Source organism: Helianthus annuus, chromosome 6, assembly GCF_002127325.2.
Source record: "Helianthus annuus cultivar XRQ/B chromosome 6, HanXRQr2.0-SUNRISE, whole genome shotgun sequence".
NCBI lineage: Eukaryota > Viridiplantae > Streptophyta > Magnoliopsida > Asterales > Asteraceae > Helianthus > Helianthus annuus.
Window position 1 is genome coordinate 80,756,148 of NC_035438.2, and position 72,089 is coordinate 80,828,236.

Consider the following 72,089-nt stretch of genomic DNA (forward strand, 5'->3'; position numbering starts at 1 on the left):
CTGGTTTGTCATTTTTTCTAGGCCATCTGGCTTTTTCTCCTAGATTCTGCATTGCAAGGATTAGTTCATGGTTATCAACGGAAAAACAGTATTCAGAAATTGGAGGATAATCTTCATCATCCTCTTCTTGGTCAACAGCATGCACGTTCTGGTTGTCAGTTCTGTTATAGGATTTGAATCTGTTGCTTTTGAAAGAGGATCCTTGCTTTTCTTGTTTTGAGGATCCTACTTGTCTCTCTTGGATCCTTTTGTCATCCTCTAACCGGATGAACCTGAGTGCCCGAGTTCTTACTTCGTCTAGGTTCCTGCATGGTGTCATAACAAGATCATCATAGAACAATGAATCCTTAAGTAATCCCATCTTGAAGGCCTCAACAGCGGTGGCCACATCCAAGTTAGGAATATCCAAGGATTCTTTACTGAATTTGGTTATATAATCCCTTAATGATTCATTATGACCCTAAGTTATCCTATATAAATCGCTAGTCAATCGTTCAAATTTTCTACTACAAGAAAATTGATTATTGAATAAGTTAACTAAATTAGCGAATGAAGTAATAGAGTAAGGGGGAAGACTTAGCAGCCATTTAAGAGCTGATCCAGTAAGAGTGGATCCAAATCCCTTGCACAGGCATGCTTCCTTTAACCTTTCTGGAGTAGGATTGATCTCCATCCTCTCCCTGTATTGTGCTATGTGTTCCTCAGGATCCGTTGTACCATCATACAGCTTCATAGTAGGGATATGGAATCTTTTGGGTATCTCAGCATCACAGATTGGTGGTGCAAAACGAGATACCTTATGGCTTCCATCTGCAATCTCCGGGATAGGTTTGACTACCCCTGGAACACTTGATATCATATACTTCAGTTTTTGTAGTTCTCTGGCCATAGCATGATTGATACCTATATCCTGCATGAATCCATGGTTAGTGGTATAAGAATTATTAAAAGTGTTACCTCCCATCGGGTTCAAGTTAGGAACATTGGATGTGAATCCATGTTGCTGGGATTCTGGGATGATGGAGGGACCAGTGGAAGCAATGGTTTGCATTGGAATAAAATCTCCTTGATGGACATCTGGACTTCCTGTTTGTAAATTCTTCAAGGATCCTGGTATCTGAAGGGATCCCTGAACATGGGATGATCCCGGAACGAAGGAGGATCCTTGAACCTGGGATGATCCTGGAACGAAGGAGGATCCTGAGTTCATGAAGGATCCCATATGCTGAGTATAGGATCCTGCCGGTTGGAAATATGATCCTGATGCCTGAGTCACTGCTGCTAGGCCGAAATGCACTCCTCTTAATCCACCCATATGTTGAATGTCTGGGGCCTCTGATGGCTGAGAAGTAATCATCGGAGTATCAAAATTCAAAGATTTGGGCATTAGTGGGGAATGATCCTCTGCCGTTTTCTTTTGCCTTTTGAGATCTCCGATTTCCTTGAGGATCCTGTCATTAGTTTCATCCTGCTGCTGCATACGATCCCTCATCTGCAAAATCAAAGTAAAAATATCACTAGTACTGGGAGCAGAAGAAGTTAGAGCAGAAGAAGATGAAGGTTTAGAGAAGATAGGAGTTGGTCTCTTCTCAGCATTTTTCTGAGATCCTGTTGGTGGTGGAAGCAAAGGTGGAATGCCATTAGATGAGTTGACTGCAGACATCGCTGTGGAGGTATTCTTCAATGATGAAGCCATGCAACACTTCGGAACGATCACCAATAGAAAAACTTTGTTATGAATGAAGCACCAATTGCCCCACGGTGGGCGCCAAACTGTTTTGGTCAAAAATCACACAAGGATAATGCAACCAAACTCTTATGTAAACGGGGAATGATGCTTGGTATGTTGAACAAAGTAAAGGATCACTTTAATGTAAAATACGCGAGTGACACAAGGATTTATACGAGGAAAAAGCCCTTGATCAATGAATGATCTCCGGCATAAAAAACCTCGGGTGATGGCAACTACCGATCACCAAGCTTCAATATAACAAACAATATTTTTACAACTTCGGATGTTAACGAGCTAAGTACAAGGATCACTATAGTATCGTGTGTCAAAGCGTGTGAGGAATGTGTTGTGTCTTCCGAATGTTGAAGAGTGCTACTTATACAAGTGTGTGTGGTCGTATTTTAGGTAAATAACCTAACTATTAGCTCGTTACCCGTTCAAGAATAGAAGTAAATTTAGCCTAAATTATCGCCCTTAAATTGTGCTGAGTTTCCATATTGTCCACAACGTCCATCTTTGATTATGCATATGCCAAAATAGCGTGACAGGTTCCTTGTTTACGTTGTTAAGAGCGGATCCTACTCGAAATTCCTGCAAGACAACATTAAATCTAAAGAGAACAATCGTTAGTATGAGGATCCCTAGGATGGTCCGTGATCCTGATCCTGGAACTCTTCTGAGGATCACTATCTGCCAAAGAAACAAGGATCACTGGTTAGGATCACATGTAAGGATCATAAGTCATAAAAATCCAGCCCTAGCAGGACCTACCTTTACCTGCTTAAGTAAGACTGAAAACATAAAGCTCTGGCACTCAAGATTGGGTCACCCTGCTGAACAAGTGTTAAAAGTTTTACAAATTAAAACTGAGTCTAGTGATACCAACCCTTGTGACATTTGTCACAGGGCCAAACAACATAGGGTACCTTTTCCACTAAGTGACCACAGGTCAACTAAAGTAGGGGATCTGGTACACTTGGATGTTTGGGGTCCATACAAAGTTACTAGCATAGAAGGTTACAAATATTTTCTCACTATGGTTGATGACTTTACCAGATCTATATAGGTCTATCTAATGAAGTCCAAATCCGAAGTCTTTGAAAACATACAAAGTTTCTACAATCTTGTTAAAACCCAATTTGAGGTCAATATCAAAATGTTTAGGAGTGATAATGGCTCAGAATTTATCAACTCTCAAATGTCTGATTTTGTTAAAAATAAAGGAATCATACACCAAACATCATGTACGTATACTCCACAACAAAATGGTGTTGTGGAGAGAAAACATAGACACCTGCTAAATGTTGCAAGAGCTTTATTGTTTCAGTCAAAAGTGCCTCTTAAATATTGGTCTGAATGTGTGCTTACTGCTTCCTACTTAATTAACAGTCTTCCTTCTTCTGTGCTGCATGGTAGTTCTCCTTATGAAATGTTATTTGGGTTCAAACCTTCTCTTGATCACTTGAGAGTTTTTGGCTGTCTTTGTTTTTTCACTGTTTTAAACAACCCTGATAAACTTGAGGAACGAGCTGAAAAATGTGTTTTCATGGGATACTCAAACTTTAAAAAAGGATATAAGGTCTGGAGTTTAGACCAAAAGAAATTCATTTTCTCCAGGGATGTTAGCTTTCATGAAACAGTCTTTCCTTTTAAAAAAGATTATCTTGTTCAAATAAATCAAAATCCTTTAAACCAACTTAATTTTTTTGACAACTATGAAACCTCAAGCGATACAAATCCCGATGATGAAGAGAAGGGCGTCACTGATTCGCCTGCTGAGACTCAGCAACACAGCGACGAGGCTGAGTTCACTGTTGTGAGTGATGCACAACATTCCTTAGGGTATGATGGTGTGTCTAACAGGCATGAGACCACAAGTGTTGAGCCTGATCATGTGAGGGCTGAGTCAAATAGTGGCAATGTTGAATCAAACCTTCCTAGGGTAATCAACTGTAAGACCCATAGAAATTTTTAACATTTCTATAACATTAAAGTAAGCATTTTATATGAAAAATGCCACTTAACAAAACTTTTACATCATAAGTATTTAAAAATGTTTACAACATCCTAAAACATAGTATAAGTGTTTACATAATCCACTTTTTATAAAACAACTAAGAACAATTGCGGAAGCATCATTGAGAGGTGTGTTCGGTTCTTGTTCATCACTCGATCTTCATCCAGAGGCCTATATCGATCACCTGGAATCAAAACCAACTTAAAAGTTAGTTTTGATAATTTTTAAACTAGTTATACCAAGTTCCTTAAGCCAAACAAACAAAACAACAAAATTTTGCAGGATATACTCCCGTCGCGTGCCGCGGCGGTGTTGGGAGTTCTTGTCGCGTGCCGCGATGGTGAAGCCCTTCACCTGTCGCGCGACGCTAGACCCTATTTTCGATAGCAAGTTCCTTTCTTGAGTTGCATATTTGCCCAGCTATGTTTTCATGAACATTTCAACTTTAAAATGGCATAACTTTCAATTTACATGTCCGTTTTACCTGATTCTATTTCCTACTTGTCCGTAATTAAAATACGGACCCGTTTACCATCATTGTTCGTATTAAAATATCGTTTACAGTCACGTAGTCTATAAATCCATTTTTCTATTATTCGACCCGTTTAGTTTAAGTTACAATGCAAGAATGTTTTCAAGAGTCGTCTTTAACATTTCCTACCCATCCCGGGCTTAACAAGCATTAGCGTTTCCACTCCTATTACGGGGTTCGCGTACGCATTCACATTCACAGATTTATATGTATCTTTCTAATCACTTAATCCACATTTAACTTCTTAATTTATTTTGACCCATTTAGGGGACTTTTAAGCATGTAAGCATCAAACTCGCTATTTTCTTTTCGCACCTCGTCTTTCCATGCTAAACAACTACTTATCTTCCACCACAACTATTTTTTTGTGGTGGATTTAACATAAGGAACCAAAATCCCAATTTTACCCTTCGGCTAGTCCTTTTACGCAAATGACTATTTCTAGGCATTCAACCCACAAATGTTTTTTCTAGAACTTTTATAAGCATTTAAGGGTTACGAAGTCATAATATAAGTTCCTAAACAACCTCTAAGGGTCGTTTGCCCGGTTTGCCCATCAAGGGCCTTTTTGGTCAATTTTAATCCTTCATTTTACAATGAAGGACTTCTACTAAATATTTGACCAACATTGCATTTTTTTAACTAATAGTCTATGTATGCGTACCTGGCCCGGGTCAACAAATATACCCGATATATACCTCGCTTTAATTACCCAATATGCTTTGGCGACGCAATTATCCAAATTTCTATTTGCTCCTGTTAACATAAGACTTTATAACCACATTAGTCGATATTGTCAAATGGTGTTATCACCACCATTTGACCCGTTCGGCCTTTATGACCAAACGTTGCATAAACCAAAAACATGGTTTTTGATTTCCAAATCATACATCTGATTCATTTCGGATTTTACCAAAAAAAAAATTCTTTTTCTTACCCATTTAACACATTTCGGCTTATGCTATGGGTAACCTTTTTATCCTCAATATACATTAGTCGACGCTTGACCAAATTTCCACTTTTACCCTTTTTCTCATTATATCTTATAGAATAAATACGTATTCTATAAAAGAAGTGTAAGTTTCACTTACCTCACATCCGAACTATGCTTTTCCTTTCCTTCTTGATTCGTTTGACCCATCTTCTCGTCAAGCTTCCACCTAGCTTGTTTGGCGTCAAACTATCAACATCATTCACAAGGTGGTTAGGGTAATCATAATTTAATACGATTATTCCACCTTACGCATTTTATATCAAAAACATCATTCATTGTATTATAGGTCGGTTTGACTTTTTAAAGTCAACGGCCTATTAACATAAGTAATTACACGATGTAGCTCGACTACTCATTCAACTACTTGGTCAATTACCCGGTAGCATTATTCTTAGGATACCGTTTATCCACTTTATTAACCAAGTTTTGTAACCATAATCCATTGAATTAATACAACATTAATCTTTCTTAACACACGATGATATCAAACATCATTTTTAATATGAATTTATCATCATTTCATCTTATTATTCAAAACCCATTTCACGGATGATTTATGCACTCAAACACCTAAATTGTTCAAGTACTTTGTCTTTACTAACTAATATGATGATTCTAATCACAAGTTTGACACTAACATCATCATATCATAAAAACCCATCTCAATCATGTATGAACAAGTACTCAATCATGTAATTTGTTCTAGTACCTTGTTTCTACTATCAACTATGATGATTTTTAAACACAATCTTATCATCATCTTCATTACATAATCAAAACCCACTTGTCTAAGTGTGGTAAATCATCAAATTATTCAAATCAGAGTAACCTATGTAGAATTTTCGCTTAGGGTTTTTTTTACTAAACAAGTATACATCACTAATTCAGTCCTAATTTTTTACAATTCATACAAAAATCGCATATAGTGATGTTCATCCAATTTTTACAACTTCATTAAACAACATAATTTTACATACCTTATGATCCCCTAGATTAGGTGATCACTAATATGTGTTTATTTGCTGATTTCGGGCTCGAATCGATCTTCAATTTGATGATTCTTGAGTGAGTTAGGGTTTGCTTCTCTTTCCCCTTCCCTCTGGTCGATCCACGCACACACACACACACTAAGTGTGTGTGTTGTGTTTTATTATTTTTTTATTAATACTAGTTTGCCCACTTGGCAAAATTAGTCCCTTGTGTTTTACCTTACTCAACAGAAGCTATAACTTGCAATTTAATACATAATCACATATTACTAACTAGGTTAATTATTCCTAGTTAACTTAATGAGTTTGGGAAATCATAGCCCGTTTTATTTCAAGTTCCGTTAACTCGGGCCTTTTACCCATTTTATTTTCTTGAAAGCTCTTATTCGCTTTTAATTAATATTAGCATTATTTATTTAAATCCTAATATTTACCGGGTTACTTTCACCACTAACGGTACTTTACCCGTCTTTAGTATTAACGGGGTTTAATTACCAAACCCGTTTTCGGGGTGTTACAAGTCTACCCCACTTAAAGAGGTTTCGTCCCCGAAACCTTATTTACGTAGTTCCTTTAATTTTAGACTAAACGAACTTAGTTTTGTTTCCATTCGAGCATTGCCCGTTTTTAATAATTCCATAATCATACCGGGAATATATGGTAATGTCTTTCGGGCTCCAAAGTGGTGTCCGACTCCTTTCTGATGCTCCATTCTTGCATCCTTCTTTTGATTAACATCTTTGTTCCTCAAGTCAAGGATTATTATAAGCCACATCGTATGTGCCTTTCGTGCATAAGGCCTCGTAGGCCGTTAGTTTCTTCTAATATTCCTCGTTTTTTATCACTTTTAATAACGAGTCATCTTTTGGCCACTCGGTTATCTGATGTAGTCCATACATTATCCTATGCTAATCTTATTGAGACAAGCGCTTTATTAAGTTAGTTACTGTTTTGACCTTAAATGGTCTTCCCGGTTAGACTTACTAGCCGCTGGTTACCTTATATTTCGCCATTTGGGTATGCTATATTGCCATCATCGGCCTTTTGCGTGTTTATGATTGTATATCTTGTAACTCACGTTAGAACGTGGTTATATTCTATATCACTTTGTGACCGTAATCTCCTCACGTCATGTTTAAGTTTTTGTCGACCCTTCATTATTGAAAATCCTTCTTTCGAGTGTATCGTTTTTACACCTATCGGTGTTCACATCCTTTAATATTAACTATTTCCAAATTCGTCTCATAATATTCATATCTGTTAAAACGTCGTTTCTTACTAAAACTGAATTTTAGTTTAACGTTTTATCTTTAACTTACGTCAATTACTCATATCAAGGAAATTGACAATCAGTAATTTATTCTTTTCCGTTCTCGTTTTACACGGGGAATAATAACCAGTTCCCTCGCTTTATACTATTGACCCATAGGTTCTTTCACTTAGCCTCGTAGGCTATTTCTTTAGATTTTCACCTTTTTACCTTATTAAGGTGAGACCCTAACCGTTCGTTTCTTTCTATTTGTGACCCAAGGGTCTTTTTGGTCCCGTAGACCTCAACATTACTTATAATCCTGTAGGTTATGAGCATCCCATAGATAATCTTTTATTCAAGTCTTTATTCAAATGTATATACATTTATATATGTATATGGCGTCAAGGCACCCTTTTTATGTTTAAAATCATTTATTTTCGCTTTTGTATTTCCTTTGACCTTGACCGTAGTCTAAGGCTACATTTGTTTTCTTTCAAATTATTCTTCCGACTCTTTGACTTCTTACGTTATTTACACCTTAGATTTTTCTTCGCTTACCGTTATCTGGTTCATACATATTTTTCTTTACAACCCGTTACCCGGGTTCTCTATCTTAATGTTTTCAACTTTCCAGTTTCACTGGTTTGCGTTTTCCTTTCTACATCATTCCATAACCTTTATATAGATTTGTTAATATCTCACGCTTTTATTTATTCGGTTTGCGCTTGCTTACGTTATCCAGCGTTATTCTTAATTTAAATCGTTTGACTCGTTCGTGTGAAATTTCATCACTTGTGAACGTTAAACTTCATTCTTGTTTCGACCCGTTCAACTTACGTAGTTATCAAAATTTCTGTTTGCGAATTCTCATCGTCTTTTAGTCATGACTCATAATCTGAGTCCTTTGACTTTCTATTTTGCGTTCCCGTCTCTTGGTTTACGCATACTTTCAAAATCCTACCCATCTATCGGGTATTTTACCGAAGTCACTATCAAAGCAACCGCCCCGGTATGTATTAAGACTTCGTTTTAATTTATTTGGTCGCCTTAGCGAAACCCATCGCTTTTATTCAATCAAGTCCTTTATTCTTTATTTAATTTATTTGACCTGTCCATGCGAATTTCATCACTTGTGACAGTCAAACTTTTATCTCTATGCCTTAGCATTCCTATTAGTCGGTCTGTATTTTCATATACTTTGATCCTTGTCCCTTCTCTCGGACTCGTTACTCTAACGTAATATGCTTCCGTCATCCGACTTGCGTTTAGTTTTATTATCAAACATCTTGCCTGTTTGATTCATTTGGGTACCTTTTTTAGTTCGTCCCATTCACCCAGTCCTTACTACATCGGACGTAAATGTGTCCATCATAAGAAGTTCATGGTATTATGTGTTCACTACTAACTTGGCCAGAGTAAGCGATCAACACATGACACACATGACCTTTTTATAATTTTCACATTACGCCCTATGTAATAACGCCTCTATTTATCTCCGTATTCTTGATTTCGTTCGGTAAAACTTTACTTAGTTGTTATGTAACAATCATTAGTTTTACCCGTTTTTGTTATTGAACATATAAATTGTTTTCCTTTCTGTCGAACTATTTTACAATCACATTCGTTGATGTGATCATTACCTTTCTCAATAGTATTATATGAGAATTATTCACTTGGATAATTACTCTCGTCCAAGTTTCCATATGAACTAATCCTGTTATTTCTTTGTTATTCATCATCGTGAATAACACATGTTTCCATTAAATTTCTCTTGGAAACATCATCCTGAGTAGATATCCTATTCAGGTTTTCCAAGTTTTATCACATATATGCAACCGTCATTGTCTACGTGTTTGTTGCATATTACTACTTGTGCGATTAAATTTAAAAGCGTGCACCTGGTAATGCTTGCCCTAATGGGCTTTCCTTGCCATTAACCTTGTTCGCGATGGTTACGTGATTTTTTTGTCCTTGGCGATCATGTTCTGCCTGTCATACTCGGACCGTTTCTCCATCATATCCACAATTTGTTAGATTCTCGCCATCTTCAGATGCGAGTGTCCTTCAATTAAACATTTATAAAGATTAGTAATGTCAACATTTGATAAACGCCCATATTACAATACGAGGTTTTCTTCTATACGTGTCAACGCACGTAATTTCATTAACGCTATCTATCATTTAATCGAGGTAACGTATATAACACGATAACCCCATGTGTTGTTCATAACACTTTAACATGCTAAACCATTAACATACATGTACTTACCAGATTTGCGATCAAGCCCGAACCGAACACACTTTATTCTTTAACCATGAGCTCTGATTACCAACTTGTAAGACCCATAGAAATTTTTAACATTTCTATAACATTAAAGTAAGCATTTTATATGAAAAATGCCACTTAACAAAACTTTTACATCATAAGTATTTAAAAATGTTTACAACATCCTAAAACATAGTATAAGTGTTTACATAATCCACTTTTTATAAAACAACTAAGAACAGTTGCGGAAGCTTCATTGAGAGGTGTGTTCGGTTCTTGTTCATCACTCGATCTTCATCCGGAGGCCTATATCGATCACCTGGAATCAAAACCAACTTAAAAGTTAGTTTTGATAATTTTTAAACTAGTTATACCAAGTTCCTTAAGCCAAACAAACAAAAACAACAAAAATTTGCAGGATATACTCCCGTCGCGTGCCGCGACGGTGTTGGGAGTTCTTGTCGCGTGCCGCGACAGGTGTCGCGTGCCGCGACGGTGAAGCCCTTCACCTGTCGCGCGACGCTAGACCCTATTTTCGACAGCAAGTTCCTTTTTTGAGCTGCATATTTGCCCAACTATGTTTTCATGAACATTTCAACTTTAAAATGGCATAACTTCCAATTTACACGTCCGTTTTACCTGATTCTTTTTCCTACTTGTCCGTAATTAAAATACGGACCCGTTTACCATCATTGTTCGTATTAAAATCCCGTTTATAGGCACGTAGTATATAAATCCCTTTTTCTATTATTCGACCCGTTTAGTTTAAGTTACATTGCAAGAATGTTTTCAAGAGTCGTCTTTAACATTTCCTACCCATCCCGGGCTTAACAAGCGTTAGGTAGCGTTTGGTATGTAGGAATGAGGGGTGGAATAGAATGGACCATTACGAGAGAATGAAAAAAAATGTGTTTGGTTGGTCGATGGAATGGAATCGTCCATTCTAAAATGCATTCCATTCCCTCAAAATCATTCCCTCTGTACCCCCTGTTTTTTTCCATTCCATTCTCTTTCCACCCTTCATTAAATACACCACAACCCACCATCGTTGTCACCACCCACCATTACCACCGCCATTCACCACCGCCGTCTGCCATCGTCACCCACCTCTGCCGCCACCCACCCGCCGCCGCCACCCAGCTCCGACCACCACCACCACCTCCCACCGCCGCCACCCGCGATCCACCAATAACACCACCACTGTCACCGCAACCATCGCCACCACCACCTTCGCCACCACCGCCCCCACCCGCCACTGCTGTTGCTGCCACCCACCTCCGTCCCCACCACCGCCACCTATTATCACCACCGACACCTCCGATCACCGCCGCCACCCACCTCCGCCATCGCCGTCACCGTCACTGCACTACCGATCACCGCCGCTACCCACGTCCACCACCGCCACCCACCATTGCCACCTCTGATGACCGCCGCCACTCACCTCCGCCATCGTCGTCAACCACCACCGTTGCCACCCACCCCTACCACCGTTGCCACCCACCCCTACCACCGCTGTCCACCGCTGTCGCTGCCACCCACCGTCGCCGCCGCCACCACTGTCGTCACCCAACTCCGCCGTCACCCACCTCCGCTGCCACCCACCACGCCGGTACAACTGCCACCTATCACCACCCACCATCATCGCCCACCACTGACCACCGCCATCCGATTTTATTCCTTCGTCTTTTCTTGCCAACCAAACAACAAAAAGTAATGATTGATTCCATTCTCACATGGTAACCAAACAAGACATGGAATGGTAATGATCAATTCCATTACCTCATCCATTCCATTACCTCGTCGATTCCATTCCACTGTCCATTCCATTACCCCATACCAAACATACCCTTAGCGTTTCCACTCCCATTACGGGGTTCGCGTACGCATTCACATTCACAGATTCATATGTATCTTTCTAATCACTTAATCCACATTTAACTTCTTAATATATTTTGACCCATTTAGGGGACTTTTAAGCATCTAAGCATCAAACTCGCTATTTTCTTTTCGCACCTCGTCTTTCCATGCTAAATAACTACTTATCTTCCTCCACAGCTATTTTTTTGTGGTGGATTTAACATAAGGAACCCAAAATCCCAATTTTACCCTTCGGCTAGTCCTTTTTCGCAAATGACTACTTCTAGGCATTCAACCTTCAAATGTTTTTGCCTAGAACTTTTATACGCATCTAAGGGTTACGAAGTCATAATATAAGTTCCTAAACAACCTCTAAGGGTCGTTTGCCCGGTTTGCCTATCAAGGGCCTTTTTGGTCAATTTTAATCCTTCATTTTACAATGAAGGACTTCTACTAAATATTTGACCAACATTGCATTTTTTTAACTAATAGTCTATATATGCGTACCTGGCCCGGGTCAACAAATATACCCGCTATATACCTTGCTTTAATTACCCAATATGCTTTGGTGACACAATTATCCAAATTGCTATTCGCTCCTGTTAACATAAGACTTTACAACCACATAAGTCGATATTGTCAAATGTTGTTATCACCACCATTTGTCCCATTCGGCCTTTATGACCAAACGTTGCATAAACCAAAAACATGATTTTTGATTTCCAAATCATACATCCGATTCATTTTGGATTTTACCAAAAAAAAATTCTTTTTGTTACCCATTTAATCCATTTCGGCTTACGCCATGGGTAACCTTTTGATCCTCAATATACATTAGTCGACGCTTGACCAAATTTCCACTTCTACCCTTTTTCTCATTATATCTTACAGAATAAATACGTATTCTATAAAAGGAGTGTAAGTTTCACTTACCTCACATCCGAACTATGCTTTTCCTTTCCTTCTTGATTCGTTCGACCCGTCTTCTCGTCAAGCTTCCACCTAGCTTGTTTGGCGTCAAACTATCACCATCATTCACAAGGTGGTTAGGGTAATCATAATTTAATACGATTATTCCACCTTACGCATTTTATATCAAAAACATCATTCATTGTATTATAGGTCGGTGTGACTTTTTAAAGTCAACGGCCTATTAACATAAGTAATTACACGATGTAGCTTGGCTACTCGTTTAACTACTTGGTCAATTACCCGGTAGCATTATTCTTAGGCTACTTTTTATCCACTTTATTAACCAAGTTTTATAACCATAATCCATTGAATTAATACAACATTAATCTTTCTTAACACACGATGATATCAAACATCATTTTTAATATGAATTTATCATCATTTCATCTTATTATTCAAAATCCATTTCATGGTAAATACGATTTATGCAGTCAAACACCTAAATTGTTCAAGTACTTTGTCTTTACTAACTAATATGATGATTCTAATCACAGGTTTGACACTAACATCATCATATCATAAAAACCCATCTCAATCATGTATGAACAAGTACTCAGTCATGTAATTTGTTCAAGTACCTTGTTTCTACTATCAATTATGATGATTTTTAAACACAAACTTATCATCATCTTCATTAAATAATCAAAACCCACTTGTCTAAGTGTGGTAAATCATCAAATTATTCAAATCATATCAACCTATGTAGGATTTTCGCTTAGGGTTTTGTTACTAAACAAGTATACATCACTAATTCAGTCCTAATTTCTACGATTCATACAAAAATCGCATATAGTGATGTTCATCCAATTTTTACAACTTCATTAGACAACATAATTTTACATAACTTATGATCCCATAGCTTAGGTGATCACTAATATGTGTTTATTTGCTGATTTCGGGCTCGAGTCGATCTTCAATTTGATGATTCTTGAGTGAGTTAGGGTTTGCTTCTCTTTCCCCTTTCCTCTGGTCGATCCACGCACACACACACACACACACACACTAAGTGTGTGTGTGTTGTGTTTTATTATTTTTTATTAAAACTAGTTTGCCACTTGGCAACATTAGTCCCTTGTGTTTTATCTTACTCAAAAGAATCCATAACTTGCAATTTATTACATAATCACATATTACTAACTAGGTTAGTTATTCCAAGTTAACTTAATGAGTTCGGGAAATCATAGCCCGTTTTATTTCAAGTTCCGTTAACTTGAGCATTTTATCCATTTTATTTTCTTGAAAGCTCTTATTCGCTTTTAATTAATATTAGGATTATTTATTTAAATCCTAATATTTACCGGGTTACTTTTACCACTAACGGTACTTTACCCGTCTTTATTATTAACGGGGTTTAATTACCAAACCCGTTTTCGGGGTGTTACATCAACCTACTAGGAGATCGTCCAGATCTGTGTCTGTTCCAAAAAGGTTTAATGACTTTGTGGTAGGACATGCTAAGTATAGTTATGACAAGTTCGTTGATTACTCAAACCTTCTTAATTAAAATATATGTTTTGCTGCCAATGTCAATAAAATCACTAAACCAAACACCTATAAGGATGCACTTAAGGATAATAGATGGGTTGAGGCCATGAATGATGAATTATCAGCCCTTCATAGAAACAACACCTGGGATATAGTCGACCTACCAAATGGAAAAAAAACCCATTGGGTACAAGTGGGTGTACAAAGTCAAATATAAATCCACAGGTGAGATAGATAGGTTTAAAGCCCGTCTCGTTGCGAAAGGCTTTAACCAACGAGAAGGTATCGACTTTGAGGAAACCTTCTCCCATGTAGTTAAAATGGTCACTGTTAGTTGTGTTGTTAGCTTATCTGTCCAGAATAATTGGCCGTTGTACCAACTTGATGTTAATAATGCTTTCCTTTATGGTCACATTAAGGAAGAAGTCTACATGAATCTTCCTGATGGGTTAGGTGTCAACCACCAAAACAAAGTCTGCAGGCTGAACAAGTCTCTATATGGCCTAAAACAGGCCCCACGTATGTGGAATGAAAGACTTGTTCAAGCCTTAGTTAAAATTGGGTTTGTTCAGTCCAAATGTGATCATTCTATGTTTGTCCTATCAAAATGGGAAGTCTTTATTATCCTTCTTGTTTATGTTGATGATATTGTTTCAACCGGGAAAAATGAAGGGAAAGTCAATGAGGTTAAAAATTTCTTAAAAACTGAATTTTTGATCAAAGACCTTGGTTTGTTAAAATTCTTTCTTGGAATCGAAATTGTAAAGACTGACAATGGTGTTTGTCTTTCTCAACGAAAGTATTGCATGGACTTATTGAATGAATATGGGATGAGTGGCAGCAAACCACTTAGTTGCCCCATAGAACAAAATCACGTTTTAACCAAATTAACCAAGAAAGAAACCAATGATGTTGACATTACCCAATATCAAAAATTGGTTGGTAAATTAATTTATTTGTCGCTCACTCGACCTGACATAGCTTACTCAGTTCACTATTTATCTCAATACATGCACAAACCAACTGAAGCTTACACTCAGATTGCCTTCAAAGTGTTGCGGTACCTAAAAGCAGCCCCAGGAACCGGGATTATGTTCACAAAAACCAATTCCTTTCATCTAACAGCTTTTGTAGATTCTGATTGGGCAAAATGCATTGATAGCAGACGGTCTGTCACTGGGTTTTGTATCTTCCTTGGTAGTTGTTTGGTTTCTTGGAAAAGCAAGAAACAAAGCGTTGTTTCCAGATCGTCTGCCGAGGCAGAACATCGATCCATGTGTAGCGCTACTTGTGAAGTCTTATGGCTAATCAATATCCTTCGGGAACTCAAGGTTGATGCTACTATTCCGGTGGTTTTAAAATGTGACAGCTCTGCGGCCTTATCCATTGCCGCAAACCCAGTATTTCATGACAAAACCAAGCACTTTGAGGTTGACCTATTCTTCTTACGGGAAAAAATTGCTACGGGCATAATCAAAACTCATGGGATCAAGACAGAAGATTAGCTTGCTGACCTATTCACTAAAGGCATCTTACCAAAAGCACACTCTCAAATGTGTAAGTCCCTGGGTCTTATAAACCTGTTTGCCCATTCAAACTGGGGGGGGGGGTGTTAAAATATCAGTTTAATGTGCCTTGTCCTTTTATATTTTTCCTTATATTTTTTCTAATATGTGTTTTGTGGCTTTTTGGTGAGGTTGCTTTGGGTTTGCTATTTGGGCCGCTCCCTTTTCGGTTGCAGCTTGGTTCTCGTTTTGGGTCGCTCCTTTCAGTCGCTTGCCTTTCTCCTCTTTGGGCTTCTCCAGCTATTGTCCAGTTGTCTAGGGCTATGCTCCCCTTAAGTTGTCTTGGTTGCTGGCTTTCATCTCATCTCAGCCTTTGTGCTCTTTGTCTCCTTGGTTCCTCAAACGTACAATTCGTGAGAAGTTTAGGGCTTTATTGTTGCAATTTTGTTTCTGTTCTTTCACATGATTCACCAGTCAATCTGTGATGACTGGTTAATCATTTCTTTGTAACCCTTGTTGATTTCTCTTTTGAATAAATCTGTGTTTTTGCCTTGGATCTGAGACTTGTGACAAAGAGGCAATGTTATGCCATGTTCTCAAGGAAAACTCACAAGGCGTGAATAGATGCGAAATTGATTCCACCGCTTGACCACAAAAAAAACACAATTTAAAGACTCTATATGAACGTTTCTTTTTACTAAAGCTTCACGTTTAGGAAGCCTATCCATTTCACCAAGCCATGCAAAAACACTGCACTTTAGAGGCATCCACCTACACCATTCCATTTCATATAACCAACTATATTCTTGTTCGCTCGATAAAAACTTTTTCAACGAATTAAATGTGAATTCTCCCGACTCTCACCAAGCCAAGACCACCTATCTTTCTGCCCCGAGACACTCAAATGAGCAAGCAAGCTAGAGCAAAGAACCAACTCGTCTTGAGACACAAAACATTTTGCAGCGAAAATAAAATGATAAACTGATTTTACAAAACTTCCACCAACGATCTTCATATGCATGAATTAACTTAGATGAAAGCTGTCAACCTTAATTTGATCTAAACTTTGAGACTTGAACAATTTTTCAGTAATTTAAAAAGCTCTAATAATGTACTAGAAAAGTAATACCTAAAAACGTTTTTGGTATTTGGTGTTTTTATTTTCTAAAAAAATGACAAACACTCGCAAAAAGAGTTAATTACTGTTTTCGTCCCTATGGTTTGTCAAAAATAACTGTTTCAGTTTATTAGTTTAAAAATTGTGATTTCAGTCCCTGTGGTTTCACTTTTGTAACCATTTCAGTCCCTGTACTTTACAGAATAATGGATTGAAATGGTTATGAAAGTGAAAGCACAGGGACTGAAATCGCAATTTTTAAATAGTAATTTTTAACAAATCAAAGGGACGAAAACAGTAATTAACTCCTCGCAAAAATGTTTATCCTAAGAGAGAAACTCCCAGCAACAATCTATTGGCAAGAATATTAGTAGACCAAAATTGAGTAAAAAGGGAGTTTTGCAACCAAAGACACCTAATATATATGAATGAGGCAAGATCTAATGCAATGGTAGTAGTTTCCCATATGTACTCTTTTTTTTTTTTTTTTTCAAATAATAACAACTCTTTAAAAAAAATAACTTATGTAAAAATTTGTTTCAGTAAAATTAAAAGATATAATTGAATATATTGCAAAATTTGAACTTTCTAACATATTCTGTGAGACTTCACGTTATAGCGCCAAAACCCCGTTTTTACGAAATGCAATATTAAGGGTTGAATATGTTTAAAACCATTTTAAACATAACTTTTAATAAAGTCAACTTATTAATTTGGGTGTGTCTACAAACTGATTTCAATCATGTCGTTAGAAGTTACTTGTTAAACACACATAACCATCAAGATGTTCCAAAATCTCCTTTCGCCAAATATTTGCCTTGAGATTACCATTTTGGTGTTCTCTAGCTTCACTTTTTAACATGAATTGGTTTCTATGTTCTCAAGATTTCTGTCATGTTTAAGTGTTTGCAATGAGTTACATAAATCAATTTGAAGTGTTCTGTTTGGTACATTTAAATTATTAAGTCGTCATCATCATCATACTCACTAAATACCCCCAATAGCAAAGATAAATTAGGGTCTTAGTAGGGTAAGATGTAAACAGTCTTACCTCTGCTCCGTAGGAATAGAGAGACTGCATCCATTGAGACCCCCACTTGATAGTAGTTTTGCATCAAACATTGGACATAAGGCACGTAACATTCAACAACTGAGACAAAGACTGATTAACGCATGTACCCCTTGTCTTTCTGCTATCAACGCCACCACATGATGCATAATTAATCTTCCTCCTATTTTAACGTTATTTTCACGAAATTAGTAAAATAACATTAAAATTAGTGCACTTTCACTTTTGTCTCTGATCGCCCACACATATATACATTTTATGCGTATATCGCAAGCGGGACGCTATTTAAATGATTAAGTAGATGATTACAATGATTAACTAAACTAATCTATATAATTAAAAACAAATAAAAGATTCATTATGAAATAATAAATCTTGAGAGTTTTATTATCAAATTTATTTTTATTAGGAAACTTCCATTTGAGTTTCTTAAACTTAATGATATGGGCTCTACTCTACATTACCACGTTTTGGGTCTGTATAGTACATGCACGTTATGCAAGTTGCTTCTCCAATTGCTATAAATATAGTTTACTTCTAATTTGTTTTCTTCTGCAACTACCAGTACCAAGACAACTCTATTCTTGTTTACACATAAGAATTGATATCTTGGACTAGTTCAACTGCTAAAATAGACCGCAGTAATCAGTTGGTCAAAGCAGTTAGTCAAAGTAGTTTTGATAGTGTTACTTTGTTACCTATTTCTGCATAAGTAATCAACTAATCATATACGATTAATTGATTAGGAAAGAAAAAAAAATACAAAAATATAATCCTCTCAAATGTTATCTTGGTATATATAAGTTTTGGGATTAGGAGCAAATACAAATGCTCCTAACAATAAGAAGTGTATCTTGGTGGTGGGATAAGGCTTATAACCATTAGGTCATGAGTTCGATTCTCACAAAGGGGGTTTTTCCCAGATTTATTGGGTTTCCTCCTGAATTGGTGTATAGGCATTATTGCCTAGTGGAGATGGATATGATCGGGTGGTTCTGCTGGTGGCACGATGATACTCCAGTGGTCCGTCAGTGATCCAAGTTTGCCGTTCAAAAAAAAAAAAAAAATAAGAAGTGTACAAGACTTCTAAAAATAAACCCACTTCACGAAAAAAGAAAAAACCTAAAAACCTAACACCACCCAAAAACCTAAACCCCCACCCCCATCACCCCTCTCCCCCCCCCCACCCATTTTTTTTGCCGCGGGAGGTGGGGGGGGGGGGGTGGGGGTTAGGTTTTTTTAGGTTTTTGAGGGTTGGGGGGTTAGGTTTTTTTTAGGTCTTTGGGGGCCGGGTGAGGGGTTGGGTTTTTTGGTGAGGTTTTTTTTTTCTTACAATTAAGATTCTTTAAAAAATAACTTAACCCATAAGTTGTGTACTTTGTTAACTTGATTAATTCCGATCAACATGTATCTTATTCTGCTTCATCTACAATTTTCTGTTGGCACCACCAAATATTCGGAGGCAATGAGGACAGATGGCAAGATTATAACGTCATCCAATGGATGTACGAATGAGGACAGATAACAAGATTTTGACGTCATCCAATGGACGTACGAACATTGGCTACTTCTAACAGAACAATAACGCAATAGTTAAGAGCTATGTCTAATACATATTCTTTCAAATGATCGTAAACAAGTCACGTCAACTGCCACGTCATATATTCATCCAACCTTCAAACATATTCAACATCTTTTCGATGATCATGTGTCCACATTTAAACACTCTTTCTTTTTAAATTAAAAATATAAACTTTAGTTAATATATGTACATTAAGTATTCTTTTGGCATTTTGAAAGTTTTTACCCCTTTTTAGTTTTTGATTGGTATTGAATTTGGTTATTCGGTCATTTGCCTATTTATCATTTGTAATTTCACATTGAATGTACTTTATTTAACTATTTTTAATTGGTAAGGAATATTTGGATACCGATTTCAATATCTGCATCCCGTATTCAGAATTTCTGATGGATTTGGATGGTGAAATCAACCATTCGAAAATTTTGGACATCCCAATATATCCCAATATGAACACCCCTACCAGGGGCGGATCTATGTGGAGCCGAGGGGTAGCCCGGGATACCCCTTAACTTTTTTGGTGGAGTGTAAATTTTGGGTGCTACTTTCTACACCCCCTATTTACTTTTTTCACCCCCCTCCTCTCACATACTTACAGGTGGGGCCTGCGTAGGACCGACAGTTTTCCTCTCAAAGGGGGGGGGGGGGGGTATAATCAGGAAAGAGGGGGGGTGCGTATAGAATGAGCCTAAATTTTTTCTTTAAATCTGTGTTTTATTTATCAGGATACCATGCAAATGTTAGGATACCCCTGAACGTAGATGAAGAAAAGATGAAACAAGAATTTCGGTCGATGGCAAGGAAAAAAATTCCGGTAGACCTAAAGTTGCAGAGGCTCATTGTCAAATAATGGAGAAGATGGAGTGCTTTTTTAAAAAATGAAAAGGCTAAAATTATATTAATATGAGCATCGGAAATGAAAAAGGGAAAGTTTGCATGTCAGAAGTGTACGTTTAGTCAAATTTCAATTTATATCAAACTATTAATTACTTTAGTTAATTTACTGTAAAAATTACTTATTTGTTTTAATTTTTTATCTATCATTTTACATACACAAAAGTTTCCTTACAAACGACATCAATCTAAGTTTTCACAGATTATGGTTCTTTTTTAAATAAAAAAAATATGAAAAGTTAGATTAATACGGAAAAAACATTAAAATAATTGTTTTGGAATATACGATTAATAAATTGTCATTTTTGTTTAAATGTAAATAAATATTATATAAACATGAAGAAAAATTTTTATCTATAAAGATTTTTTTTTTTTACTTAAGGGGCTTTCGAATTCTCATTGATGATCTTATATAAAAGAAAAATCTACCGGGCCATTTTTAAGCTACACAAGGCCCTTTAGGGATCTTTGAATTCTCATGGAGGGACGAGCCTAGGTAAAAAAATTAGGATACACCTGAATTTTTCTTCTAGGTCCGCCACTGTGTCAAGACAAGGTGTTGAAGCAACTTGGAGCTCAAAAGCATCAAAAAGCAGATGGATATTTATTTGGTTCTAATTAGGTTGGCTCGTCCCCTTTGTGTTAACTTACAATTTCACATTAGATGGGCTTGACTATGCATGTTTATTTTTTCTCGTTTTCTATATCTCGAATGGTTGAATAGTATGCATTACTATTCTTGAATGTCGGATCACGTTTTAATTTAAAGAAAAAAAACACAAAGAAAACAGTGAGTTTGTTTAAAATGGTGATTTCAAATAACTTGATTAAAACACAAAGCGGTAAGTTAATAAAAAGAAGATTTTATGAATCTTGTACACATTTCTAAAAAATATTACTTTTAAAGAGTAATATATAAAACCTAAGTTTTAAGAATCTGTCCAAACTATATAACAAAGAATTTAGTGAAAACTATGATATGGCTTTTGTTATATACGCTCACTCGCTCAAGGTGGGGTTCTACAGTGAACACTAGTTTATTTATGAACTGAGTTGGTACGTTAACCCTTAGAGGGGGTTAGGCTCCAAGAAAATTAAAAGAAAATTAAAGAACAAGAAGGCAAGATTGGGGCAATTTTCTATTAATTTCTCAAAATGAAAACAATGGTTCCTTAAATAAACTAACCTAGCATGCATTTTATTTCTTGCGACAATTAATGAAACGTGCTCCACGACATGCAGAGATCATGCAAACATGGATGAATTAAAATGCAAACATGGGTTTTAACTAATGCTCCTAAAATGATGCAAGTTGTTGCAGACTCTTTCTCGACTTCCTCTTCACTCCATGAGACGGCTGAGGCCTTGACACTCCTTTTGGGCCTGCTACTAGCAGATTGGGCTTGTGGGATGGCTGGGCTGGTTAGCTGGGTCGTATCATGAGTGAACAAATCCTGACCATTGATTTATATTATTAAATCGTAAAATAAACTAGTGTATTTTTATCATTAAATCCTGACCATTGATTTACACTTGTGTATTGATAATCAAGGGATATAATTACTTCACTAGTGTTCACAATCAAAAGGGTTGTTCACAAATGAACCTAACCCTATACGCTCAAACCGATTATTAATATACGTTAAACTAAAAGTATCCTAATTATATATTAGAATAGAGATCTAAAGATCGATATTTTAAGGCAAAACCAATATGTAAGAATTTCAATAAATGTATTCCCAATTACATAAAAAAATTTGTAAAAACACGACCATTAGATTTTTCTAAAAGTTATGTTTATGTCATCCTTTCTAGAAAATTTGCACGTTGCATGAATATGTCTTGGGCTGTGATGGGGTAATGTGGTGCTTCGTGATTCACATGATAGTCTTAGGCTGAACACCAACGTTTCAAAGTACAATGACTTCAAATTTGAGCTTGTAAGAGGTGCACAAGCCAATTCAAGTAAGAGTTATCATAGATTGGATTAAACATGTCAATCTACAAAAGTTGTGATCATATAGATTATTAACTATGAGCCCAGATTTAACAGGAACACAAGGTTTTAATTAAACACACTTTTTAATTAATATTGAAAACGAATTACAGAATGTAAATAGAAAACTAAACCTAATCCCTATTTATAGTTATTCTAACTTGCCATACAAGGCACTAAACATACGGATAAATATAACCATAATTTCCAGTTTAGCCCTTCCACTTTAGTCTCCTCCAAACTGCCCCTCCAAGACTATCCGTACCTCCCTTTCTGGCCATACGATTCAGCCTTCCTCATATTGATATTGTGACTACTTTCACACTCTCTCTCAATATCAACACTCTTCGTTCCCAGGCTTGGACAGAAGTTTAACATCTTCGGCTTTGGCAATCCTTTAGTTAGTATATCTACTACTTGCTCGTTTGTGTTGACGTATGACAACTCAAGTTCTCCATTCAACACCTTCTCACACACATAATGATAGTGAATCTCTATGTGTTTAGTGCGAGCATAAAACACTGGATTCTCAGCTAGTTTAATAGACGACTTATTATCACATAACAATTCCACCTTGTAATTTACTTCTTGGTTTATGTCCTTCAACATTCTAACTAGCCATGTCGATTCTTGCGCAACCATTGCCGAAGCTCTATACTCGGCTTTTGTAGAGGATAGGGAAACAGTGCGTTGTCTCTTGCTACACCAACTTATAGCAATGTCACCAACCAGAACCACATAACCAGTTGTTGACCTTCTTGAATTCGGATCACCGACATACTCCACATCACAAAACCCTTTTAACTCAACCTTTCCTCCTTTCTTATACTTCAGACCCATAAAAGGTGTTGCTTTTACATACCTTAGCACCCTCTTTGCTACATACATATGCTGTTTTCGTGGCTCCTACATGAACCGGCTTAAGATCCCTACAAAGAATGTTGTTAGGTCTCATGAGTGTCAACTATATTAAACTGCCAACTAGTTTTAAATAACTAGTTGGATCTTCTACCTTGCCTCCCTTCCCGACATATAATTTTACGTTCACATCTACCGACGTGATGGCAGATTTTGAACACCCCATGTTAAACTTTTGTAGTATGTCAGATACATATTTAGTATGATGTAATATCACCCCATCATCTAAATAACTCACTTCTAAACCCCAAGAAATGTTTTAGTTGTCCTAGATCTTTTATTCGAAAACGATTACACAAGTTTTCTTTGAGCATACCGATTTCTTCATTCGAATTACCCGAAATTATTAGATCATCCACATATACTAATACTATGGAAACATATGCTCCTTCTCTTTTCACGAACAAACTCGCATATGAACACGAACTTTCATATCCATTATGACTTAAGAACTCACCCATCTTACCATACCAAGCTCGCGGAGACTGCTTGAGTCCATACAAGACTTTTTCAACTTATAAACATAACCTTGACTCTTCTTTTCTTCAAATCTAAGTGGCTGGGCAATGTAAACTGTATGACTTAAATCCCCGTATAAAAGAATGCATTATTTACATCCATTTTGTCGCAACCCCCGTCCCCTAACAACCTGGCAACGGGCGGCCGCGAGATCAGTTTCGGTGGTATCGGTGTTAATCAATTTGGCAGCGGAATTTACATCAGGACCGTAGTTAGGAAATATTTTATCAGAGTAAAATACCACACTTTTATAATATAAAACATATGGAAAAATTCCAAGCTTTCAGTACACACATTTTCGTAGGGATAACCCTATTTATTTAAATAAAACATCTATTTATTTAGGTAACTTTTATAGCCACTTTTCCAAGCCTTCAGTGCTGTCCAGCTGGCTTCTATTTGGCTTTCACATTTTGTTACCTGAAACGCATTTAAAAACATTTTGTCAGTGGAAAATACTGTTGAGTGAATCTCAGTTTAAAAACATTTTGTCGGTGGTGACGCGTGTTTGAAGGGTGTGCTTTGAAGGTATGTAACTCGTTTCGTTACATTAAGTAAATTTGATGTTTAAACCATGCATATAGTTGTGTTTTAGAATAAAGGCTTATGTTAATTGAAGTGACAATGTTATAAGTTAAGATTAGATTAGAAAGCGTTTGGTAGTCATTAAAATGGAGGATTCCATAAATGAGCCAAACAGGTCGAATAATTGTTTTAGTACGTAGCATTAGTGTTTGATGGTTAGCGTTTGGCGTTGACAATCACAAGAGCATGAAGCCATAGGATTGGTAGTGAAATGCCGGTGATATTAAGCCTCAGACGTTGGGTAAAAGCACCTTAAGGTTACTATCGCAATGGTAGCAAAAATTGGTGCAAACTTGGTGGGTTGAATAATTACATAGTGATCTTAGTCATTCGGTCCGTAAACCAAATTTTCAGTATAATAAATGTAATAGGTACGTTGGTAATTAAATTACAGACGTATAGGAAAAAGAATCACCTAAAACGGACCTTCGGATCAAAAGTTATGAGCATTTGAAGTTAGAATTGTGAAATTTGAACTGGGCAGGAAATGCAGGTCAAAAACCTGCACATGCTGGAAAACTGAGTCCCCCGCGCCACGCGACAGGATCCATTGGATCTGGCGCGACATGCGAGAGTCCTCGCGACACGCGACAAAATGGGGGAGGTCTGGCGCGACACGCGACAGACTTAATTCTGGATTTTTATTTTGTTTTCGATTGTTTGATTCTTGAACTTGTTTATATGCATTATAATAAAGTCAAAACTAACATTTTAAGTGGTTTTGACACTAGGTGAAGTGGAACTTATTCCGGATGGCGATCAGGCACGTTTTCAAGAACCGAACACAACATTTTGGAGCTTCCGCGTTAAATTAACTTTGTTTTAGACAATGTTTATGATGTAAACAATTAACTAATCATTTCTGGGATGTTTAAACTAGTTAGTAGTTAACTAGTAAGTGATCATTATGAAAACTTATATTTTGTACTTTTAAATGAAGTGAAATGTTTTGGTTTTAAAATAAGCATATTTTATTAAATTCGTATAATAACGAGAAGGGTGTTACAAGTTGGTAATCAGAGCTTAAGATTGTCAAAAAAGTGTGTTCGGTTCAAGCTTGATCAATCATCCGGTAAGAATTAATTATTGTAGTAGATCTTGTCTTACATGAGAAAAAGGGATGTGAATTAATGTGCACGGGAAGAGTGTGTTAACACACTCAAACCCGGAAACTGCACTAAATGAGAACGGTCAAAGAAAGTTATGAACTTGGCTAAACCGAAGCAAATGAAGCTATGTTTTAAATAAAATGTTTATATGTAAACATTTCAGTTTCAAGATGACGGAAAGGAGTAACGATGATCCGGTGCCGATAGTCATCGAACAAATGAAAGAGGCGATTGACGAAGAAGTAGGGAAGGCAATCGAGAGTAGTCTATCCGGTTTCGTAGACAAAATTCAAAATACAGTGCTTTCATTAGTTGAGGAAAGGGTTAAAAGGTTGGAAGATAATGTCAACCTTGTGAAAGAAAAACCCGTAGAACGAAAGGGTTGTTCATACAAAGAGTTTATGGCGTGCAAACCGCCAATTTACAACGGGGAAGTCGACCCGATAGTATGCCAAAGATGGCTAAGCGATGTTGAAGGGGTGTTTGAAAGGACCCACTGTGACGTAAGCGATTTCGTGGCTTACGGAACGGGTCACTTGAGGGGTCAAGCCAAAGATTGGTGGGATAACAAAAAGAAGGAGATTGGAGCCGAAGCGGCAAGGGCCATGACATGGGATGAGTTTAAGGTGCCATTTCTTAAACATCACAGTCCCAAGGCGGTCATCAACAGAATCAAGGAGGAGTTCATCCAGTTAAGGCAAAGGGGTGAAACGATTGATAAAATCACGAGTATATTCATGGATAAGCTGAGATTCTGTGATGAGTTAGTGACTACGGAGGAGCAGAAAATATATTATTATTATAATATGTTAAGCGCTGAGTATCGAGAGTTCATGACCCTTTCCAAGTATGAGACGCTCACTGAGATCATAAATACGGCTCGGGAAAGAGAAATCGAACTTAAAAAGCAAATAGAACGGGGTGAACGAAGGGTAGTGGAAGTTAACCGGAGCCCTACAAAGAAGGCTCGAACGACTGAGTCAGTGAAGAAGACGGATGCGAAGAGTGGATCGCCGAGTTGCAAAGTATGTGGAAAGGGGCACAAGGGTGAGTGCCGCTTCAAAGACAAACCGTGTCCCATATGTGGGAAGTCGGGGCACACCGCGTCGTTATGTCCGGGAAAGGTCTCTGTTTGCTACAAGTGTTACCATCCGGGCCATAAAAAGTCCGAATGCCCGGACTTGGTTAGAAAGAAAGACACCAAAGAATCTCCAACAGAAACTTCAAAGGCGAAGGCCAGGTCCTTCCAACTAACAGCGGATGAAGCGAAAACAGAACCCGATGTGGTCTCAGGTATATTCGCAATAAACTCGATTCCTGTATGTGTGTTATTTGATACGGGTGCGAATAAATCCTTTGTCTCACATGGATTTATTCGACATCCTTCATTTGTATTGACAAAATTATCTATGCCCTTAGAGGTTGAAATAGGAGATAACAAGAGTTTCATAGTGTGTGACGTTTGTCAAGGTTGTAAACTGAGTATTGATGACGAGGATGGATTGGTTATCCCGACACCACGCGAAGGTTGTGTGTTTTCATAAGGAGATAAAGCTAACATCTCCGAGCGGAAAACACGTTACCATCTATGGCGAGAAAGGAGGCAATCCTATGATATGCTCGATGTTGACAGCTCACAAGCTCATGACGCATGGATGTAGAGCGTTCATGATATACGCGAATGAACCCGATAAAGAACCACCGAAGATTGGAGACGTACCGGTGGTACGTGACTTCAAAGATGTGTTTCTAGAGGACTTACCGGGAATACCGCCTGAACGAGAGGTAGAGTTTGGAATCGAATTGGTTCCGGAGCGAAACCTGTAGCTAAAGCGCCGTACCGACTCGCGCCATCAGAGTTACAAGAACTAATGTCGCAGATTCAAGACTTGCTCGATAAAGGGTTTATAAAGCCGAGTGTATCTCCTTGGGGCGCACCGGTATTGTTCGTGAAAAAGAAGGACGAGAGCATGCGAATGTGTATCGATTATCGGGAGTTAAACAAACTCACGGTAAAGAATCGATACCCACTTCCGAGAATAGATGATTTAGTCGACCAATTACAGGGTGCGAATTGGTTTTCAAAAATTGACCTTAGGTCGGGATACCACCAGTTAAAGGTTAAAGAAGAGGATGTACCGAAGACGGCCTTTCGTACGCGGTACGGATATTACGAGTTCCTCGTAATGTCATTCGGATTGACAAATGCACCCGCGGCTTTCATGGACCTCGTGAACCGGGTTTGCAAGCCAATGTTGGATAAGTCGGTAATCGTGTTTATCGACGATATTCTAGTGTATTCGAAGAACGAGGCGGATCATGCGCATCATTTATAGAGACACTCAGACGAGAGAAGTTGTATACGAAATTTTTGAAGTGTGCCTTTTGGTTAAGAGAGGTACAATTCCTCAACCACATCATAAGTGCCGATGGAATTTTGGTAGATTCGTCAAAGATAGAGGCAGTGTCGGGATGGAGTCCTCCGAAGAATCCTTCAGAAATTAGAAGCTTCTTAGGGCTTGCGGGATACTACAGGAGATTCATTCAAGATTTCTCCAAGATTGCTTCACCATTAACTAAATTAACTTGGAAAGAGGAGAGATTAACATGGGGTGTTGAACAAGAAATAGCGTTCCAAACACTAAAAGAGAAGTTAACCCAAGCTCCGGTATTAACGTTGCCGGACGGGGTCGAAGACTTGGTAGTTTACTCGGATGCGTCACTTTCGGGGCTCGGATATGTTTTGATGCAACGAGGCAAAGTGATAGCTTATGCCTCGAGGCAATTAAAGGTGCACGAAAAGAAATATCCCACGCACGATCTTGAATTGGCGGCGGTGGTGTTTGCATTAAAAAATATGGAGGCACTATTTATACGGGGTGAAGTGCACCATATTTACCGACCACAAGAGTTTAAAATACTTTTTTGATCAAAAGGAGTTAAACATGCGGCAAAGGCGATAGTTGGAAACGGTAAAAGACTATGACTGCGAGATACATTACCACCCCGGAAGGGCCAATGTTATGGCGGATGCCTTGAGCAGGAAAACGGATTATGTCCTAATATGAGTGCGGTCGATGCAGCTTGTTGTAACCTCGGGATTACTTGAACGAATCGAGAAGCACAAGCCGATGCGATAATAGAGGAAAACTTGAAAAAGGAAAGGATAGTTGGTCAATTGAAAGATTTGGAGGATAGTAACAATGGGTTAAAGACTCGGTTTGAAAGAATATAGGTCCCTAATTCATGTGGAGTCAAGACGCTTCTACTTGATGAAGCTCATAAATCCCGTTAGTCTATCCATCTAGGGGCAACCAAGATGTATAATGATCTAAAGCAAAACTATTGGTGGCCCGGAATGAAAAGAGATGTTGTAAAGTATGTAGAGAAGTGCTTGACTTGTTTACAAGTCAAGGCGGAACACCAAAAACCATATGGTAAACTGCAACCATTGGAAATTCCAGTTTGGAAATGGGAACATATCACCATGGACCTGTTGACCAAACTGCCTAGGACGAACCGAGGATTCGATGCCATTTGGGTGGTTGTTTATAGACTGACGAAAAGTGCTCACTTTATTCCTATACGCGAGACTTATACGTCAGAAAAGATGTCGGAGGTGTATACCAATGAAATAGTGGCACGCCACGGAGTACTGGTATCCATTGTGTCTGACAGGGATACTCGATTTACTTGACACTTCTTGCGAGAATTCCAAGAACAGATGGGAACGGAACTTTTTATCAGCACTGCATACCATCCTCAGACGGATGGACAGAGCAAGAGAACGATACAGACACTAGAAGACATGCTGAGGGCGTGTATTATCGATTTTGGGGGCAGCTGGGATATGTATTTGCCATTAGCAGAATTCTCTTATAACAACAGTTATCATGCCAGTATTGGCATGGCTCCGTATGAGATACTATATGGTAGAAAATGTAGAACCCTGGTATGTTGGGGTGAAGTGGATCTACGTGAACTGGCCCATAAAGATGTAGTCCAAGCCACTAATGAGAAAATTGACGTGGTACGACCTCATTTGAAAGCGGCCCAAGACAGACAAAAGTCTTATGCCGATAAAAGACGAAGACCGATTGAATTTCAGGTAGGTGACATGGTTATGCTAAAAGTTTCCCCATGGAAAGTGTTATCCGATTCAGAAAAAGAGGGAAACTAAGCCCAAGGTTTATCGGGCCCTTTAAAATCATCGAACGGGTTGGCAAGGTGGCATATCGCCTTGAGTTACCGGAAGAATTGAGCGGAATTCATGGCACGTTTCATGTGTCACAACTCCGTAAGTGCTTAGCTGAGGAAACGGCTTCTATCCACTACGATGATATTGAAGTGGACAATAGCCTTAACTATGCGGTAAGACCAATTGAGATTCTAGATCGAAAGATTAAAGATTTGCGGAATAAGAAGATTAATCAAGTTAAGATCAAGTGGGAGCATAGAAAGGGTTCAGATACAACATGGGAATCCGAAGAGGAAATGCGACGCCTCTACCCGACTCTATTTGGTACGTATCTCGGTTTCGAGGACGAAACCCTTTTAAGGGGGGTGGACTTGTAACACCCCTAAAATATAAATCCTTTTATTATAAATCCGACGTTGATATTAAACGAGATAAACTAACTAGTAATAAAACTAGCCTAGTTAGATAAGAGTCTAGTGATACTAAGTTAGAGTGTTAAAAACACTTAAACTAAAAACCTCATGAAAGTAGGAGGGTTAATTGTGCCAATTGTGAAAAAAGTTTTATTAAAACAAAAAAAATTAAAATCCAACACACACTGGTGTGTGTGTGTGGATCGAATAGAACACAGGAGGGGGGCGACCAGGTTTCTCCAAAACCCTAACTCACACAAAATTCACAAATTGAAGGCACAAATCAGTTCCAAAACCAAATCCGAGCTTAGATTGGTGATCTCCACTGTAAGAGGGTCATAAGGTATGTGAATTTTATAGGAAATCTCTATTTTGAATTTCTGGATGAACATAGAGAATTCGAAATTCGTTGTTGCATGAATGTTATATGGATGGAATAGGAACAATATAGTGTCTAGGAGTGAACCCTAGACAATTATATGTTGAAATCATGCTTAATTCTAGTGAATTCTATGAACAACAATGAAGGTGATTAGTGGGTTTTGTGGAACTTGATAAACACTAGGATTTTGGTTGTTGTTCTAGTGTAATCTGATTTTTATGAAGTAATTTCTGATTTATTGAGGTTAAAATTTATATGAGATAGTCCGATTGATGTTAATTTTGGCTATATAACAAGTTTTGAACTTGATAATGAATTATGTAAAATTTTGCCCTTAAAGTGTTTGTAGAAATGCCTAAGAGAAGACTAAATGTTGAAACTTGAACAAAACCGCATATTTGTACTAGTTGGCGAATTATGCGTTATATGATAGTAAAAGAGTTCTAAACGGTTTGTGGTTGAACTCTATAGGAAAGGAAACCGGAACGTCAAGCGGACAAGCTGGTGGTGACGCGCGTCTGAAGGGTGTGCTTTGAAGGTATGTAACTCGTTTCGTTACATTAAGTAAATTTGATGTTTAAACCATGCATATAGTTGTGTTTTAGAATAAAGGATTATGTTAATTGAAGTGACAATGTTCACTACTTGATTTAATAAGTTAAGATTAGATTAGAAAGCGTTTGGTAGTCATTAAAATGGAGGATTCCATAAATGCGCCAAACGGGTCGAATTGTTTTAGTACGTAGCATTAGTGTTTGATGGTTAGCGTTTGGCGTTGGCAATCACAAGAGCATGAAGCCATAGGATTGGTAGTGAAATGCCGGTGATATTAAGCCTCGGACGTTGGGTAAAAGCGTCTTAAGGTTACTATCGCAATGGTAGCAAAAATTGGTGCAAACTTGGTGGGTTGAATAATTACATAGTGATCTTAGTCATTCTGTCCGTAAACCAAATTTTTGGTATAATAAATGTAATAGGTACGTCGGTAATTAAATTACAGACGTATAGGAAAAAGAATCACCTAAACCGGACCTTCGGATCAAAAGTTATGAGCATTTGAAGTTAGAATTGTGAAATTTGGAGCTGGGCAGGAAATGCAGGTCAAAAACTTGCACCTGCTAGAAAACTGAGTCCCTCGCGCCACGCGACAGAATCCATTGGATCTGGCACGATACGCGAGAGTCCTTGCAACACGCGACAAAATGGGGGAGGTCTGGCGCGACACGCGACAGACTTAATTCCGGATTTTTATTTTGTTTTCGATTGTTTGATTCTTGAACTTGTTTATATGCATTATAATAAAGTCAAAACTAACATTTTAAGTGGTTTTGACACTAAGTGAAGTGGAACTTAATCGGGATGGCGATTAAGCACGTTTTCAAGAACTGAACACAACATTTTGGAGCTTCCGCGTTAAATTAACTTTGTTTTAGACAATGTTTATGATGTAAACAATTAACTAATCGTTTTTGGGATGTTTAAATTAGTTAGTAGTTAACTAGTAAGTGATCATTATGAAAACTTATATTTTGTACTTTTAAATGAAGTGAAATATTTTTGTTTTAAAATAAGCATATTTTATTAAATTCGTATAATAATGAGAAGGGTGTTACATGAAGTATACTCACCGCCACTACTAGATCTGAGCACTTTGATTTTTTTTTTTGATTGGCATCCCTTCAGCTCCCCTTTTATATTCTTTGAATTATTCAGCGCCTCTGACTTTGCTTTCATAAATGCTACCCAAAAAATCGAGAGTAGTCATCTATTAACGTAATCATGTACTCCTTCCCTCCGAGAGACTTGTGTTTAACTGGTTCAAATACATCGCTATAAACTAGTTCAAGCGGGCCACATGTCTTCTGCTTTGATCTTTCAAATGGTAACCAGTGAGCTTTTCCATACTGGAAACCTGCACACACAACTTCATTAGTAACTTTCAAACCATTTACTACCTTTTTGTTCGACATAAGCTCGAGTTTGTCGTATGTGACGTGCCCTAATATTGCATGCCATAGATCAGAGTTCTTATTCTCCTGAGTTCGTTACACAAATGCTGATTCTGCTGAAAGCACATATACTGTATCCTTCTTTCTTTCTTGCAAGATTGGTACGGACTTTGTTATAAACTCCTCGAAGACTCGCATATCATGAGGTCCAAACCACCACATATTTTCCGGTCTCAGTAATCTGTGATAATGAAATAAAATTCTTTTTCATTCCGGGAACTTGATATACACTTTCCAATTGAAGGCCCTCATTACTATCCGTGCTTTTAAATTTGACATTACCATTGTTTGAGATTTGATGCTGAGAGTTGTCTGCTGTCACCACAACTCGATTTCCTTCATATCTTCTAGTGTTAGACAACCGATCTTTATCACCAGCAAGATGATTTGAGCACCCGGAATCGACTATCCAATCATCTCTTATTGGATTTAGGCTCCACGGTTACGGTAAGAGCCTACACTTCTTCAACTTGTGCCGCATACACGATCCCATGGTTGCTCGTCCTCTATGGTAGCACTATTTCCTTCCTCACGTTTAGGTTCTTTGCAGTTGCGGGTCATGTGGCCTTTTACTCCATAATTGTAAAAACGGAACGAAAAGCCGTTTACCTTTGCCTTGTTTCTTATCGTTAGGTTTGTTCTCCTTGTCTTTGAGTTTTTTCTTATCAGACCCATAACACTTTTTGCCTTTGTCACGATTGTTACGTTTTCTTTTCCATGATTTTTCTTTCTCTTTTGATGCATACAAAGCTTCACTTTCCTGTTTAATAGTACCACCTACGAGCTGCCTTGCATGGGCTTCTTGTTCTACCAGAAGATTCTCGAACTCGGTGATAGTAGGTTATATTGGCCACCCTTGAATGGCTGTAATGAAACAACGACATTCTGCCTTTAACCCATGAATAAGTATCCTTCTCATTCTTGCCTCGCCAACCTTTGATTGTTGATCCAGCTCGCCTATCTCTTGGCATAGGTTCTTCACTTTGCGAAAGAACTGCTGGATTGACATCTCTCCTTACGACAAATCCATCAGTCACTTTCCAACAATTGCAACCGAGGGGAGAATAACTGAGCAAGCGTGCCCCAGGCCTGTTTTGGATACTCGAGTTCTTGAATATGATCCAAGAGTTCTTCCTTAATGGTTGTTTTAATAACAACATGGCATTTCCAGATTTGATGTGCCACTTTCTTAATGCTCCGTTGATGTCGTTTGTTGGTGCTCGGGTTTTGTTTCCATTGATAATATTCCATAAATCTTGTCCTTGTAGGTAGTATTTCATACACGTTGCCCATGTGTTATAATTGGTGTTCTTCAAAATCTATATTCCACCGATAACCTGAAACTCCGACATGATTCTAATTGTTATTTGTTTTCTTTATCTTCCCACGGCTGTTCTCTTCAATCGGTTTCTGGATTGATCAGCAGGATCCTCTGAATCACTCACCCTGCTCTTTGATTCGTTTCCCTACCGCAAACGTCCCTTCCTTCGTAAGGCTCCGATAACAGTTGTTAACTGGGAGCCGAGATTTAACAAGAACACAAGGTTTTAATTGAAGACACCTTTTAATTAATATTGAAAAACGAATTACAGAACGTGAATAGAAAACTAAACCTAATCCCTATTTATAGTTATTCTAAATTGCCGTACAACGCACTAATTCTGTTTTAAATAAACTAGACTAAACATACGGATAAATATAATTTCAAACAGAAGATAATTCAAACTTAATTAACCAAATTATCTCTAATCATAATTTCCAGTTTAGCCCTTCCACTTTAGTCTCATCCAAACAGCCCCTACGAGACTATCTGTCCCTCCCTTTCTTGCCATATGATCCAGCCTTCTTCATACTTGATATTGCCTCCAAACAACCCCTACGAGACTATCTGTACCTCCCTTTCTTGCCATACGATTCAGCCTTCTTCATACTTGATATTGCGACTACTTTCACATAGATCTCATTACTTTAAGAGTTTATATGCGATTAGTAAATATTACGTAGGGGTAAAATGGACATTTCATACCCACTTAATTCATAATTTTAAGAGCATACGTACTGGGGCCTTATATGGCGCCCAATTCAAAGATAGCGCCCCCATAGCGCCCGCACACCGCGACGGGCGGCGTTATGGGGGAAAAAATGGGGGCAGGCGCCATATATTTCACGGCGTTATGTGCTTTCCTTTTCAACCATTGACCAATCAAAATAAAGAATGGTTTTTTATAATTAATTAATAAAAACAAAAATTAATAATTAGGTAATGATGGGTAGGGGCTTTATGACTACGGGCTCTAGTGTTAAAACGCCCCATAAAGCCCTTGTGTGACGTGGCACGAGACGTGTCGCATAACGCTCCATAAGGGGCTTTATGACTACGGATGGCCTAATGGCGTTAGGTAAGAACCACCACAAAATCACATTTCACATTTACATAATCACTTTTAGTAATTTTCTCTTGCCACTATTAAACAAACGAATTATCAAAATTATATTCACCACAAACACCACCTACAAAGCCCACCGTGTATTCCTCTCATTAAACAAAGCCCACCGTGTATTCCTCTCATTCTCCCATCGCATCCACACCTACTCCACCACTTACAAGTCTCCAATGCACAACGAAAACCCTAGAACCATTCTTCCTCACCCCATCATATTCTCATGCAATTTCATCCAACCCAACAATGTCTTCCCAACCACCAGCAGTCCTCCCGGTATCCACCACAAAAACCACCCCCACCGAAGACTCCCAACCCCCCGTAGCCACACCCGCGGTCCGAGCATTCATCAACCACATCTCCAACACCGTCCGTTCAGGCCTTTCTGACCGCCGTCCATGGTCCGAACTCGTCGATCGCACCACATTCTCCAAACCCGAATCCATCACCGATGCTACAACACGTATCCGTAAAAACTATTCATACTTTCGTGTCAATTACTTCACCGTTGTCGCCATAGTTATCGGTATATCTCTCTTAACGAATCCGGTCTCTTTGGTTACCCTCTTAGTGCTTCTTTCGGCATGGATCTTTCTGTACCTTTTCCGCCCCACCGATCCGCCGTTGGTGATTCTTGGAAGAGCCTTTTCTGAACGTGAAACCCTAGGGTTGTTGGTTGTGTTGAGTATTGTTGTTATTTTTTTGACGAGTGTTGGATATATTCTGATGTCTGCGACGTTGGTTGGAACCGGAATTGTGTGTGCTCATGGTGCGTTTAGGGCGCCTGAGGATTTGTTTTTGGATGAACAAGAACCTGGTGGTGGTTCTTCCGGATTTCTTTCGTTGTTAGGCGGTGCAGCCTCTAATGCAGCCGCTTCGGCAGTCCCGGTCATAGCTCCGACAACTCGTGGTTGATTGGAGATATAGATACACATATATGGTATGTAGATTTTGAATTTTTTACATGGTTTTTTTTTTTTTTTGGTTATTTGTTTTGCATATAGATGAGAACTCCTAAGCTTTGTGAGGATTTTTGTCTGTATCGTTTATGAGAACTGTTGAAGGTTAATTCGTGCTTCGGTACAAAAGATGATATTCTTGTAATCATTTGTTGATGATAAATAGAATGTAAAAGTTCTTATTTCTTAATTTGGTTTCATTAGGGTTTGTGTTTGGTCTTTCTTTTAGCAATGGTTTGATCTAACTAGCCCATGTGCGGCCCTGAGGGTGGGCGGGGAGGACTATCGGGCAGGGCATGATATTTCCAATGGCACGTTATTATTTTTTTTTTTTAAATTTTGATATGTATATGTAAAAAAAATTAATAGGGTATACCCATATAAACACCAACATAGCCCACTTACTAAACTATTTTTATGGTTTAGATTAGTTATTAGCCAATTACCATTGGTTTAGACCTTTAATGAGCCCAATACCCAAATTTCATTAAAACCTAAAAGCACGTCTTTTCAAACTCGAATATAATACATAAATTCTGAAGGCGGGCACTAAACTAGCCCAACAATCCATGAAAATTGCTTTTTTCACCACCATGCACCCTGTCATTCATTTTTCTCTCTTTTTCTGTAATTAATTGCATTAACTGGTGTGCATAACACGTAGCCTAATTAGTCGCACAAAAGATATAACAAACAAAAAGGGATGGGGATTGATTATAATGAAACTTTTCCACAAGTTGTTGAGCATTATAATTATTTCGAGTGCTTTATTAAGAAGGCATTGTATGGTCTAATACAAACTTCAAAAGGGTGGTACGATAGATCAAAATCAATTTAAGAGGGTGTTTGGGGTTGAGTTTTGAAAATAGATTATGCGTTTTAAATAATTAGAATCATATATTTAACTGTAACAAAACGTGATGTTGAAAAATAGTGTTTAGATTTGACTATGTTGCTTGATATCACAATAATTAGAAAATCAACTATTTGAGTGTTTGGCATATATATATATATATATATATATATATATATATATATATATATATATATATATATATATATATATATATATATATATATATATATATATATAGGGTGGAGTTATTGTAAAAAAGACCAAAAGTGTGAGAAAGGTAAGAAAGAATCTCAACCATTAGATCTAAATTAATTGAAAAGGGTAAGATTGTAAATGCATTAACAAATTCAAATATGGTAATCCTTGATTTAAGGATTTGGAGAGAGAAAATCCTTGATTTAAGGAATATAACCGGCCATAACATCATTCATTTTAATTTTTTGCATTATTCACAGAATCAGAGCCATGTTCATGACATGGTGTTTTAAAAAAATTCATAGTTCAATTCATGGTGTTTTTACGAAAATAATATAACACCATTCAGTAAACAAAAATATAACACCATTCAGTACACAAAATAACACCATTCAGTAAACAAAAAATAACACCATTCAGAAACAAAATAACACCATACAGAAACAAAATAACACCATTCAGAAACAAAATAACACCATTCAGAAAAAAAAAACATCCAGTAAACAAAAAATAACATCATTCAATAAACAATATAACACCATTCAGTCAATAATATAACACCATTCAGTACAAGAATATAACACCATTCAGTAAATAAATATAACACCATTCAGAAAAAGAAAAAATAACACCATTCAGAAACAAAATAACACCATTCAGAAACAAAATAACACCATTCAGAAAAGAAAATAACACCATTCAGAAAAGAAAATAAACACCATGACTGAAAGAAATATAACACCTCTGTATCATCTTCTCCACTTCCGGCACCGTTCGATGTAGAGAGAGAGAGATCACACGACCACCACCACTGCCATTCATCATCTCCGACATTCTTCGGCCGTCGTTCATCACATTCACCGTCAACCTCCATCTCCGGTTGTCGTCATAATCAACACCGAAGACAGACCAGACATACAAATATAACAGATAATCATCGCCGGACAGACCACCGCCGCTGCCGCTTGATTGACCGGATACAGACCACCGCCGCTGCCGCTTGATTGACCGGAGACAGACCACCGCAGCTGCCGCTTGATTGACCGGAGACAGACCACCGCAGCTGCCGCTTGATTGACCGGAGACAGACCACCGCCGCTGCCGCTTGATTGACCGGAGACAGACCAGACATACAAATAAAACATAATCTTCCGATTGATTGAACATGGAAGAAGAAAAGAGAGAGAGAAATTGTGATCGTGTGTATGAGAGAGAGAACGAAATTGCAGGGATTTGATTTACAAATGAAGATAAAAAGGTACAATTGCCCCTATAAATTTCAATTCAGTCCAAATTAACAAAAATATTTGCAATTTGTTCCCTATTGATCTCAACCATTAGATCAAAAGATCTAATGGTTGAGATTCTTTCTTACCTTTCTCACACTAGGGGAAGATTCTATGCAGAACACTAAATATTGCGAGAACACGCAGAACAAAATGAATCACTAATTTTTTCAATACTAAAAACCTAAAAAGTAAATGAAAATGTTATAAATGTAAGATTTATTGTTTCTCACACTAGAATTTGAAACAAAAATATGAAAAATCTTCAGTTTTTAAATAACCTACACACATTTAGGTTATATGTAGGCTAAATTACCTACATGTATGTAGACTATGTATAGGGAAAAATATATGATTTTTTATGTATATATAATACACATATGAATGTAAGAAACATAAAAATTAAGAAATATGAACCTTACATCTCAAAATTTAGTGATTTAGAGTTGTTCTTTTTGTTCTCGCAATAATTAGTGTTCTGTAATGATCCTTATCCTATATATATATATATATATATATATATATATATATATAGAAAGTATAATGTACTTCAAGGCTTAACCTACATTAACATACATGACAAAAAATATAACGTGCGTTATTATCATAGAACGTGCGTGATTATAGTCTCATGCGTGATTATGTGGTCCCATGCGTGATTATACCCCTGATCCAACGGTTACCATTGTCTCCTACGTGATGTATGATAAGGCTTTTTGTATGTTAACCTTACTCTATATATATATATATATATATGGGAGGGTTATCTTGAGAACATGAAATTTTGTGAGAACATTAGGAACCATTTTAATCCTTAGATCATCCTCAATCAAGGGCTAAGATTAGAGGGTACTTAAATGAGAAGGGAACCATAAAATAAAAGACTCAAACGGGCATTATTGTAAAAAATACATTTTAAAAATACCCAATACCTTTGCATAACCCGTCAGCCCCCAAATTACCTTCATCCTCATGGAATCAAACACCCAATTCTCTACAACTGATATCTGACACCAGAGACAAGGCTGGCGCTGAAGATAACTAAACCAAAAACTGAGGTCAATACCATACGTAAGGTCTGTATTTGCAATTGATTTTTGATTCTCTGAATGTTCTTTATGTTTGCAACTGTTGAGTTTCCATTCGTTCATCTTTTATTCTACGAGATATTTGATTGTCGTTTTGTTGTTGATTGAAGGTGTTTGGTGTTCTTTTGTTTTATTTGATGTATGTTGGTTTGGATCTTGTTGGGAGTTGAGATTTATGTGAGGATGTAAGAGGGGTATTTGGTTTTGAGTAGTTGCACATAAGGTGTTTGATGAAATGTCTAATTGTGTGTTGTCTTGATTTTTTTGGATTGTCTTTGTTTAAGTAGTTGCATATGAGGTGTTTAAGTAAAGGTCTAAGTGTTTATTGTATTGATCTTGTTGAATTACTTATGTTTGATAGTTGCATATGAGGTGTTTGAATATGGGGTTAAGGTCGTGTTCATTGGGTTTATTTTGTTGAATTATTCTTGTTTAAGTAGTTGTAGATGATGTGTTTAATGAAACGTCTATGTGTATGTTAGAATTTATCCAGATATATTTGGTAAGTCTATATTATAATTTAGAGAGATTATTGATGGTATATTAGTACAAGTGGTGAGACCTATCAATAGGACCATGTTGGAATATGGATTTTAACAAAACTGTTGGAATCACATTGCTTGTTGTTTTGTGATATTTGGGCTTATTCAAGGACATAAACTATTTTCTCAAGTTGTAACAATTAATCATCTATATATGTAGGTTTACAAAGTTGTACAGTATCATGCTTAAGCTTAAAAAATCTTTAAACATACGTAAATTATCATAGTTAATACTGTGTTTGTGTAATAAAGCAATTTACACATGTGTAAATCATCTTAGTTACTATTGTATTTATGTAATTAAGCAATTTACACGTGTAAATAAATTGTTTACACATGTGTAAGTAAGCTATATAAACATGTGTATATCATCTTAGTTAGTATTGAATTCGTGTAACTAAGCAATTTACACATGTGTAAATAAGATGTTTGTTCATGTGTAAGTACATTGTTTTCACATGTGTCAGAAAGTAATTACATAAACTGCTACTTACACATATTAAAAATGTTTTTTAATTACAATTAACTGAGAATTTAGACGTGTAAAACAAAAACACTTACACATGTGTAAAACAAACACTTACACGTGTAAAATAGAAACTTACACATGTGTAAAATAGAAAATTTGTAAAACAAATTAATTTTAACATGTTTAACTAAGAATTTACACATGAATAAAATGAAAGCTCACACAAGTGTAAATCATAATGTTTATTTGTTTAAAATGACGTGTAAAACAAATGACTTAAATACTGGTTTGCGGATCTGAAAATCAGGTTGGTTTTGGTGTTTGTTGGTGATATTCTTTGGTGTTTGTTGGTGATATTCTTTGGTGCATAGCTGTTTGGAGTTTGGTCAGTTTGAGAAATGAGGATGATGTTGCTGCTTTTTTGAGTTCAAGGTTTTTGAGAGGCTCAAGATGGACTCTTGGATGCTATGCTTTGGATGTTGTTTTAATGTCTTGGTCGTGTTTGATTGTTTTTTTTTGAAGGTTTAGGTTGTTTGAAACTTGATTGTATAGATTTATTTTTATGTTCGACTTGGGCCGAGTGTGGCTTTAAGTATAGAATAGGTTGTTTTTTTTTTTTATTTCTAGTTTAGCTCATGGTCGAGGCCTTGTTAGGTTCTAATTATTAGACCATAGATAATGGTTTGGGGGTGGTGTCTTCCTTGGGGTATATCTCGGGAAGCCCAATGCCCGTAAGTTGTAAATATATGTTGTTATCATCAAAATTTACCGGGTCGCCATCCCCTTTAACATAATATACGATCTTGTTTAATCTACAGTTTACACATGTGTAAATGAGCTACAAATGTGTGAAATAGAAACAATTAATTCATAGGGAAGAGTTTACACATGTGTAAATGAGTTGAAAATGTGTAAAACATAAGGCAATTAAGTGACCACGGAACTGTTTACACATGTGTAATTAAGCTGAAAATGTGTAAAATAGAACCAAATAAGTGATAGAGAACAGTTTACACATGTGTAGTAAAGCTGAAAATGTGCAAAAATAAGTTTACATATGTGACAATGGACAGTTTACACATGTGTAATTCTGCTGCACATATGTAAAACATACACACATACGTGACACTTACCAGTTTACACATGTGTAATTCAAATGCACAAATGTAAAACAAACTCATAAGTGATGCACAATAGTTTACACATGTGTAATTCAATTACATAAATAACCAATTAGACTACTCCACTTTTGAAATTTTTGGTACCGGTATTTACCGGTTTTTACACTAAAATACTGGTACGGTATCGGTACCGAACCGTACCATACCGGTTCGGTACCGGTACCCACTTTTGAGGATTTTCGATACCGGTACCGGTTTGGTACCGAACGGGTACCATGCTTATCCCTGCACCACAAAAAGATAAATGTAAATGCAAGTAGATTCATCCCTGAAAACTGAACATATGTATGAAATCTAAACTATCATTTTTCTTTCAAACACATGTTCCTATGACCTCTCACATATATGCTATACTAAATGCGTGTAATACTTTGACTACTAATATTACATGTATGTACTATTACATGTGTGTAATAGTACACATGTGTAATACCTGATTACTAAACATGTGTAATACGGCAGTTTACATATGTCAAAAACATACATCGGTACATTGTCACATATTTGTAACTGTTTTATATTGCGAAGCTGATTTACACATGTGTAAACTGTTCATTGTAATACGACAATTTACATATGTGTAAAACATACATTGGTATATGGCAATGAACAGTTTACAAATGTGTAAATCAACTTCGCAATATAAAACAGATACAAATATGTGACAATGTACACTTTACACATGTGTAATTTAGCTGCAAATATATAAAATAGATACAAATATGTGATGGGGAACATTTTACACATGTGTAATTCAACTTCACATATGTAAAACATACATAGATATATGATAGTGAATAGTTTACACATGTGTAAATCAAATGCGCATAAGTAAATATAACATGACACAATATAAAAAACATATACATATAATAATATTGGAACAGTGACATGATAAAAAAATATAAAAAGATGTAAGATCCACCAACATAACAAACATAAAGCGTAAGTAGTAATTACATCGAATTAATAAACGTGTACCCATAGATTTTTCTCCTATTTTTCAAAGGACCACCAAGATTCAAATCGACTTCCACATAGTTACGTTCAGTTGCTTGATTAGTTGTATTGATAGGCTTCACCTTCATTCTTATCGCCATCGAAAGAGTAATACAAAATAGTTGCCCCACTGAAGTCACCACATGAACCTTATTGCTAGTGTTAATGCTACAGCCGCTGGATTTCTGTTGTCTCATTTCTTTGTCGTAGATGTAGACAACGAGAACACCAATGGTATCTCAAATTTGGTCATAGTTTTCTACCCTTTTAGTCGCTTGCCACAACGTCATAAACACGTGTCGCCTACTTACAGTATACGTACCTAGCTAGTGCTTTCACCAACCAATCCTGAACATTAATCGAACGTTACACATGTGTAAAACAAATGAATAGAATAAGCACATCATATTGGATGAATCTATAAACACCAGTATATCTAGTAGATCAGTTACATGAACAGATTTCACAATGTATGAATGCAAGATTTTTAAAAATATAAAATAAAGACAAATAAACACTAATATTGTATTTAGTTATTCAAACTAAACAATTGCTTATAATCATATGGTATAGATAAATCGAGCTAAAAGTACTTGTAAACATAATGAACCCAAAACTTCATTTTTATGCTTTGTTTTACTTACAGTCATAGAAAAATCCAATCTTTAGTCATCTTACTCTTAATTACTTTTACTAAACTAAGTCTTAATCCAACAACAAAAGTTTACGAAGATTAAACTTCACTATAAAATGCAATTTACCAATTCACTTCCAAGTCATAAACCTATAGTGCTCTCTAAAAGCTTAACTTGATGCAGAAAAACACATAATAGGTACACCTTATACACATCACCACTTAATATGAAGTTAGAGAGTAACATCTATGAGATACAACATTGAAGTAGAAACTATACATAACGAAGAGAGATATGAAGTTAAATACAAAACCCCAGTTGACAAAAAAATTGAAACCAGACGCATAGTCAACTGAAAAGAATGTTGCAAAATCTCTACTAATTATCCAATTCATATTTGAAAACAATTTGAAACAACAAATGGGGAGAGGAAGAACAACACCATAATTAAAATCAATGATTTCAAGTGTAAATTAACTGAGATCTGTAATGAAAACACAACAGAGTACTTCGAATTAAGACTAAGACTGATTTAAAAACAAAAGTTTATCTTAAACATAACTGAATCTGCATAAATCATATGGATCCAGAATCGCTATGGTTAAAGGTCGTACGGATCTAGAATAGGTTAAATTAAGATTGATTTGAAAACAAAAGATTAGCAAGCACATACCTGAATATGCAAGAAATCCTATGGATCTGGGATCGATTGAAGAATCGTTGAAGGTTACATGGAACAAAATCAATTGAAGATCACGTATTGATATAAGAACAGGGGAAATGTTGTGAATGGTTCAGTTATTACCAATTACCAGTTTACCCTTTTAATTAAAACACAAAAGAATTAAATGAGTGGCTGAGATTTGTTCTCATGGTTCTTACAAAAGATGGGTGTTCTCATTTAAACTCTCCCCTATATATATATATATATATATATATATATATATATATATATATATATATATATATATATATATATATATATATATATATATATATATATATATATATATATATATAGAGTAGGGTTCCTGCGGAAAGTGTGTTTTTTCTAGAAAGTCTAGGAAGCAATAAGAACACGACATGTGGCATTGAAGGATTTTAACTAAAAGGGCAATTGTGTAATTTGAATATTATTTTAATTATGGATTATTTTATTAGTATAACTAACTAACCAGAAAATTATGGAAACTAAATATTCCATTTAAATCAAATTGATAGTTTCAATTTAAATCGTACAAGACGCTGTGTTTCTTGACAATGTGTTTTAACAGCAAGCAGATTTCTTGACGCTGTGTTTTAACAGCAAACAGATTACTGGAGGATTCTTGACACTGTGTTTTAACAGCAAGCAGATTGCTGGAGGATTCTTGACACTGTGTTTTAACAACAAGCAGATTTCTTGACAATGTGTTTTAACAGCAAGCAGATTTCTTGACGTTGTGTTTTAACAGCAAGCAGATTTCTTGACGCTGTGTTTTAACAGCAAGCATATTGCTGGAGGATTCTTGACACTGTGTTTTAACAGCAAGCAGATTGCTGGAGGATTCTTGACACTGTGTTTTAACAGCAAACAGATTTCTTGACATTGTGTTTTAACAGCAAGCAGACTTCCTTGACACTGTGTTTTAACAGCAAGCAGATTTCTTGACGCTGTGTTTTAACAGCAAGGCCCTGTCACATGATCCTTGGAAAACACATGTACCACATACCTACACTCAAAAATGTAGATAAACCAAAATCAATACATGTTTTTTTAATGTGTAAACTAATTTAATACGAAAAAGTGGTGTATGAAAATAACTTACGTCTCCTTCATCTAGCTGTAAATGTGCTCTCAAATGTTTCCCTGAATTAACAGTCTTTCGGTTAATATCAGGACAGCCAGTTTGAATATCTTGCGTAAATAGTGTTCTTCTTTGGTTCGGTTAGGGAGAGAGAGAGAGAAAGAGGGGAAATCCCATGATTTTAGGGATTGGTTATTGATATGTCAGTTTCTTGACTGATTTAAAACACTTCCAATTACCAAAATACCCTCACTATATTAAAAGTCTCTAATTATATAACTCAGATATTACGAAAATGCCATCCATTTGATCTAAGCCATTAAAAACACCAATCGGAGGGCCCAGATCGCTTCCTAGACTTTCTAGGAAAAACACACTTTCCGCAGAACTCCTACTCTATATATATATATATATATATATATATAGGGAGAAGATCATGCGAGAACCACCTCTTATTGTGAGAACCGCGAGAACCAATGTGAACACACCAAAAATACCTAAAAATAGCTAAAATCACACAAAAATTTTTTTTTTTTTGTATTTTTTTAATATTTTTTATAAAAAATCGCTACTTTTCGAAGCCAAAAAAAAATTAAAAAAAAATTCTTTTTAAATTTTTTTTAAATAAAAAATAATTTTTTTTGTCTTCAAAAAGTAGCGATTTTAACATAAAAAATATTAAAAAATTCAAAAAAAAATTTTAGATTTTTTTTTTGATTTTTTTAGATTTTTTAAGGTTTTTTGGGGGTTTAGTTTTTAGCATTTTAGCTTGGGGGGGGGGTTTAGGTTTTTGGGGGGTGGGGGAGGGGGGTTTAGGTTTTGGGGGGGGGGGTGGGGGTTAGTTTTTTTTTAGGTTTTTTTTAGCTATTTTAGGTTGTGTTCACATTGGTTCTCAAGGTTCTCACAATAAGGGTGGTTCTCGCATGAGCCCCTTCCTATATATATATATATATATATATATATATATATATATATATATATATATATATAGGGTTGGGCTATATAGAAAACTCTAAAAATTTTAAGAAACCCTAGAAAACCAAACCTCCCGACATTTTTTTTTTAAAAAATAACACATGTAATATACATGTTTTTAAGAGTTTCGGGCCAAAAAAAAAAACAAAAAAGCGCCGAAGGAATGTTTTAAAAAAAATAAACAAGTTTCAGCATTTTTTTGTCTAATACATGTTAGTCACAAAAGTTGCTGAAATTTGTTTATTCAAAAAAAAAAAAAAAATCCTCCGGCGCTTTTTTGTTGTTTTGGCCCAAAACTCTTAAAAACATGTATATTACATGTGTTATTTTAAAAAAAAAACATGTCGGGAGGTTGGGTTTTCTAGGGTTTCTTAAAATTTTTAGGGTTTTTTGTCTAGCATTAGCCTATATATATATATATATATTTAAAAAAAAACAAGTGAAAATTCTTTTCTAAACGCAAATAATTAGTTTTTGGAAAACTGCGTTTTGTTGCAGTAGGGGGGAGCTGCTTTTGAAAAACTGCGTTTCGTAACTTTCTAAACGCAAATAATCAATTTTTTAATTTTTTTACCCAAACACTCAAAACTGATTATTTACCATTTCAAAACTCAATAATTTAAACATCTCCTTCAAAACTCAATATTAATGAGATCATATTTGGATTAACGAATCATAACCTTTGTGATGAGTTTGACAATATCATGTATGGCGAATTTGAAATGATGGTGATGTAAATAGAAAAAAGAACGAGCACAGTATGTGCATTTGTTGGTTTATCACTAACCTCATGGTTCTCTAAGAAACAAACTTAGTTGTCTAGTCCACCACCATAATAGCATGTGCCCAAGTGTTGTGGATGGAGCATACCTTCTCGACTATGAGCTTCATTTAAATGAAGTTCACATTTCATGGGATAGCAAAAATGGTATTGGTTTAAGCAAAAATCTAGACTTAGACAATAGGACCAAACATATTGAATTAAGACTTGAAAGACAATGTTAAAAAAAGGCAATACCGTCCGAGAAAAATATTGCCAACATTTTCACAAAACTACTAAGAAATTGTCTAACATCATGAGGCTAGTATTAGGTATACTAGAACATAATCCCCAAAAACCCAAAAAAAAAAGCAAGCATTAGAGAATATGCTGTATGCCTGTTAACAGAAAAAAAAAAACTTAATGTTCATGACAAAAGAGGCACAATCTATGCCACAATCAAAGTGTGCCAACAATTTGTCTTAGGGGACCCGGGGCGTCCACGTTAAGCAGGGTAGGGGCGAGAGCTGTCGTCGCTATTGATGGCCAAAATCGTCACTAAAGACAATAGCGGTGACATGTCGTCACTAAAGGGGCGCCGCTATTGCTTGGTCGCTAACTTTTTTTCGTAGCTATTGCTTTGTCGCCGTTATAACTGTTTTTGTCGCTAAAGGCCTTTTATTAATACCCCTACCTGCAACGTTCCCACACACCGCCGTCGATAGTGCGGGTAGGGGCGGGAGAGTATCTGAATTCAGAGTTTAAAGTATAACTTTCAAAAAGTTTACGTACTTTGTTTTCACCAAAGACTAAAAGGAATGACAGAAAACATTCATGATCCCCATAATACATGTTGGTCCCTCGGATAGGATCTCTTCTTCGGGAACTTAGTTGAATCGGATATGATTAATGCGCAGAATTCATTTAATCACACAACAGATATACGAGAACAAATTCAACTCTGAATTACTGTCTGATCTTCTATTGATTGAATATGAAAGTGTACAAGCTCCTTAGAAAGTTCAGACGGACATGAGTTTGCCAGAGAGTGAAAGTATCAAAAGTTACAAATGAGCTGCTCGACCAGCTATTTATAGGCACAGTCAGGATAGAGTGTGTGCTGGCCGATCGGCTGGGCTAGCCGATCGGCTGACATTCTTGACCGATCGAACAGCCTGTTCGATCGGCTGGGTTGTCCGGTCCGCTAGGCTAGCCGATCGGCTGGCATAGTCAACGAAAGTCAGCACTTAACAAAATGACGCACCATATCCTGACTTGCTTTACAAACATACATACAAACATAAACTATTCACAAATATACAAAACATGACTACATGCTGACGGAAGCTACAGATGTTATTATACTAACAGACTCCCCCTCGGATGTAGCTATAGTTCCTTCCAGCATAGTCTTCAGTTCTTCCTGTTTCTCCTTCGCTCCTTGGCCTTTTGCCTCCTCTTTTCTTCTCTTTCTTCTAACATCTTTCGTCTCTTGTGTCTACCTTCAGTCATCCACCATTTCCTGTACTCTGGGTCACCATCACGCTTTCGATCCCATTTTGGAATCTTGTTTTCTTCAGATTCAATTGGCGTCTGATCTGTTGGTGGCACAAACCCCATTCTTCGTCTACCCAACTCAGCAGCTCTACATCGGAGTCATCATCAACTATTTCTCCACGAGCTTTCTTTGCCTTTCTACGCCTTTCTTTAACTTTCATTTCACGAGCAACTTCTTGAACGTTGTAAGGCACAAGATAGGCATTACCAACAAGTACAAATTGTTGTGTCTTCCATTTTAGTAGTAACACTTCTCTTGCCTTTCTCTTTCTTTGAATAACATCAACCCTTCGGAGAATATTATCAATATCAACAGGTTCAGAAGACTCACCAACAATCATGAAGTCTGGTTCCTGAACTTCTTCAGATTCAACCATTTCTTGTTCATCTTCAACTATTTCTTGTTCCTGAACCTCTACAACTTCAACCATTTCAATATCTTGTTGTGATGATGAACCACATATCAGGTTGACTTGATGATCCACCAGCTTCTTGAGTGTCATCAATCACACCTTTGTTCTTTTGAGTGGCTTCTTCAGCTAAACGTCTTTCTCATTCCAACCTTCTCTCTTCAGCTCTTTTCACTTCTATTTTGTTGAACGCAACATGAACATCCATCTTGAAATGACTTTCCATGACAGAGTATAGCATATGAAGTTTTTCATCTTTCATTACTTTGTCTGCCTTCATAGCTTCCATTTCTAACTTCATCGCCTTCATTTCATTTGACGAAGCTTCACTCATTTCACTGAGAAGCTGATTGAGTGTTTGATTCACATCTTCCAAGTTCTTTATCTTTACATTCAACGAAGCAATCTCTGCTGTCAACAATTCAAACAACTTTGAATTATCATGAGCTTCATTCCTCATTTTGTTCATCGTTTCTTCTTGTTCTATCAGCACTGCTCTGACTTGATCATGAGCTTTCATGAGATTATCAACTTGTTTCTTCAGAATATCACGTTCTAATTCAGTCTTGGCTTTTTCTTTTTCCAGCTTGTTGACCTTTTGTACCAATTATTTGACTGCTTGGTCGTTAAACATGTCATAGTCTTCTTCAGGAATATCTTCTGTGTAAATTCCTGTTGCTTCTGGAAATCCTTCAAACATGTAATCAACTTTTTCTTTCTGTTGAGATGATTTTGGTTTGTCTTGTGGAGGAGGACGTGGACTAGCAGCTTTGAACCCAGTGACTTCTACGTAATCATCACCACCTGTTTCTTTTCTAGCTTTTGCTACTGGTTCTTTTATTGATTGCACCTCAGGTTCTTTTGGCATATCAACACCTTGTGTCTTTTTAGAGTCAAGGACCTTTTCTTTCAGAATGTGCTTCTCTTTCTTTCCACCTTTATCTTTGTGTGGTTCAGCTCCTGATTTCTTTGCTCTAACGTTCCTTGGAATTACACCAGTTTGAACTGCTTTTCGTTTCTTTACTTGTTTCTTTGGCTGATCTGGTTCATAAGGTGAATCTTCTTTATCTGATGCTTTTTGCTTCTTTGTAGGCCTTTTCTTCAGTTGAGCTTTCCCTCTTCCAAGAGTTGCTGGATCTAATTTAGATTCAGATTGAGTTGCTTCAGAATCATCTTCACCTGAACTACCTTGAGCTTCAATCTCTGGTTCAACTCTTGTAACCTTCTCAACATGAGCACTCGATCCTTGAGCTTGTTGTGCTGCTGCTTCCTCATTCCTTTTTAGATATCTTTCAAAAGATTGGTTCAAAAGATCAACTCCTTGCTCAATGACCACAGATGGCTCTAAAACAGTTTCATCAACCAATCTCTGCTGCGGTTCTCCAGAAGACCCTACAAAACAAATATTAACAGAGATATTAGAAATATTTACTTAAACACAAATTCTAACTGTCTTAAGGCTCCCCCTTTCACTATACCCTTATCTCCATCCTTCGGAATGGTAACTGCAGGGGATGATTTAGGTGTTCTCTTTCGTTTTCCATCTCTCACACACCACCATCTGGTCTTCTTCTCAGTCATTTCACTCATCTTTGCGTCTTCATTGTCAGAATCACTATTGTCATGTCTCCATTTATCATTTCAGGAGCAACATATTTTGAATCCTTGATCTTGCATATCATCTGTTTTGTTTTTGTATCACTTTCTTTAGTGATTCTCACAATTGTTTCATATGTAATGTTCCTCACTTCCATAACGTCACTTCTGATCTTTGGAAGATCCTTGATCTTATCATTCAACAACATCATAACGAATCTAGGATACATGATGTACTTGTCTCCTTTAGCCTGGCAGTTCTCCTTCATATACTCAAAGATCACTTGAGAAATGTTGTACTGTCTGTTCAATACCAAGCTTGTGACAATGTTCATAATGTAATCAGAAACTTCATCATAGGCTCTTTTCCTGTGTGACAATGAATGAACCATGCAATGCAGTAAGTATCTATAAGCCTTCGAAAAACTTGTCTTAGTCATCTTTCCATTGATATGACAAGTAAATCCCATTCTGCACCACAAACCTTTAGCAAGACGTTCAGACATTATTATTGGATCATTGTCAGAATCTTTCAAGTCTAGAACTCTCCTTAAATCTCCAACATCAAACTTGAATTCTACATCTATGTCTTTTCCTTTTTGATCCTTCTTTCTCAAGACTGCATGTATCATCTTGTCTGATTCCTCATATCTTGCTGTGTTCCAGAATGCTCTAACATGAGATTCGTAAATAACTGTTTTATCTGATATAGCCTTGGCTACTCTGCTTTCTCTCAAAAATTTGGCCATCTTTTCAACCACAGTACCTTTTGTGTTATCAGAATCAATTACACAATAAACATTGTGCCCTTTATCTGTGTCTTTTCCTTTTCCCTGTAAATATGAATAACATCAATAAGGGGTACAGGTCTTGATCCATGAGGATGAAAAAGTGAGAATTTTTGAAAATTTTTCTAACACTGGAAATTCCTATGTGACAGTACTAGGGAATCGAATGGCTTGTCCGATCGGTTAGCATTGCTATCCGATCGGTTGGCGATGCAATGAAACTTTATTAGGTAAGACTGATCGATCGGTTAGCATGTCCGATCGGTTAGCAAATGTTGTCCGATCGGCTAGCAGATGCTGTTCGATCGGCTGGCAGATGCTGTTCGATCGGCTAGCATTTCAGCAATGAAGTAACACAAAAATGCTGTCTGATCGGCTTGCTATGCTGACCGATCGGCTAGCAATGGAATTCTCAAATGATGTCCGATCGGCTGGCAAAAGCTTTCCAATCGGTTGACAATTTGCACAGAAATCAATGTAAGAATGAAGATGTTGTCCGATCGGCTAGCAATGCTGTCTGATCGGCTAGCAATGCTGTCCGATCGGCTAGCAATGCTGACCGATCGGCTAACACACTACATAACATTTCAAACAACTAACACATTAAGGCACATCTTTCAAGGCATAAACTTCCCTATGCAACAACACAAGTAAATACACTATGATTGCTGTCCGATCGGCTGGGCTAGCCGATCGGCTGGCATCTTCATTCAGGAACAGTAATGAACACACAAATGATTCAAAAATTTTTATGCAAAATATCACAAATTGAGCACAGATCCATGTTCCTAATGTTGTCGCGATCAAAACCCTATGTTTATCTTTGTCTAATTCATCCTAAACAGTGTCTAATTTCACAAAAAGCTCGCCGACTGCCGAACACATATAATCCTAGATCTATCAAGATTAAGCAAGATTTAACACAAATTGATCCGGTAAACTTGTAGATCTAATCATTCCGAACAAAACCCTATACTTGAAATTCATCAAAACTTCCTAAATCTTCTTAAATCTAAGATCAAAGAACCGACAGTGAAGAACACGAAGAACATGGTGAAATTGAACAGATTTGGATGTGAAAACATACCTTTGCTATTAGAATGATGAGCAAACCAACAATCCAATGAAATAATTGCAAAGAGAATCAGTGAATCAAGAAAATCAGTGAAAGTTTTAAAGAGAATAAGTTAGCCGATCGAACAGGTTAACCGTTTGACTGAACTCTGACCGGCTATTTATAGGCCTCCTTGACTCGGCTAGGCCAGCCGATCGGCTAGCAATGCTGGCCGATCGGACAACTTGTCCGATCCAAGTGATCCTTTGACTTTCAACAACTTTGACTTTTTGACCTTTTGACTTTATCGGTGTTTGAGAAATCCACTTAAGTATCTAGGTCCAAGTTAATGACCCTAGGTACTTAATTTGCCTACCAAGTTCAACTTAATGACCTTGGTTGACCCGAGACAAAACATACTGATATTTTGATCAATCTTTTTCTGAAAATTTACAAGTTTCAAATTAATGAACTTGCATGAACTTTTCATTTTCTCTGTTTTTATCAAGATTAGCTCCCAACTCATTTTCCAGTTCAGAACAACTTCCTGCATCTGCATCAGACTGTGAATCTGAAGATCAACTCTCTGCTTTGGTTTGTCGAAAAATAAAGCTGAAAAAGGAAAATCTTTTTGGATTTTCAAATGCACATACTAAACTAGAAATGAATGATCAGAAACTAAAATACAGAATGTAATGAAAGTATACTATTTACAAACATATTTTTGGTGAGCGTGTTAGGGAATCATATCAGCTGCCGACAAGTTACAAGTACCGTTAAGCTTAAATTCATACTCGGAATTAAACAATTCACAGAGATTGTCGATATACTGGTCCACTTTAAATTTTCAGACAAATTTCAATTTATTCAGGATACGATTTAGATGTCTTAGGAACTTAACTCATTCATGTGTCCCACCTCTTGAATATACTCCCGTATCCAGATCCCAATATTCAGTCTTACAGGTGAGTATACCACAGATGATATCTGTAAGGGGTTAAATGCGAGGGTCGTGAGAGCTCAGGTCGATACTTCCGTATACGCAAAGAGATGACGACTTCGACTTTTCGGTGTGTCCCCTTTAGAGGATCTTTTCGTTACAACAGCAATGACTATCAATTTTATTGTTTCATCAATTTGCTGAGGGCGATGCTATGTTTCAAGCATTTTGCGGAAAGTATTATTCGAGGACTAGGTCAGAACTTCCATTCAGCAGAAGTCCCAGAATAATACCCCAGATATCCTGAGTATAAAGACCTAGTATCTCAGAAAGAGGGACCTTTCAAACGAGATTTCAGGGGTTACCTATATATCCAAGTAGTGTTCCCCACGAATTACGCAAGTTTGAAATTTTAGGTTTATATCCCGAATAAATCTACTAAATGTGTAAAAACCTATCGACACATCATCAGTGAGACTGTTTAATCCTTTTAAGACTTTACAAATCTTTAGCATACCGTAACAGTCTAGCTGATGTACTATCATTTTCCCTTTTTACACAAGCTCTTTTTCAGTTTTCTAATGTTTTTGGATTTTGGAATTTTCTCATGTTTTGGGGTTTTTCAATTTTTTTATTGTTTTTGGATTTTCTGAAAGTATATACACATATACCTATCTCCCCCTAAAGACCAAAACAGGTAAAAAATCGACAAACCATTGCAGATTGTTTTTCAACATCATCTACAGTGGTATCCTCATCAACGCCAATGATTCCATCCGACACCGATAAAAGCATCATACCATTCAGTTTTAAAAGATATTTAAAACGTGTTTTATCAAATGCTTTGGTATATAAATCAGCCTTTTGCTCGTCTGTGTGGATTTTCTCAATTCGTATCAACTTTTTCTCGAAACAATCGCGAATAAAGTGATGACGAATTTCTATATGTTTAGTTTTAGTGTGATGAACTATATTTTTTGTTATATTAATTGCGGCCTCATTATCAACAAAAAGAGGTGTGTTAAGAAACTGCAAACCGTAGTCACGGATCTGTTGCTGTATCCACAGGATCTGAGAGCAGCAACTGCTAGCAGACACGTACTCCGCTTCACATGTGGATAGCGCCACAGACGTTTGTTTCTTACACTGCCAGGTAACCAAGCGAGGTCCAAAGAACTGGCATCCTGCAGTTGTTGATTTTGCATTGACTTTGCAGCATCCGAAATCCGAGTCGGAATACCCTTCGAGTGTAAAGTCGCCTTTTCTAGGATACCACAACCCCAACGATGGAGTTCCCTTCAGGTAGCGTAATATCCTTTTCACAATGATCAAGTGCGAGGCTCTCGGGTTAGATTGAAATCTTGCTGCGAGGCACCTTGGATACATAATATCGGGTCTTGAAGCAGTTAAGTACATCAATGAACCGATCATGGAACGATAAAGCGTTTCATCTGCCCTGTCTCCGGTGAGATCTGGGTGAATCCCATGATTCGTTGCTAATGGGGTTGCAGCAGGAGTAGAACTTGACATCCCAAATTTCTCTAGAATATCATGAACGTACTTCGTCTGGTGAATGAAAATTCCCTCAGGTAGTTGATCAACTTGGAGTCCCAAGAAGAACTTCATTTCCCCCATCGATGACATTTCGAATTTTTGCTTCATAACTTGTTCAAAATCTTTGCACAAGTTCTCATTTGTTGACCCAAAGATTATGTCATCCACATATATTTGAACTATCAAAAGATGTCCGTCGACCTCTTTAGTGAAGAGAGTGGCATACACTTTTCCACGAATGAACCTGTTGGCTAGAAGGTGTTGAGACAATGTGTCGTATCAAGCTCTCGGGGCCTGGTGTAAGCCATACAGCGCTTTGTCAAGCAAATAAACCTTGTTCTTGTGGATTGGGTCGGTAAAGCCCGGTGGCTGTCCGACATATACCTCCTCTTTAACCTTCCCATAAAGAAACGCCGATTTAACATCTAGTTGGTATACTTTGAAGTTTTTCCAAGATGCAAATGCCAGGAAAATTCTGATTGCTTCTAGTCGTGCCACAGGAGCGTACACTTTAGTAAAATCAATTCCCTCCTGTTGACTACAGCCCTGAACAACGAGTCGAGCTTTGTTTCGCACAACAACTCCTCTGTCGTCTCTCTTACACTTGAACACCCATTTGGTGTTGATTTTCCTGTGACCATCAGGCAGATCTACCAGTTTCCAGACACCCAAATTTTCAAACTGGTTCAACTCTTCTTGCATCGCATTAACCCAGGAATCTTCAATAAGCGCCTCTTTGTAAGTTCGTGGTTCGATCTGCGAAATAAAACAACTCAATGAAAATTCAGTTTGTAAAGGTGCTACTGTAGAATAAAAACTTGTAAGCCCTTGGTCAATTTGATGTCTAGTGCGAACGCCTGATTGCAGCTCTCCAATGATCAGCTCCTCTGGATGATATGAAAGAGTTCTTGGCATTACTTCACTCGGAACATCTATATCACCTTCCAGATTAGTAACGTTTTGATTTGCACCTTGTTCACTGATAGGATTTGTTTGATCTAAAATCTGGATCTGCTCCCCCTCAGACTCTGAATCACCATGATCAAATGTTGGACCGATATCAGATGTTAAATCATCATTTGTTGCCGTCTGAATATCGGGAGTTTGTGGAGTATCATCATGTTCTCCAGCATTACTAGGACCTGCTGCATCGTCATTTGATGTTTGATGTGATCGCCTAGAATACTTAGCTAGAAATCTTTCTTCCGATGACTCATAATCTCTAAGAATATCCAACTCGTCAAAGAAATCTTCTTCATCTTCAGGTTCTTCCATCACGTCAAACGAATCCCACAGAGTGTCGTAGTGATAACGCCATGAATCTCCAGGGTTCTGCGGCGGCATCGTATGACCTTGACATTCAACATTTGCAGCTTCAATAATCCGCTTTTCACTTGGAACGAAGACACGTCTCATAGGACTTGCATAACCAACAAATATACCCTCAATGCACTTCGGACTAAACTTTCCAAAAGGTTCGATTACCGTACAGGGTGACCCAAACGGTTCAAGATACTTCAAATTAGGCTTGCGGTTATTGATCAACTCAAAGCATGTTTTGTTGAATTTCTTGACAGTGAGAACTCTGTTGAGCGTATAGCATGCGGCGGAAACAGCTTCTGACCAAAAATTTATCGGAAGCTTTGAATCAGTAAGCATAGTTCGTGCCGTTTCGATTAGTGTCCTGTTTTTGCGATCTGCAACTCCATTCTGCTGCGGGGTGTACGGAGCACTAAACTCATGCAATATACCTCGTTCTTCACAAAATTCTTCCATCTTGTTGTTCTTGAATTCAGTACCATTATCACTTCTAATTCTTCGGATACGTCTTTGGTACAAATTCTCAATCTTTCTGAACAAAGCCATCAAACTATCAAACGTTTCATCCTCCGTCTTCAATGAAAGATACCCAAGAAAATCTGGAATAATTATCAGTAACGACCAAACATTAGTAATCTCCTGTAATGCTTTTGACATTCACAGGACCAAACAAATCCATGTGAAGTCTTTCCAGTGGTCTTGAGACTGAATTGACTTGCTTTTTGGGGTGTGACTTTTTCTTCTGCTTGCCTTTAACACAGCTAATGCACTCCCCTTCCAGATGAAAACCTTTGATGTGAACTCCTGTGGCCAAATCATTGTGCACCAAGTGATTCATTTTTCTTAGATGAATATGCCCCATCTTGCGGTGCCACAATCTTGATTCTTTCTAAGTCGCTCTTGACACAAAACAGTGAGCCTGACCCGTGGTTGTCGTTGCTACACTCATATCCAACACGTACAGATCATTGACTCTTGGTGCCCTCATGATGATCCATTCCTCAGGGACAACAAATCCTGGCTTCAAGATCAAACACTCTTTGTCAGTGAAGTGAGTGGTATACATCCTGTCACAAATCTGCGAGATACTTAGCAGATTATTCTCCAACTCAGCAATGTAGTTAACTCTTTCAAACGTCACAATCCCATTAGATAGCGTTCCTTCACCAATAATCCTACCACCTTGATTACCCGCGAATCCAACATAACCTCCATTGATATTCTTCACATCATACATCAACGCTGTCTTTCCTGTCATGTGCCGAGAAGCTCCACTATCCATAATCCAACGTGAAATGGATCTTGGAAGCCCCTGCACATTTCAAAAATATTTAATTAGATTTTGATGCTACCCAAACCTCCTTTGACTCGGGTAACTTGACATTGATGCGAGTTGTTTTTGTGTAAAGAGGTGGAAAATTTTTGTCATTTATCTTCAAACTCTCCTCAGACCCAATCTCAACCTCTTCGTATAAAGGAGCATCCTTTTTCGGAGGTTGACCAGATGATTGGTCTTTCTTCACTACATACTTCTTTACAGAAGTTGATTTTTGTTTCTGAAGTTTCTTAAACAAATCCAAAGGTACATACATCTTCTTGGTCGAAGATGATGATTTTTCAGTCCCAGAAACCTTTGGTTTTGGAGAACTTGCTTTCTGCTCAACACCTTTTGGTTTCCAAGTTTGTTGAGATGAGGCAACTCTTTTGTAAAATCTGTCGTTTTTAGTTACCACATTTTTAGTAGGTTCAGTTTTGAATTTAGTGTTTTCATTTTTCAAAACATTTTTCTCAACAAACATTGGTGCTTTCCCTTTTACATCATCTTTCTTTCTTGGATTTGTCACAACTTCAGTCTTGGATTTCAAGTTGGTACACTTTCGTGCAATATGTCCGACTTGATTGCATTTAAAGCATGTTCGGGAGTCAACAATCCGACTTGAATCTTCAGATTGAGGTTGTGAGGCCTTTTCCTCAAAGAACTCTTTGTTTGATTTTGAAAAGATTTTAGGTTCTTCATCAGAACTCGAACTCGAACTTTTCACAACTACTTTCTTCTCTACAAATCTTTTGCTTTGAACATTCTTTCTTGGATAATTCTTACCCCCTGATAACCATTCGACCATCTGTTTTGATTATTGTTATGAAAATGCGAAGGTACAACATGTTTTGTGTAGTAAGATTTATCTTTTTCAAAATTCTTTTGCCTCTTTGTCTGGTTCAAGCTTTTCACCTCTGACAGATTAATTTCTGTCAATTTGAACACATTTGTCAATTTATCAACATTTACATTCTCCAGTGGAAACTTGGAATCCGAATACAACTTATCCGATCCCAACATCTTGTACATGACAAGATTAGGTTCGTCATTTAAGTTGTTTTTGGTTTTGAGTTTCAGAATGTAATTATTCAAGAAACACTCATCATCTTCATTTGAATCAGACTTCAAAACACTTTCAGCCATGCTTTTAACAATATCAGTCTGAACACTATCATCAGATGATGATGAAGAAAATGTGATATCAATTGACTCTAGAAGTTTTATTTCATTTAAATCTTCTTCACCATTAACCTGCCCGGAATTTTTCTTTGAATAATTGTTTAAAACTGGTGGTGGAACTTGATGATATCCCACCCCTGTTCCATCCGAAAATACATCTTCGCCTGCTTTGTTTTTCCCGATGGGTTTGGGAACAATGTGCTGCAAAACAAAGCTTGCGGAGTTGTAGCTGGTTAATTTCAATTGGATGCGTTCATTTTCAATTTTTGCTTCTTGGAACTGAAGCTTCAATTTAGCAATTTCATCCAATTGTTGATTGATTAACTCTTCTTTCACCCTAAGCACTCCCGACAGTTGAAGATTTTCTTTTGTGGTTTTACCATTTCGTTCATCAGAATCTTTAACCGTTCGTTTAAGCTTCTCAAATATTTCAGTGATGTGACGATTTTCATGAATTAGTTTTTCATTTTCTTTCCTAGTTCTTTCTATGTCACTTTTATCATTTTCAATTTTTTCAGTTAACTCTTTTGCTCGATCGTTTGAAGCTTTCAACATTTTATCCCGGTTTAAGATCTGATCTTCAACCTCTCTGACTCTTTTTGTCAGATCTTCAACCTTTTTGTTTTTAAGGTAAGCGATAGTACTACAATCTTTGCAGTTTTTCATGCAATTCTTACAGTCACTTTCAATTTTAACTTTCTTACCTGACACTTGGTTTGTATCAATCTGACTGACCTGGCTTTTTTGACTCAGTTCCAGAACTAGAAACTACCTCCAGTTCCTTTGCAGCAAGAACTTTGTCAGCCATCTTCATCAGGTTTTCAGCTGTGAGCTCCTGTGATGTATATATCAACCCATCATCAATCTTCTTTGTCTGCTGCTTCTTTTCTGCCATCTTCACTTTTTCTTCTTTCTCTTCACCACCTCCCCACCATTCTTTCTGTCTGGCTTCTTCTTCTTCAGCGAATTGCTGAATGAGTGCATCAACACTAATGGAATCAGGATCAACTGCGATATTTCCTTGTGGATCAAGGTAGCATTCTCTGTCGGCATCCCATCTCTTTGCCCTTTTGGCTTCTTTGTAAGTGTTGTAGATTCTGCTCATTCTTGTTTGGGCTTTCATTCTTCTGTTCACAAACTTTTCTTCCTCCGTTCTGTTGTCTTTAAACGGAACAATCTTTGTTGCTGCAAACGCATAACCAACTGCGTCTTCGTCAGGTAATAGCTCACTCCAGTCATATCCTTCATCGTCATGAATGACTGCAAGAGCTCTAGACTTCTCTTTGTCTTCAATCTGCTTCATCCTGGGAGGTTCCGATTTATTCTGATGATAGATTGCTTTCTTGTAGTAATCTTCTCGGAATGGATTAGCAGAATCGTCAGCATAATCGTTTCTGCACTCGCGTTTAAAGTGACCTTTCTGTTTACATTTCAAACATGTCACCTTTGATTTGTCAAAACCCAAATTGGTAGAAGGTCCACCAATAGACTTTCTCCCAGTTATCTCCATGAAACGCTGTGCCCTTCTTACAGCACTGGCCATACACCACCTTATATCGATCAATTCCATCTCCTCCGGATCGATTTGATCATAGTCTTCTTTCGTAAGGTTGGTGTTGCCTATCTTCCCGGCCACAAGACTCTCATAAGACTCTAGCACAGAGGCTAAGAACACCATCTGTTGCTTTGCTGACTCCTCACTAAAATTTTGACCATTTTTCAAATCCACGACAATATTGCATTGAAATACATTCTTTGGTGCTGATTGCTGTTGACTTGAAGTACTAGAAGATGATCCTTGACTTGAAGCATTGGAAGACATTCCTCCATGGAAACCACTGTTTAAATTTTCTTGATTGATTGGTTGTGAACTTTCTGCTGTGAAGGCTGTTTTGGGAGATACTGTCTTCGGGATCATGCTCTTTGGATAATACAGTTCCACATTTTGCTGATATAAAGAATGATTGACTTTATTTGTTTTCTTTATCTCCAGCTCATAACTCTCTAGTCTTTCAATCAGCAAATCAACCGTTAGCTCTTCTGTCTTGATTGTATTCTTGATCATCAATGCAAAGTATTGCCAGTCCATTTCATCTGGCAAAGAGTCAAACAACTTGTCAACTAGCTCTTCTTGAGAATATATCACTCCGTGTCTTGCCAGCTCCAGCTTTAGATGCCCAAATCACTCAATCATTTTAGAAACAGACTCATTTTTTAGACATCCGAACAAATCAAATTCTTTTCTCAGTAATTTCTTTTTGTTTTTGATTATTTTAGCAGTACCAACACATTTAACTTTTAATTTTTCCCAAAGATCTTTTGCGTTTGAGTATTCAATCAATGAGATTATGTCTTCTCTCACTGACTGATGTATCAATGCTATGCACTTCTGCTCAGCCACAAAATTTTCGATATCTTCACTTTCTGTGAGATTTTCAAAGTCTATTCTTCCATTGTTGAAGCCGTTCTTTAAACTTTTCCAGCTCGGGTATGCGAAAGCCTTTAACCATTCATCAAATCTTTTGGCCCACCTGTTATATTCTTCGATCGCCATCAGCTTTGGTGGTTTGTTATATGTTCCATATGCGCTTTCCACACTTAATGCATCGGATAAAGTTTTCTTCGTGCTAGGAGAATTTTCATTAGTTCTGTTTGACGTGTCATCTCCAGAGTTTCCAGCGAATGCATACATGTCACTAAAAGGATTCATGAATTCATCCATTTTTAAGTACCTGAAACAATTTATCAAACACTTAGAAAAATTTTTGTGATTTTCAAAAATCTAATACAAATGCACTTGGATCGAATGACTTGTTCGATCGAACGATATTCACTCAATCGGTTAGCTTGTTCGATTGATCGACTTGTTCGATCGAACAACCTGTTCGATTGAATGTCAAATGAATGTATCAGCAATCAATTACTGTCCGATCGGTCGACTTGTCTGATCGGCTAGCAATATGACGTCAGCAAAAAAATATCAAATATCAACAATGCTGTCCGATCGATTAGCTTGTTCGATCGGCTAACACTGATGATGTCAGCAACACTCTCTGAATGCAATCTAACTGAAATTGGCCGAACGTTTATCCAAAAAAGTTGATGATGTCAGCAAGTCTAAGAACAGCTAGGTCGTACGAACGGCTGACATCAGCAAACAAGAACAATTTTTCATAGTTTTTGATGAATTTGAACAAGTTTTTTGGACGAATTTTGTTATGAAAATTTGAAGGATTATACTTCTGATGATTGCGAATCGATCTATGGCAGTTTTATCAAATTTTAACCGTAAAATCACTCTCAATTTTAAGTTTTTCCGATTTTATGGTGACAAAATGAAAAATAAAGCTAGATCTGAGTAGAAAGTAGAGAAATCTGTCAAATTTCCGGTGAAATTTGAGTCGAATTGGTAGAAATGACAAATCTCCGGTGAAATTTGTCTTCAAATCAGCAAACACAGCTCGAATTCCGGTGAATTCGTCTTCGTAGATCTCGATTCAGCTCCCTGATGCTCTGATACCACTTGTTGGTCCCTCGGATAGGATCTCTTCTTCGGAAACTTAGTTGAATCGGATATGATTAATGCGTGGAATTCATTTAATCACACAACAGATATACGAGAACAAATTCAACTCTGAATTACTGTCTGATCTTCTATTGATTGAATATGAAAGTGTACAAGCTCCTTAGAAAGTTCAGACGGACATGAGTTTGCCAGAGAGTGAAAGTATCAAAAGTTACAAATGAGCTGCTCGACCAGCTATTTATAGGCACAGTCAGGATAGAGTGAGTGCTGGCCGATCGGCTGGGCTAGCCGATCGGCTGGCATTGCTGACCGATCGAACAGCCTGTTCGATCGGTTGGGTTGTCCGATCGGCTAGGCTAGCCGATCGGCTGGCATAGTCAACGAAAGTCAGCACTTAACAAAATGACGCGCCATATCCTGACTTTCTTTACAAACATACATACAAACATAAACTATTCACAAATATACAAAACATGACTACATGCTGACGGAAGCTACATACGTTATTGTACTAACAATACCGTCTTCAGCAACAAGCCTACAACAAGACTTCTATACTTGTCAGATCTGAGTAATATCTGGCAACGTCGGATGGCTCACGTGCTTGCTCAATAGAACACAGGGTGTTGGAAGTCTGGTATATTTGGACCTCACATTCCAATGGTACCTAGTGCTGAAAACCCGAATTCAAGAGCCAAAGAAGCCTAAAAATTACTCAGAGCAAGATTTTCAATAATTTGAGCTAGATGCTAAGGCCTTTAGCATTGTGGGCATGGCTCTACCAAATAAATCTACGTCGGCCTGTTACATTGTAACTAGGCTAAAGAGTTGTGGGATGCATTGAAGGAACAGTTTGGTGAGACGGAAGATGTAATCGAGAACACTTAGGAAATTCTTAACCAGCAATATGAGACTTTCACACATGTGACGGAAGAAACCCTTGCTCAACAGTTTGAAAGATTTTCTTGTCTAATAAGTGAACTTAAGTGGTAAACAAAGAATTTTCAAACTCAACTTTAAGTAATAGATCTTCGAGATCACTACCTAAAAAGTTGGATACAATAGCAATTGTGATAGAACTACTCCTGATTTTAAGGATATGCCTTTAACTCAGCTTCACAAAAAGTTCTTAATGTTTGAAAAAGAGCTTATCCAAAACAAGAAGCTCCAGGGAACTGGGAAAGTGTCCTACAATTATGTCTTTGGCAACTCGACACTTCTAAGTCAAGAAGGATCATCATCAGAAATAACAAATGATCAGGGTTATGACCACTATATTGATATATCAACTGGTATAAACTCTGATCAATATTCCTCAAACTGTGCCTTCACAGCAAATGATGACAGTTATAATTCTGATAATCTATCCTTTGTTCTTGATGATCTGAAGCATATTGATCCCACTGACCTTGAGGAAATGGATATCTTGCACCAAGTGGCACTACTAAGTCTTAGAGCTAACAACTTTTATAAAAGGACTGGTAGGAAATATCCAGGGTTAAATGGTAGGTCAAAGATAGGATTGGATAAATCAAAGATAAAATGTTTCAAATGTAACAGATTAGGTCATTTTGCAAGAGAATGCAGAAGTCAAACAAGCAACTCTGCACCTGTGATAACATACCAAAATCAAAGACCTCAATCAAGCAATCAACAATAGTTTTATCAAAATACCCAAAATACCCCTGGATCAAATATGCAAAACACTGCCCATTTTGTACAAAGCATGAACCCTATTCCTGTGTAATACATTTATTCAACACCTATTCCTCAGGTTCAATATGTTCAAATGCCTGTTGCACATGTTCAAGCGCCTCGAGCTACTCCTGCCCCTGCACCTGCAGAAGCCAAAGAGCAAAGCTTTTCCTCACAAGGCTTTGTAAACTGGAGTAGCATACCAGAGGACTTAACTGATGAAAATTTTGCTCTTATGGCAAAAGAAAATGATGAACATGTAATTTTTTTTGCTTTATAGCACTTGAATGTATTTCAAATGAAGTTGATTAGGAGAAGATAAAGACTGTTGGTGAAAGCTTTGTTGGTGAAAATACAAAAAGCCTAGAGCAAATATTTGTTTGTGGAAGAAGCTGACGCGAAGGTATCACCTAAAAAATCTCATAAATCCCATTGATTGTCCCCATGCTTGTGTGGAAGAAGCTGCTGCCAAGGTATCACCTCACATTCTTAAGGAATTATGTTCAAACATATGCATCATTCCATTTTCAAACATCAAAGAGGTCAATGAAAACCTTAGGGAAAAGGTTCAAGTTAGTGAAATTATTCTTTAAAAACAAAAAAGAGATTTTAAAACAAGACTAACTGAAAAGAACCAAGAAATCAACAGTTTAAAACATGAAGCATCAAATACCAAAGACTGTCACACCCCAACCGATGGCGGAATCATCGGGGCGTGGCACTGAGCGAAACAGATTGTTCAAGAGAATCCACAACAACTATTAAATGATAATATCTTTAATGTTAATATCCCATACTACTAACAGATAAGGCAAATATAGTCATTACAGATAACAAGTTTAAAAAACAAATACTATTCCGACAACTCAGATTTTTCTTCGGTGAGTTTCTAGACTTCCTAGCTTGTTTCATCATAGCATCCAAATCAACCTATCACATACGTTAAAATAAAGTCAATACATAAAATGGAAAGGTGAGTACACAAGTTTGCATAGCATATAGTATAAAAAGCGTCTACGCATAACCAACATGTATCACGTAACGGGTAAAGCATGTGACTACAAAACAATTTTTACAACTTAATCACGAGACTGCGTTGTAGAGTATGCGCGACACATGTTCTGCGAACACATGAAGTAAAGTGATGTGATCCCTAGCAACCCCTGTCCACGACAGGTGCTGAGTCCAAAATATAGTATTATCGTTGCTAGAGGCGGAATAGCGTAACACTGTATCAGCATAGTACAAGCATTCATAGATCACGTATAGCATGCGGGCGCGGTTAGCGTTGTAAAGTGTTTGCGTTGTGTGTTGTGTTTTGATATAGAACGTATGTAACACCCAAAAGTGCGTTAAAAGAAAATGGGTTTGAGTATATTCACAGTGTGTGTTTAATAAGTAAACACAAGCTTATTGGATTGAAGAGAGCGCGTTGAGTTAGCCTGTGTACAGAAGCATAAGTTGTTGAGCAGAGCGTTGAACAGTGCGTAAACAGAATGTCGAATGGTAGAGTGTGCGAATGGTGATTCGAAGGGAAGTGTCTCCATTCCTCTCTAAAATCGCCGTTCCTCTCACCTCTCTAACACATAAAATCAAATCGTTTGAACATTGAAAATTATAAAGGGACAGGTCACCTGGTCGGATGGTCATCCGGTCGGATGGCCATTTGAGTGAGTGATCTGTTATTTGAAAATTTTACAAGTTTTCCAATAAAAAAATGAAGTTTAACGGAGACGGTGTGACGACGTGTCAAACAACGAGATTACACCAAGCCTAGCTCATTCGATCGGATGGTCTCAGCCCATTCGGTCAAACTCACTATTCTTGATGAAGATCCATGTTCAACCCGTTAATCAGTCATCTCTCTGGTGGAAAACCGTTTTCAAGCCGGCTATCGACTAAGGAACGAGTAGAGAGCCTGAATGAGTCCAGATTCCATCAGTTTTGAGTAAAAAAAGTGAAGAAAAGTCGAAAACAGTTGAAAAGTGGTGAAATCTTGTAGTGATTTAAGTTAAAAGTGTGAAATCCTTTAGATCTAGAACCATTCTCGATCAAGTGGTGTTCCACAACAATTTGCATAAGCAACCGAGTGAAAACCACCTTCAAGAGGTCTAAATTAGATGATTTCGGGAAGAAAACTAGTGTTTGTGTGTGATTTTGATGGAGAAGATGATGTAGAAATGATTAGAGATGAAGATTGAACAAGATTTGAGAAGAAATGCTTACAAAATAGCCGTGAATCACGATTGAGAGTTACTAAGGGCGACTGAGCGGATGAGAGTGTCAAATCAGAGAATGAGGGGTGTATGGCGGTATTTATAGAGGTAAGGTGGAGAGTTAAGTCGGTGGTGCGAGATGCGAAGTGTCGGATGGCGTCCGGTCGAATGGCCATCTGGTCGGATGGTCATCCGAGCGGATGGTCATCCAGACGGAAGTCCATTTGATCGGATGTCCATTCAGACAGCCGAGTTGCGTTTGTTGGTTTTTCGACTTTCGTTTCGTTTGTTAAGCGTTGCGTTTCGTTTAATCGAGTTGCGAGTAAGCGTTTGAGCGTGTAAGCATTGCGTTGAGATAACCACATAACGTTAAACAAGTAATCACACAAATAACACACATAATAACTAGAATGCATAAAAGTAAATCCGCGTTTCGAGTTTGCGTTGAGATTGCGTTGCGATAGCGTTTAGTCTAAACAAGCGATGTTATATGCGATAATATGCGTTTAAGTAGTAAGCGTTATAAATAGCGTTAAATGCGATAACTGTGTTTTGAATAAGAGTTGTATAAGCATTGTAATATGTAATAAAAATATAGTTTTAAACCCATTTGCTATAATCGAAATCTCGGGAGTACAAGCGGTTACGAGAAAAGACATCGATTAGTAACGATTTGAAAGGTCGGGTTGTTATAGCCTCCGCTACTTTAGGAAATTTCGTCCCGAAATTAAGGAGCAGGCGTAACAAAAGTTGCGGATATTTAGCTTTCCTATCACTTTCGAGTTCCCAACTGAACTCGGCGCCGCGTTTGCCTTCCGAGCGAACCTTCACAATAGGAATGCGAGAGCGTCGAAGTTTCTTGGTCTCCCGATCCATGATTTCTACTGGCTTTTCCACAAAGTGTTCGGTTTCGTTAACTTGCAAATCCTCGAGAGGGACATGCGAGTTTTCTTCAGCTAAGCACTTCTTGAGGTTCGAGACGTGGAAAGTTAGATGTACGTTGCTAAGTTCCTCCGGTAATTCGAGTCGGTAGGCCACTTTGCCAATTCTTTCCAGAATCTTAAAGGGTCCCACGTATCGTGGCGCTAGCTATCCTTTCTTGCCGAATCGAATCACCCCCTTCAAAGGTGAAACCTTTAGGAGTACGTGATCACCAACTTAAAACTCAAGGGGCTTGCGGCGTTTATCGGCGTAACTCTTTTGTCGACTCCGAGCTTTCAAGAGTTTGTCTCGTATTTGGAGGATCTTGTCAGTCGTTTCTTGTAATAACTCAGGACCAGTGATCTGAGCGTCTTCGATCTCGTGCCATACAATAGGCGATCGACATTTTCTACCGTCTAATGCCTCAAAGGGTGCTATTTGAATACTAGCGTCATAATTGTTGTTGTACGAGAATTCTACTAAAGGTAAATGCCTCACGAGGTGTCCCATGTTGACAAATAACTTCGTCGGTATAGATTCGTGCTAATCGTTCCACCTTGTAATCTTCTTGTGTCGGTAAGAAGTGAGCGGATTTCGTAAGACGATCAATGATAACCCAAATGCTATCATGACCAGATGGCGTGCGAGGGAGTTTCGTAATGATGTCCATAGCTATACTCTCCCATTTCCACATCGGGATCTCGGGTTGTTTGAGTAAGCCAGAGGGTCGTTGATGTTCGGCCTTAACTTTCGAGCAAGTTAGGCATTTCGAAACATAGAGAGCGGTATCCTTCTTCATTGCTGGCCACCAATACCTGGCACGGAGGTCCTGGTACATCTTGTCGGCACCGGGATGAATGGAATATCGGGATTTGTGGGCTTCATTCAACAAAATCTCTCGGAGATTGTTGCGACTAGGAATCCAAATGCGGTGAAGATAATGAAAGATACCATTAGGTTTATTCATTAATTGGTTTTCGGTTCCGAGTATTCTTTCTTCCTTCAAGGTTTTCTTGAGAAAACAAGCGTGTTGAGCATCGCGTATGAGGGTTTCGAGGGCATGTTTGGCTTGAATGTTACTAACACTTTGTAAATAGCTTCGTCAGCTAAGAGCGTCAGCGATGACGTTTGCTTTGCCTGGGTAGTAACGTATCTCATAGTCGTAGTCGTTCAGAAGTTCAACCCATCTGCGTTGGCGCATGTTCAGTTCTTGCTGGTTTAAGATGTGTTGTAGGCTCTTTTGGTCGGTGAAGACCATACACTTGGTACCATACAGGTAGTGTCGCCAAATCTTAAGTGCAAAAACAACTGCACCGAGTTCAAGATCGTGGGTTGTGTAGTTCTTCTCATGGACCTTGAGTTGACGAGACGCGTACACGATAACCTTGTCTCGTTGCATAAGAACACAACCAAGACCTAGGTTAGAGGCATCGCAATAAACAACATGGTCGTCGTTTCCATTGGGTAGCGCGAGTACAGGAGCGTTGCAAAGCATACGCTTAAGAGTTTGAAAGGCATCCTCTTGTTCGGTTCCCCAAACAAAAGGCTTGTCTTTATGCGTCAGAGAGGTGAGAGGAACGACGGTTTTAGAGAAATCGGTGATAAATCAACGGTAATAACCCGCCAATAGGAGAAAGGAACGAACTTCGGACGGGGTTTTCGGTGTAATCCAACTCTTAACTGCTTCAATCTTCGCGGGATTGACGTGAATACCTTGGCTGTTGACGATGTGACCGAGGAACTGAACCTCCTCGAGCCAATATTCACACTTGGAGAATTTAGAGGCGATTCCCTTGGAGAAGCTCGAGAACTAAATGAAGATTATGCGCGTGTTCGGCTCTCGCCTTTGAATAGATAATGATATCATCGATAAACAAGATAACAAAGCGATCAAGAAAGGGTTTACAAACACGGTTCATCAAATCCATGAAGACCGCGGGTGCGTTTGTGAGACCAAAAGGCATGACCACGAATTCGTAATGGGCATAACGGGTACAAAAAGCGGTTTTCGGAATATCTCCTTCCTGAATTCGCGGTTGATGATAACCAAAACGTAGATCGGTCTTAGAAAAACACGTAGCGCCTTACAGTTGATCAAATAAGTCGTCGATTCGGGGCAGATGGTAGCGGTTTTTGATAGTAAGCTTGTTGAGTTCCCTATAATCGATGCACATTCGGAACGATCCATCCTTCTTTTTCACAAAAAGGACAGGCGCGCCCCATGGCGATGTGCTAGGGCATATGAAGCCTTTATCAAGTAACTCCTGGAGTTGGCTAGAAAGTTCACGCATTTTGGACGGTGCGAGGCGATAAGGAGCTTTAGCGACAGGGTTAGCTCCAGAGATAAGGTCGATACGAAAGTCGATATCACAGTCGGGGGTAGACCGGGTAAATCGTCAGGAAAGACATTAGGAAAATCACGATCCACAAATACCTTTTCCATCGGCTTCTTTTCCTTCTCCGCTACTACGATGTGAGCTAAGAAAGCCAAGTATTCCTTGCTGAGATACTTGCTTGCTTGAATGCACGACATAAGTTTCAGTTCTTTCGAGGATACTTTGCCATAAACACAGAGTTGGTCGCCATTAGAAAGAGAGAAATGAATCATCTTTTCAAAACAAACGACTTCGGCACGATTTTCACGAAGAAAATCCATGCCTACTATGACATCGAAACTACCAAGTTGCTTGGGATGAGATCGATCGGGAAAACGTGATTGTTGAGTTCGAGAGTACAATCACAGAGTACAGAACTGACGGTGACGGTTCTTCGGGTGGCAATTTCTACGTCGAACGTTGTTGGGAGATTAGCGCGTTTACGTTTTAGGAGCTTTTCGAATTCAAATGACACAATACAGTTATCGGCTCCAGTATTAAATAAACATGAAGCATAAATACCGTTAACGAGGAACGTACCATTGATAACATTGTTGTCAGTCTGAGTCTGGCGGACGTTGATGCTGAAAGTTCTTCCGCGAGCTGCCTGCTGTGGTTGTTGCTGCTGCTGCTGCTGAGGCTGATGCTACGGTGATTGCTGCGGTGGCTGCTACTGTGGTTCTTGTTTCACCACATGCAGTGGGCAGACATTGGCGAAATGATTCGGGTCACCACAAGAGTAGCAAGCTCGTGCATGAACAGCGGGCGCAGGAGCTGCTTGGTTGACCTGTGGAGCGGGGAGTGGAGCTGGTGGTGCTGGAAGAGTTGAACGACTTGCTGACGTGGGACTGAATGGTAGTGAGCAGTAACGTGCCCATAAATGTTGTAGTTTGCACAGAAACGACAATTCACCCCTGCAGGGTGATGGTAGGTGCAGGTAGGGGAAAGAGGATGAACACCAGTATACGCACACTTAGCAGGCGGTGTGTTAGTGAAAGGAACTTGGCGGTTCTGGTTGCTGGGTTGTACGTGAACAACGTTGAGAGGAGCGGCGGTAGTAGCATAGTTCTTGTTGTTGTTGTTAACTTTTCGCTTGCGCCCTTGATGTGAAGACTTTGAAACTTGTGATGCTGCATTGCCGGTAGCGGGAGTAGCAGTGACCTGGTTGAGATTCTTGGTTGAGGTTTTGAAATACCCAGCTAAGACTCGCTTGTCGTTGATCTCAGCTGCGAGTTGGTAGGTTTCCTCAATAGTAGTAGGTTTAGCTGCTTGAACAAAATCAGCTACACAGTCGGGTAGAGCTCGAATGTACTTCTTGATTGTCATATCAGGCGTTGCCACCTGACTAGGACAGATAATACTGAGCTGCTTGAAGCGAGCGGTGAGAGCAGCGGTGTCACCTCCTTCTTGCTTGATGTGCCAAAATTCATTCTCCAACTTTTGAACTTCATGAGGAGGACATAACTCCTTCATCATAAGCTCTCTGAGTTCCTCCCAAGAAAGACCATAAGCTGAATCATTGCCGCGCCTGTTGCGCTCAGCAGTCCACCAATCCAGAGCCCTGGACTGAAAGACTCCAGTAGCATTAATAGTACGCAGATTTTCTGGGCATCCGCTTTGTCTGTAGGTGACTTCGATAGAGTCAAACCACTGGAACATAGCACTGGGTCCATCTTCACCAGTGAAGTTAGCAGGAATGCAGGCCTTGAATTGTTTAAAGCTGAAAGGCACTCGGGGTGCGTCGCTCTTTGACTCGACAAACGATTTGCTGCTGACCTTGTTGATCTCACTTACGATCTGAGGTATGACTTTAGCCATTTCCTTGGCTACCAGTGAAGCAATGCGATTGTCAGCATGGTTTCGTCGAGCAGCGCGTTGAGTGTGAGACCCAAATGACGATATTGTCTGCAGCAGACATCGTCATATGATTTAGACGGCATTCGATTATATCGGGTTTAGTTTTGAAAAGTTTAGCGTTCGTAAAACATCTTTTATTATTATTATTATTATTATTATTATTATTATTATTATTATTATTATTATTATTATTATTATTATTATTATTATTATTATTATTATTATTATTATTATTATTATGTAAAGCGTAGGAACACGTCGGTACATAAACACATAGGCACATGTATGATCTGTACATTTCATTTCAAGTACACTCTTATTTGATACTAATTATATTAGAAATGCATTAATATTGTTATGAGATATATTATTTCTAGTTATTTTTGCATTTTTGTGGGTTAGCAAGAATATGAGCTAAAAGAAAGTAATAACAAGAATAAATCATGTTTAATTAGTGGTGTAATTAATTGGGAATTGATTAAGAAAAGTAGATGTCTACGTATCATTTGAAAATAAACCAATCAAACATTTGACTATAATATCATGAAATTTAATGGATATTACTATTTTCGTTAATGAATTTGTGGTGTTTTGACAGTTTCAATGTAAATGTGAAAGGAATTATCATAAAGAAATTCAAGTCAAGTGGGCTTTTTAATTGAAAGATTTGTGGTGGACTTGTAACATAAGTGAATGAAACATTATTGGGCCATTAGTGAACGTAAATGTGAAGGTAACAAAAGAAATTAAAATAATAAAATGGGCCTAGGGGAAAAAGGGGTGCACGCAACTTTTGGGGAAAAGAAGATATATTCGACAACAGGGGGTTGTTCGAGGAGAAGTTTTGGACAGCTGAGTTGAGACAAGACAGTGGGCACGCACGGAAGGTAGCCGCCTTTTGGCGGCTGTACACGGTTCAAATCTTTAGATGAACGGTTGGTAGGGTTTAACACTTTTCTCAGTTTTTTTATATTTGGATTTGTTTTTGGCATTGACAACGTCGTATTAACAATTCGATGAATTAGTTATGTTAAACTATTTGCATGTCTTTGAGTTCTTGCTTTACAACTTGCTTGGTTGATGACAAAACCTTGTAGCTTGTTGGCTGACATAGAGTAGGTTGACTCACATTAGTAAATAGGGTAACTGAACTGTAAAAGATCTGATGACAAAGACCTGTTTTTGATTACCACCTAAATTAACCGACTTTTTAGCACCATG

General features: G+C 37.7%; 2 protein-coding genes across 2 annotated transcripts; both read left to right on the forward strand.

The window, feature by feature from the left end:
- The first annotated feature begins 25,557 nt into the window (after nt 1-25,557).
- On the forward strand, nt 25,558-27,214 carry LOC110943724. The gene is made up of 3 exons (XM_022185459.1): nt 25,558-26,680; nt 26,807-26,914; nt 27,021-27,214. Exons 1-3 carry the CDS (start codon nt 25,558-25,560, stop codon nt 27,212-27,214), a joined length of 1,425 nt encoding a protein of 474 aa, XP_022041151.1.
- Nucleotides 27,215-34,872: 7,658 nt separating this feature from the next.
- On the forward strand, nt 34,873-35,979 carry LOC110939243 (PRA1 family protein B4). The gene has a single exon (XM_022180987.2). The coding sequence runs from the start codon at nt 35,077-35,079 to the stop codon at nt 35,743-35,745; it is 669 nt and encodes a 222-aa protein (XP_022036679.1). The 5' UTR covers nt 34,873-35,076; the 3' UTR covers nt 35,746-35,979.
- The last annotated feature ends 36,110 nt before the right edge of the window (nt 35,980-72,089 follow it).

What these genes read in the sequence shown, in the direction of transcription:
- LOC110943724 (XM_022185459.1), top strand. Translation starts at nt 25,558, where the DNA reads ATGACGGAAAGGAGTAACGATGATCCGGTGCCGATAGTCATCGAACAA. An exon ending in AGAACCCGATGTGGTCTCAG is followed by an intron (nt 26,681 to 26,806) that starts GTATATTCGCAA and finishes CTATGCCCTTAG; the next exon opens with AGGTTGAAATAGGAGATAAC. An exon ending in TATCCCGACACCACGCGAAG is followed by an intron (nt 26,915 to 27,020) that starts GTTGTGTGTTTT and finishes CGATGTTGACAG; the next exon opens with CTCACAAGCTCATGACGCAT.
- LOC110939243 (XM_022180987.2), top strand. Translation starts at nt 35,077, where the DNA reads ATGTCTTCCCAACCACCAGCAGTCCTCCCGGTATCCACCACAAAAACC.